Below are 72,089 nucleotides of genomic sequence, written 5' to 3'. Positions count from 1 at the left end.
GCAATGCAGTCACCCACTCACTCCTGCTCAAGGACCTCCTCTTAGAGAAAGACTGGCACTAGAAAAGACAGCTCTTGCCAGAAGAATAGCTTGTCTTGGGGTAGCAAGAACACGGGGGGAAGAGGGTGGCAACTGTCACCACACCGTTTTCCTCCAACTGAATACATTTTCAGCTGACTGAGGGGAAAAGTAGAATTTGTTCTGTCAGATGATCACAGGAACATGTCAACATGACTGCAGGGACCAGCAAACTTAGGCCTCTTATTGAAAGTATATTCTCCAAGGAAAATAAAAGCAGAATGGCTTGAATGAAGTGATGTTTCCTTACTACACTTAAACTTGAAGATTGTTTTTCTATCAGAGGTACTTTAACGCGGTTTGCAACATGAATAGCGAAATCACAGACCCTGTAATCACAAAGCAGGTCTTATTTGTTTGTTGTTGTCTGTGTGTGAAAATTGCTTTTCTGGTTAGTGTCAAAGATGTCTGAAATGAAAGGCTGTAAAAGAATATCTCCCCAAAATATGTTGGTTTGCACTATTGTGCAAAAATATGTTTGCAAAGAATAACTTATATAATGATTTTATGTAGTTTTATCTGTTTTATGTAAATTATTTTTAGATTAAATAGGGCATAGGAAAAGATAACCGCCAAGAACTCACGTTTCTCCCTCCTGCAAAACTTGTTAGTATGAAGACAAAGCAAGGTCTTTCTGATGTTTCTTATTAAGAAAATGCCACCCATCAGCTATGACAGTCACTTGGAAAGTGGAAGATCAATGGCTACTTCATTTAGGCAAAGCAGAGACTTATGTTTGTCTTTCTCAAATCCTAGGTCTAGAAAGAACCTCAAAATGTCAAGTGATCTGACCTCCATTTCAAAGCAGGTCCACTAGATCAGGTTGCTTATAGCCATGTCCACTCTAGCTTCCAAGAACAGAGACACCACAACCTCTCTGTTACACTGTTTGACCACGCTTGTAGTGCAAAAGAATCCTAATATCTATTTGGAATTTCCCTTGTTGCAGCTAGTCACTGTTGCTTCTTATTCTTTCCCTGTGCACCTGAGGAAATGTCACTAAAGCACAAATATCACCCATTGCACTTCCTTCATCTGTTTACCACAGAAAGTGGTTAGCCTGGTCAGGCACAATCTCCCCATGGTACATCTGTGCTGGCTGTTCTCAGTCACCTTCCTGTCCTTGGACATGGCTTCCAGGAAGATGTGATCCATAATCTTCCTGGAGACTGAGGTTGGGCTGAGAGGCCAATAGTTCCCTGGATTCTCCTCCTTGCTATTCTTGAAACTGGCCATGACATTTACCTTTTTTTCTCTTCCTCAACTGCCATGATTTTTTCAAGATGAAAGACCTCAAGAGAGGTCTTACAATTGCATCAGCCAACACTCAGCACCCTTGAATGTAGCTTATGTGGTTCCACAGTGTTATGTTTGCGGTGTTGATTTCCAAGTGCTCACTAAAGCAGTTTGCCTTTTCTGTAAGTCAACTATCACTCTATCTGTCTCTACCACTAGACCCAGAGACCTGGAAGGCATCAGGACAACCCTCACCAGTAAAAAATGAAGTAAAAAAAAAAGGTATTGAGTATCTCAGCCTTTTTCATGTCCTTTGTCCTTAGGTCACATACCCCGCCGTGGCCTCACAGTTTCCCTGGTCTTCCTTTTGTTGCCCTTCTTGTTGATCTTCCCTAGATCCAGGTCTGCTCCAGTCACAAAAACTACCCCAACACATTTCTGTAATCCAAATTGTATCATAGGTCTTCAACTGCACTATTTGTTTCCCACGCTGCATATGTACCTGCACAAACACTTGATTAAGTCTGCCTTTACAGAAAATAAACAACCAAACTCCTTCAGTACTGCAATGGTAAGTTAAAAGCTTTCTTTTTGCCTATATAAGGGTTTCATAAGGTCAGTAGTCAACATCAGCTATGACTCTTACATCCACAGTCTGAAAATAAAACAAAACAAAAAAAAGCAGATAAACTGGAGAGGGTGAAATACGGTCTGAAGGGACTGTTCTAGGACAGATAGGAAGACAGAAGGGAGGTACAACTGAGTATTCTTGAGTATTAATACTCCTCCGTAACAGTGATGAGTATTTCCCAATACTGAGAACAGAATTCAAGTTAGAGGCAAGGAAGATTTTGGCTATGGTGCCCAAGAGCCATGGACATGGAAAAGCACACCTTACAGAAGGTATACTTAATTCAATGGAACAGAAAATGTCAAGCTCCAATGGCAGCTGAAGCCACATAGAAACATTACACTTGAGTTACAAGTTTTTAAAATAGTGTGACAGTTGATTACTAAAGCATATTGTAAATAAGAATATGGACACTGCAGTTCTTCAGTGCTCTTTACTAGAAGTCTTTGTGGAAAGTATATTTTAATAAAGCAAAAATAATTAGCTTCTCAAAAACATACCTTATGGCTTCTTATACAAAAGGTCAGAAGAGCGCATACCTATAGACCTGAATGACTGACACCAGCATAAAGTATGTAGTTTCTTGGTTCTGCCTACACAGCAAACAAAACAGCAAGTCAGAGGTGTCCCAAACAGCACCACAGTCAGTGTAGCTGCTAAGGTGCCAGAAAAAACAAAAACAAAAACATTTTCCTTTCCCTTGAATTAATAAATTCAGCAATCTTCAGAGTCTGGGGCTTTCTTCAACTGAACTGATGAAGGTAGTTCAAGCCTATACTGAAGTGTATGAGAATGTTCAGAAAAATCCTAACATGAGAACAAACGAACATAAAGTTTTGGTGGGTAGCTGACCTTTTTTGTTCAAGTCTCTGATCATTTGTTCATACTCGGCAATGTTTTTTCATTTTCTTCTTTTGCTACCTGAGTCAGACACTTTAAAACAGCTTGCTATTCTGATCCTTTAAGCTTCAGATTTTAACATTGGTCTGGTACCCCACTATGATAGGTAGAACTTCACACCCACACTGTGGACATGGAGCAAGGTCCAGTTGCCCCAGCCAAAGGGGCCTAGAAGCAGAGAGGTCTTTCCCCTTCCCTCTTCCCCAAGGTGACTCCCATGTCCTGTTCGAATCCCACAAATAGTTTTTAAATTGTTTGCAGGTTGTGGCAGAATGCAACCCCCCTCCCCCCCCTCGCTCCTTCAGTTTGGAAGGAGTAGGCACGTCTCCCTCTTTCTCTGCTACTTGAGGCTAACAGCTTCTTTTGTTTGGCCCCAGAGCACCCTGGCCAGGGCCATTATGAGAAGGGAGTGCCAAGGAGCCAGTGTGGGGGATGTTTTGGAGGCTTCAGGGGCACCCACTAGCCAGTGTGGGGGTGCAGAGAAGCTTCTAGAATGCCTACAGTCAGATCTGATCAGCCATAAAAATGGGACTCTCGTCGAGACTCCGCCCATTGTCGTGGGTCTCTCGGAGTACGAGCTTGGCCACTGTCGCCAGGAGCCACGGGCCCCCCCCGCTCCCCGGGACTGAGACTCCGCTTGCCTTGCCGCCACGTGTGTGAGTAAAACCTCTCGCAGGATTGCGAGTATATTTATACTTTTCGTGCACATTTGCACATGTATTTTCCGTGCACATTTGCACGTGTACTTTAAATTATTTCCTCGCACAATCACAAGTGTATTTTCCTTCCGTGCACACTTGCACGCATAACTTTCCGTGCTAAATACGAGCACGTGTATAAATTATTTCCTCGCACAATCGCGAGTGGCCGCCGAGAGCCCCTCGCACAATCGCGAGTGTATTTTCCTCCCGTGCTTCCACATAAGCACGTGTAGGATTCCGTGCACACTTGCACATGTAAGTAAATTAACCCTCGCAGGATTGCGAGCGTATTATAAATTTACCCTCACGGAATCACGAGTGTACACTTCCTGTACTCACTACGAGTACGTGTATCTCTTTAAAAAATAATCCTGCACCGTGTTTAGGCAAGTGTGTATTTCTCCGGGACTCAGGGTCGGCTCCGGTATTGTTTTGAGTGAAGCCACGTGCATGCACTCTGTGGACCGCCTGTTGTATTAGTTGCTGCCCCTTAATAATTTTCCTCAACTGATAACCGAACCTTTATTTAAGTCACTTTGGAGTGCTAAAACCCTGTTTCTCACCGGTTTAATAAAAGTTGTTTTGGACTCTATTGTCCCTTAAATTAACCTCGGGGTGCCTCCGTGACACAGGTAAATGCTAATCTTCTGCCCACAAATACAGGCTTCTGTCTGCACACTGCAGACACGTTCTTTCAGTTTAATGAAATGCAACTATTCACCTCAGCAAAATATACATGCTTTCCCAGGCACTTTACTGTTAATTCTCATCTGTACCAAAGAAGCAGGATGCTCTTTGAGATATGTGATGATCTTTAATGACTTGTCATGGCATACATAGTGCATATCAAATGCCACTGCTTGTGTATAACTCTGCAGTGCAGCATTTGACAATGTACCTTTACATATTACCATATTGCAGGCAACAAAAATGAGCTTAGTGTAAAAACCTATTATTTTCACAGTCATTCAATATACATGTTACAAGGCTGACTCTGTAAATTTGTTTATATAGACAACAGAGCAAAAACATTTAAAAGAAAGATTCAGAAATAAAACTCTGGATGCTACAATTCTAGGAGAAATAAAAACTAAAAGCTACAAAATCATGCACACTTGATTTTGAACTAGTTGAACTTAAAAGTGCAGCAGCTTTAGCCATTTTCCCAAGAGAACTGAAAGTCACAGGAGGAAAAAGCATTTGTATGTACGCATGCGTATCTTGTGCATACACACAGACACATGCAACATATTTATGCCTGCACACGGTGCCATTTCTCCTTACAATGAATAAAGCACACAGGATCCTAAGAACTACCAGTTAATTTAGTGGCTGGATCTTCAGATACAGAGCATATCTGCCAAATGACAAGAGAAGTAGATTGATGACCGCAGATATTTTTCTTTTCTTTTTTGATGCTGATGTAATTAATATCAGAAGCAGAGCTGGAATACCAACCTGGACAAGCAGCCGGCTGCGGCCCCAGTGCGTTAGCTCCCAGTTTCCTCTGTTAGCCATGTACATCTGCAGATCTATGAGCCTGTCAGGCCCAACTTCTGAACCACTTTAATGTTCTCCTAAGATAAACGCTCCTGTATTCCAGAAAGGAAATTAGAGGCTTCTTTTGCTGATAAAAATATGATTTACAACAGGCATTGGGACAGAACGTTTCCAATTAAAAACACCACTTCAGCATTTTTTTGTCCTCGATATCAATCAAATCAGAACTTCAGTGTAATTCTGTTTGTTAATTTGAGCTTGATTTACTGGGAATAATCCTCCTGAGCCAGCAGCTGACCTCCAGAGCATTCCAGCTTCCTGGGGGATAACAAGGAATAATAAGAAACATGCTACTGTAAAATAAGCCAGGCTGGTGTGAAGTTTGCTCCTCTGTTGTCAGATAGACAAGCCTATAGCAAGTACTCAGCAATGATGAAATGAATGTCCAGATACCTTTTTCTAACAGACAACTCAGCAACTTCAAACAGATTTCTTGAGCTAATTCACCCATGGTATGGACTGATAAAACAGCATTAATCTCCTACTTTAAATCAAGTTTCTGTCATAAGGCTCCATTAATCTCTCTCATGTTATCAAGTGTCTTAGTGGTAGGAAATTATATTTCTAAATTGAATTTTGTTCTCCTTCAGAGTAGTAAGAAATATTTTCCAGACTTCTAATAGGAAGTGTAAAACCTGTGACACAGACAATACGTTTGAATAAATAAAAGTTATAAATTATAGCCACTTTCTTCCAAGCCTCAGTGTCAAAGCAAAATAATAATTAAAAAATGGTTACATAGAAGAAATTAAATACAAGATTTTAAATGAAAGTGAGGCAATAGATGGTTAACTTTCTATTTACCTTTTTATAGCACTTAGCTTTAAAAAAAAATGAAACTTTATAGTCAAATAATCTCCAGGCACTAGTAAAACATTTCTTTATTATTAGCCTATATACTTACTCTTCAGGAAGTATTGACCTCTACTATTTTTAACGCAAATAGATACTCTTTACACAAGTCTGCAAAGTTAGTGCCCCTTTGTTTCACTGGAGACAAATTTACAGTAAGTAAATGTCTCTGCATTAAATTCAGTATGTTAAAGTTAAAATGAATAACCACAGGCAACAAAACAACTTAATTTTATGGCCAGCAGTGGAGCTGCAGGGTGGTTAGGGGTGAGAAGCAGCAGAATCTACTGCAGCACTGACAAATTTTACGGCCTTTGCTCTTCAAGAAGAATACTGCAGTCTCAGTAATGTTTAGACAGACTTGTTTCACAGACTTCTTTGAATCTTATCTACTACTGAGCATTGCCATCTCACCAAGTACAACAAACAACTCTGGTCAGGGGCTTAGATCAGAGATAGCACCTGCATGGTTGCACAGCAGTAAATACAGAGAACTCATGTATTGATATATTTAGATTTGCATTAGGCAGAGCATTCAAAGCTACGTGCCTGGGCACCACCACTCAATTCACGTCAGCTTTGCAGAAAAACCCAAATCCAGATTGTACAAAAGGAAGGAATCATCTTAGTTTATCAGGCTTTGGATGAGTTAAATGGATTCCATTTCACTCAGATGCAATTTACATTTCAATTAAAAATTAAAAAATAAAATAATAAATAAAAATATATAATTATAATAATAATAAATAATAAAAATAATAAAATAAAAATAAATAAATAATATGCAACCTGTATAGCTATAAATGTACACCCTTTCTCTAGTAATTAGACTCACAAAGTGAAAGGCGGAACCCTCACCACAAAACCTTTACTTTGGAGAGTTTAAGGGTAGTGTTAATTTTTAAGTTCAACTGAGAAATATGATGTAATGACTGAATACGATAAAGAGCATAGCAAGAACTGACTTGCCTTAAATATTCCTGCTTTTTCTCCTGTGAAAGTGGTCTTGGAGAATTCCCTCTGCCATCACTGTGATCTTCGTTGCTGCATTTTCTAATCTGTCCCAGCCTTCAAAGTATCTATCCTCATAATTAGAGATGATCATGAAAACATGAAATAGTTGTGGAAGTTTTATCCAAAAGGACAACTTATTATACACATTTCCCAAAGCTAATATGGGCATGTGTATGATGTATGTGGAAGCAGAGCAGTTCATACACACACGCACAAAACAACTAAAAGCAGCGAGATGAGGAGGCTATGGTGAAGACTGCGTCTCAGACTAATGGCTGCTTTTCGTGGCAGGACTAAATAAGATTTGAGTCAGAGCAAAAAGATAACTTCTGTGTTTCCACAAAACAGAGCTCATTTTCGGCCAGCTTTCTTCCTGACAAAGAGAAGGATCATTCTCCCATCCAATATGAAAATAAGGTAGAAGAGAGAGAAGGGGGAAAGAGAGAGAGAAAAGAAAGAGCAACAGAGAATGAGAAAAGGACAGACACAGCCAGAAGCTGAGGAGAAAGGGGGAACACATCCAAGAACTGGCAAGCCTCAGGTCAGCATTGCAGCAATGGGACTGCAGTTTCTGCAAAAGATTAGTAATCAAAGGAACCTGTTCTTGTTGATGCAACCAAAGGGGCCTCAACAGTTTTTATAGTCCTTTTGTTTGCCCATCAGTCTACTCCCTCACGACATTAATTTTATCCTCTTTCAAGTAAAGCTGTTTTACTGCACACTTTTGAGAGGTGTTTGCAGCCTCAGCTCAAAAGCAAATCGATGGTGCATACTGCCCCATTCAGCAACCTGTGCACACCACACCTCTGCAGAGACTTCTTCCCCAGTTTGCACCGGGTACCCCTCTGATAAGCAGCAGAAGAAAAGTTTTCCCAAAACACTGATGTTTTTCCTGGAGACTGCTGATCAGCCTTTTCCTACCATAACCAAGATCCAGCAGTAAAGAGGAAATACGGTCTTAGGACAACATAAGCAGAACCACATGCTCCTCTAAAATTCAGGATTTTAAGAACTCCTCAAGAGTACCTGTAAAAATATGCAGTATAGAGCAGATGTTAACTCTCATATTTCAAGGTACTCTTCTACATGGAGGAAGAGAATCTAAAGAGAGTAAAAGGCAAGTGTCCTTATTCAAGTGTCCTTGTTCATATTACCTGAATTCAGTAAATATTTAGATAAGCCTCTGCTCAGAACAAAAATATAGAATATTGGCAATAAAAAGAAAGGCCAATAATCAAAACTGGAAAGAAATGACAAAGCAAGATATTCAAAGGTCAAACCCACAGCTCTTATAGACAGCAGTCTCTTAAAAGAAGACTAACATACAAACACTAAATTCATTAGAGGTTAGACTAATTATCATATAATTCCACTCATTAGAGGAATATTGTATGATCCTTCCATTCCAGTGATTTCTTATACCAATTTACAAGCAGAGACCATTTTCTTAAACAAGCTGTCAATACAAATGATGTCTTTTCCCAAAAGTTAAAAGCCAAGTACCTTTGGAAGCTCAGCAAGGATTTCTGAATAGAGACTTCCCTTTGCCCGCTAAGTTACACGAGCTTGATGTAAAGGATATTTAGTTGGGCCTTTGACAGATTTAAGGCCTGGTATCCTGCAAAGATAGAAATCAGAGCATTCTACCACTGGCAAGGGAGACTTAGCAGCAAATAATTCAAAATAATTACCCTTAAATGCATTCCCACTGCTTGATGATACTCAGTCATTCTTTGCATGAAGAGTGCAACAATACAAAACCAGACATTTACTTTCTAATGTAACTTTATATGACCAAAAAAAAAACAGCTAAAAATCCCTGAAGAAATTATGTCTTAAAATATTTAATGGAATGACCGTCGAGATGATCTCACTTATAAAGCTGGGTGCCACCGATATCTCAACTCTCCTGCAGTCAAGGAGAAAACACAAGCATCAGCAAAAGTGGGTGTTCTGCAAGTAGCCCTGTACGCTTTGAGGTCTGGTACTCTGAGACCATAATCTGAATTTCATGTGCTCTAATCAGAGATAGAGAGGTTATACCACCTACAGACATAGATCATATCTTTCATTATGAAATATTTTTAGTGTACGATTTCTTGCTTCTGATGACGTTGGTCTTTGCATTACATCCAGGGAAATGCAAATGTCATAAAAATCTCAAATAATTAAGTTCCCTTACTTAAGCAGGTTCAGACATACTGAACTAGCACAGCTTTACGGTCCAGGATCAGGGTAGATAGTTATCCTAAGGCAGAAAAAGCAATTGAAATATTTTAGATAGATTTATGTTTGGCACCCCTTTTTTTATGGCCAGTAGGAGCTGATGTTTGGCATATATCACCACTTGGCTATATATCACTTTCAAAATTAAAGACCTTCAGACCTTGCAGATTCTTTGCTTGTTTACTGCTTTCTAACCTTGCCTTCATAAAGACGTGCTCAGAAGCATTCCTGATGCTGTGAAGTTTGATTTGTCTAAAGGGAAGGATGGCATGAAATTTAAAGATCTCATATTCCACAGTCACAGAAAAATGAGGTACATTTTTTAAAAGCAGCATCTCTATAGAGCTGCAGGATAGCACCCTGGACAAAGAGACTGGCGCTTTTTAGATTTAGAGTCAAAGTCTCTATATAACAGGAAAAAATGCAGAAGTCTTGTGCTACTGAGAGCTTGTACATATAGAAAAAAAAGACAAAAGATGGACTGTGAGTTCATCTTTAGGTGGTTAGTCTTGGTGCAGAAGTTGCCAGGTGATGTTGAATGGATATAGAAAAAGACCCAAACAAGAGGAGCACGACACTGAGATCAAGGCCTCTGAAAATGAATTTCACTTCTACTGTGAAGAGAAAGTAAGATTTCCCGTAAGATAACCCCTACTGCTTAAAAGCAACTTTCCAACTTTGTCAGAAGTTGGAAAGCAACAACTAGCAACTTATCTGAAAGTTAAGGAATCAGCTTTAAACCATGGGGATTTCTCACCTTTTTCAAATGCACCTCTCCACTGAGGCCATCAGTTTCTAGACATAAAAGTCTCCAGCAACAAAGCGATGAAGGCTCTTGAGAAGGTGACACCTCTAGGTCAAGTTAAAGCACCCGAGTCACACTCTTGTGGAGCATCCCTACCAGTTCGCTAGATCTTGAACATGACTGCTTTCCAGACAGATCATAGGAATGAAACTGTTGTCCCACACTTTACAAAGCATATAGTCAAGGTGACAGGGGAGGACGAGACACTGAAGCAGAAGCACGCCTTGGAGACCATTTGGCTGATCTTGTGTCCTTCTGTTTGACTTTATTACCATTTTCAAAAATTGTGACTAGTGAGCACTGAACAGCACTTTCAAGGTAGAGTCCTAACTGCATGCTCGTGACAGCCATCCGCCCTGGTTTGCTCCAGCTGCTCAGCAGGATGGCAAGGTAGAGGAAGAGCAAGTAGTCCCCCCTCAAAGGCTGTCTCCAAGGAGCAGTCACCAGAATTAAACCCTGGGTAAAAATACAGACACTACATCTGGACACTTCCCGATGTCCCTACTGAACTCATCTGTTCCGTGTGGCGTCACACAGATACACAAAGGGTATCTCCTTCCTTCAGAAGTGTACAGACTAACTATAATAGCAAGGACCTACGTAGAGAGACATGAAGTATTTTACTAAGGTTACAAAGGAGGTCAGTGGCAGAGGTAGACATCAAACATGAGTCTCAGCAGCCTCTGTGTAATCTGTCTGTCCATTGAACATTGCTGGCTGTTAAACATAAAGATGTACAACACAGCAAAAGCCCCTGGTGAACTCACATCAAACCAGTCAAGACTGAGTAACAAAAAGCTTGATACTGGAGACAAGACAGACACAGGAGCAGAGATGAACCCTATAGTCCAGCAGTGCAAGACACAGCCAAAGGTGGTTTTGTGTGAAAGACATTAAGGAAAACATTTTCTTCAGGCTTTTCCACACACACACAAAAATAAAGTACATCTAGCTATGAGATGTAACTAACACACTAGCCTCTTGAACCATTTTAATCAAATTGTTAATGCAACTTAAAGAAAGCATAGCTTTACATTAAAGGTTATCACAGCTACTCTAAGTTCTCCATTATTTCAGTCCATTTCTCTGGTAGCACTATCAGTGGAAACACAGGAAATTGTCACCAAATACACAGAAAAAGTGTAATGAATAGCAGACTGTGTGTTTGTCTGGTCTTTCAAAGATAATTCTTAAATTGCCACAATCCAGTCAAGACTGGAGATGGAGATTCTAATTATGCTAAAACAAAAACACTTCCGCAGAACGTTGAACTTAAATAAAGCAAGCAACATCTATTTGAATTTAACCCAACTGGATTTTCCACCTTTATGTGTGAATTACTTCACAATAAAGTCAGGAGAACAGGCCTTTGCTGGGAAGGAAGGTAATATTTACATTTAAAATGTATTTTTGTTTTAAAACTACACACACACTATTTCCAAGACATACAGGAATCATAAATAAGGCACATTTAGAAAATCATGTCAACAAGCTAAGGACCAAAAGCACAGATATTATAATTAATTCCCATGTGTCCTGTTTACATTTGGAGTTTTCTTAAATTAGCCAAGTTACGCATGCTGTTTTGCTTAATGGGCAGCATCTTGCCTGCAAAGAAGGGAGACCCTGCTCATACACAGTCTGAAGTGGTGGCCTTTCAGCAGAAGCTTAACTTGCTTTAGCAAATACTAACAAGAAAACGCACCTTAAGGCACAGGGGGAAAAAAAAATCATCAAAATTATGAGCGAGCAGAAGAGCCATCCTGAGCTACCATCAAAGATGAAAGAACATTTACCATCTCCACCAACCCCCATCTAGTTGTGCTGAACTCAACCAGTCTTCCCAGTCTCTGTGGCAACAGACTGAGACCTTCAAACCCAGTGGGGAGGGAAAAAGGATCACATGTCCAGGAGGCCCAGACACTTTTCCAACTCATCAGCTGAATGACATATTTCTCTGTTGTTAAAAACTTCCCTGTTATTCCACATTTACACTCAGGACACCACTCGCCTCATTTTCAGACGTGTGCTTCAAACATTTGTTTTCTCTTTTCTCTTGCTTAGGTCTTGCAGCTAGAGTATCACTAATATGTGCCACAAATCAGGGGTAAAGCACAGTAGTTCCTTCTGGGCCAGCTCACCAGGTCTGATCTATCATGGCATTTGGATTCCTTATAGCATAATCCATTCCTTTAGCTGACATACATACACATAAAAGCCATGCTGCCATAACATCCACAGGAGTCCAAATACTAATCAATATCTGCATCACTTTATTTCCACAACAAAAGCAATTAGAAGAAATAATTTAAAACAACACTTATACATAGACTCACCTAAAAACATCAGAATAAACTTATTAGTACAGACAAGCTGTGTAGTAGATACCTGTGAAATCTTTGCCCGTATGTATGTAAACTAGTATCACTCTTCAAGTATTAGGTTTTCTTTCCAGATTCACATAATTTGTAGACCAAGGTATTTTTATATACTGGACAGCACTAGGGTTCAGTTTCCTTTTACCAGAGGTTATAAATTCGACTAGACAGTAACAATTGCTTTTTAATCTAAGCAAACTGATCTGTCAGAGGCAATCAGTACAGTGAAGTTACCCCAAGAGAATCCTAATCATCCCGATGAATCACTCGGCCCTGTATGAAACTCAATAGTTGAACTCTTGGCACAGAATGTCACAAGCATTTAATGCAGCAAGTATATACAACTGCAAACAGCAGGCTCAGGAACACACGTCTCCACAGCGTTTGCACTCCTGAGTTTCTACATCTTTTGGTATGAACCAGTTTCTAATCATATTAACATGACTTTTCGTTTGCTTGGTTGGTTGGTTTGGTTGGGTTGTTTGTTTTGGTTCTTTTGGGGGGAAGTGTTTGGTGGGTATTGGTTTTTTTCTGTTGTTGTTGTTTGTTTGGGTTTTTTTAACATGGAAACTTTTTTTTTTCCTCAAGTAAAAAAAATTAACACTCATTCAGAGATATTATTTACTATTTCTATCAAAATAACCCAGAAAAATCTGGGTGAGAAATTGCAAGGGTTCTGTTCTAAGAGGAAATTTGGCAGTGTACATTAATCAACTACATGAGGAGACCAGAGTGGATGGAAGACACTGACCTCAGAGGAAATAGTTTGATGGACCTTTGCAGCCCTTCTCATTGGTGTTTTCAGCCTATCTGTAACATTTAAAACATATTAAGTGAGCATGTTAAAAATAATGTACTCCAACTAAATTATATACCACGTATGGACAGACATGCAATAAGGCCATTTTTTTAAATCCAAACTAAAGGTGCATAGGAAACCTATTCTAGTTTAATTCAAATTGTATTAATTTATTCTATTAGCTTGGATTACATGCAGATTTTTACAACTGCAATTAGAAATACTGCTTTATATGCATAACTACAAATCTTTCAATCTACATAACTGCACAGAGCTATTTTCAAATGAAACTAAGTACAAGAGTAAGCCAGTCACCTTATCCTCGATTTCCTTATGTGGTTTGATTCCTATTGCCTCTAAGCTACAGCTAGTCCCATGGAAGTACATTAAGTCTGTTCTTGTCCTTAGAGAGTAAAAAGATGTTGAATTGACAAGTGTGTCTATTAAACATATATCACAGTCTCTAGTCTATTAGCTGTATTATTATCTATAGTCAGTCTGGGTATAAACAGATGTTCCGACTAGAAAAGCACTTATTTTCCCACTCAAGAATCCCTGAGGAAGTTTAATCTCATCGATTTAAAGCTTTGGTTCTTAGCATCAGTTTAGCAGTTGACCAATTTTATTTCTTAACTGGAAAAATAGTCTTCTATGGACATGCTAAAAATTCTTACTAAGAACAGCTGTGTATAGAAACTACTGATTTGCCTGTATTTTCAACAGCTTGATTGAAAACCCACCACTATTTCAAAATGAAGGTAAGGAAGACACAAACATACATCCAAACCCCTTAATTACAAGGCTAAAATTGAAAGCAGACTTTATTTAATCTATACAAAAAATCATCCAGTTTGTAGCATTAATAGAGGAAAATGTATGCATTGTTGCTTTATATTTATTTAAATTGTTATATGTTATATACAATATAGCATGGAAACTGTAAAGAAACCAGCCTTAAAAATCTGAAAAGCTGTCTTGGGAAAAAACCTTCTTGATCTCTATTCTTCAACATCTGCATCACTTTCCAAAAGACTGTGGCAGAGATAAAAGGTGCTAAACATAGATCTCTATGCCTGCCTGGTAAGAATTAGGACAGGGTCATCTACTTCCTCTTACCACAGTTCATATTTATCAGTCTGTTAATTAATCAGCTGGTTTTCTTCAAGCATTCTTTCTAACATGCAAGGAAAAGTCCCATAGAGATAGTACCATCTTTGTTTACCGACTTCTGCAAAGGGAACTGGTTACTAACTACCTGCAATATCGGCTAGCAGAGTGGCAGTCAATAAAGCAATATGTTCAATTTAATACTGCAGCTATTTGGTTTCCTAAAGTACCCACTCCAGACAGACTTTCCAAAGAAAAAGAGGCTTCTAGAAAATAACCTTCTATCAGAAGTTGGGATTGACTATTTTGAAGATCCACAGGCAAACAGCCGTTTTTGTGCATTATCTCAGATTTCTTCTAGAAGCCATCCCAACATCTTTTTCTCCTCACATCTCTATTGATTATCAAGAGACTTGAGGTTGACCTCAATCATGAATCAACAATTTCTCTTTAAGGCACATAAAAAGTATGTAACATGGGGGGAAAAGAGAGAAAACAAACCTGGAAGTCCTGCTTTCCACTGTGGCCTGCCAGAGTTAGGCAAACATCTGATCTCATGGAAACTCCTTTCTTAAACCACCAGCATTACTGTATTTGATCTCTCCTTTCTCCTCAGCTTCCCCCCTGACCAGGCTAGGAAGCACTCCTCCTCTTTTGCCTTTCTCCTCAGGTGACAACCACTTCCCAAATGCCAAAATACAGGCACAAAATGGCAACTTAGGAAGGGATAAGAGAATCACAGGAAAACATCCTTGTTTTTACAGATTATAAATCATTTAAGGTAAAGATTGTCTCCACTCTGGAGACTGTGGTGATGTTAAAATGGGAACACACTATTAAGAAAAGGCATTCCTTAATTCACCAGCTGTCTTCCTTCATTATAAAGGTGCCTAAAAAAGAATATTTCCTTTATGAATTCACACGACTTCTAAAAACGATCAACACGAAAGTTGTGTTAGAAAGTGGGATATGCTAGAACACTTTTTCAGTATTCTTTAGTGTTTTAAAAATTACTTGAAACATTTATTTAATACAATATTTTACAATAAAGTTATTTACAAGGTTGTTAAAATGGTGACTGGGTGCTCTTAGCAAGACTTCTGATTATGATGTGCTTTTTTTCTTTTAATTCTAGAAGAAAAATGAAAAATGTATCAATTGAGAAATTTACCTTTTGTCAAGATTTCCTGACACATAATCAGCAATGGTACACTACAAGGAATTCAGGGTTGCTCTAAATAACAACCAAACATAACCAAACCCAGGGTCTTTACTGGACCAAGAATCCAGAACTGAGCAACTGTATTTGAATAATAACAAGATTAACTCACACAAAGTAGTAAAATAACGTTATTACAAAAGTAGTTAATCCTGTTGGAAGCGTTCAGCAGCTGCATTCTTTAGATTAAATCAATTTTAAAAAATTACATGTTGATCATTGAGGGAACTCTGGATTCTGCTTTTCAGCCACAGACACCTGGCTGGCAGAGGCACTGGGGGGAATGGAAGCAAAAGACTTCCACTGCCTGAATATCAAAGGGCCTCTGGTGTACAGGGGGCAGAACTGCAAAAAACCTCTTTCCTTCAGAGTGAAAGATCAACCCAGTACATGTACAAATGGAATGACAATCTCTTGGTTCAATTCCTACACTAAGTTCCTGTGCAACCTCATAGAACTCTTACTGGAAAATCCCCTACACGTCAAGACTTGGAGGAACACCTCCGGAGTATCACTTGCTTGAGTATCATGGGGGGCAAATAAGGTTTTTTTTATTTATTCGAAATGTTTAGAGAAGCAGTCTGAGCAATCTTCTCCCCCTCGCTTTCTCTACGCCCCATATATCCAGGTGGATCTCATGAAGAGCTTCTACCCCTGCTCAGGTCTGCAAGGGGAAGAGTGAGGCTTTTCTGAGGCACTACTAAGCTGTACTTACCGAGCTGCACCAGCTCATTAGACTTCAAAACCAGTCCAAATAAACTAAAACTACAAATTTGTGTTTATACTGCCAAATAAAGAGTTCACATGCTTCCAAAGCGGAGTGGTCCCAGTATTTTTCCTGCTGTACATGTGGACGCCTCCAAGTCTCTGGAAAATTCAGGCTAACCACCTTCTCTCTCTCATTTCATTTTCAATCTTATTGACTACGGAACATACAGTAGAAGTCATTAAGCTACATTTCACAGTTTATGGTTTTAACGGTTTTGCCACATTAGATGCACAACATTTTCAAGCATCAAAAACTAGGCTTTGCTATCTAACATTTCATAAAGATAATAAAAGTTAATGAGCGCTCCTGATCTATGATCTGACAAGACATCTGTTCTGTTCTTTCCGAGACAGAACACTCACCCTGCCTTGTTCTGGCACAGTGGGAGAGAACAAATATAAACTAATTAATCATTCTAAATGATAAAGCTATATTAAGTTATAGTTTCTCAACAGGCTTTTCATACCCTGTTGCTAATGGGGCACAAGTGTCCAAAAACACTCTTTCAATGCAATAATTAAATCCTGCTGTCTTCACATGGTCAACTGCAGCAGACAGCACTGTTTAGCATTTCAGCAGGCAAAAAATCTGTTCAAAACAAGCAATAACAAGGTTGGTTTTACATCAAGAGCCCAGTATCAAGAGCTCTATTCTCATTTTCTGTCTTTTCATCGTGCTTTTTTATTACAGGAGTATTTTAACAAAATTTCATTCTGACCTATCAAGGGAGTATTTGGTACAAATATTACAAATATTACAAGAAATACTACAAGATACTTCTTATGGGACATGACTAACATCAGTACAGGGGAGGAAGAATTGATCTGCTCCTGAACCATTCGTGAGGCTGTACCAGGGAGATCTCTCATAGGGAACCAGTGAGAACATTAAAACTCCGCACTGTTACATTTCAAAACCTGTTGCCAAGCATTTCAAGAATATTGTTTGCGGGCAAATTCAGCCTGTTGGTACCTATGTCACCTACAGCATAATACAGAAGTAGAAGTGCAAAAGAAAAATAATTTGATTCTTTTTTCCCCCCTCCACTCAGCATCACGGTATAACATGTTCTGGACAGTATGCAGGAGTACGCAAGGTTTCAATTTCCTGCAAACCACTGCATATTACCATGAAGGAGAACATGTGAAAGGAAAAAACAAAAAACAAAAGTAAAAAAAAACAACACAAACAAAACAAAAAAAACCACAGAGATTGCATAGTTAACAAACAACAGTATTTACAGTAAAACCCTTGGATAAAAATTCCAGTTTACATAAAGAAAACAGAAATACCCAACAAATACCTTGTCTTGCTCAAAACACTGTCCTGCATCAATCTACCTTGCAGAGGCACACAAAGAAATAACCTCTATAGCCAGGGAATCAAGCACCACCCAACTGTGCAGAAAAGCAAAGTATTTTCACTAACTGAAAGATTCAAGATAACTGAGATTTAACACTAAACCCCACAAAGGCTTCAAACATCTGACCTGTCTAAATAGTCTAAGCTTCCTAGAGCGTGCCAGAGACGAACAGCATCTCTCCACTGACTGAATCAGTCTAACCAGCTCTCACCGGATTGCTCTGCTAGAAGAGTCTGCTCTTTTGGCTGACTAAAAGCAGTTTTCTCTTTAAGTTGCAGCCACAAATACTGCATAAGAATTTAAACCAACATTTATGAGTACATACAGAACTGAAAGGGAATAAAGCTAATAAGCCTATGCATAAAGCTTTGCTTAAAGAAAAACTATCGTGGCACCACTGAATCAGATGGTCCACAGATTTCTCTCTTGCCCCAGAGAGGTTATGTATGCTTTAGATTAAAATAAGTATAATCTGGAAAAAAATAAAAAAGCTCCATGTAAGCAGCCGAGACAGATCAGCTGGTGAACACAGGTTACATATGTATTAGCACTTGATGTAGGAAAACATGAATAGATCAGTAGCAAACAGTTTCTACTGAGGATCTGAATCTCAAAAATTATGTGTCTGGGCAGTTCCCTATGCCCGAACTCATTTACTAACTCTTCAGATCGCCTCTTCAGGTCAGTCAGGTCTTGCAAACATAATCAGATGTTCATCCATTAGCATCTGGGACACTTCTAGATCATGTTTTTCTGTTTAGTTTCACCTGGCGAGAATCCAGTTTGCATTCTCTAAAGCAAAAGCATGAAAAGTAGGGATGACCAGATTAATTACAAAATACCCCAAACAAAATCAAAAATCCACTCCAGGCCTGAATCAAAACAATAATGCAGACCTACCCTCTGGTCCCTAAAAAGCACTTATGCAAATGCATCATCTACCCCAACACGTGCAGCTACTTACCACCAAAAACAAATGCTGATGAGCCACTGCTGTGCCTTTTTATGTATTATTTGAGTAATAAATTCTAATTTTATATAAATTTTGACTGAAATTCTAATTATTATTGTCTTGCCCATCAGCCTCAATAAGCTCAAGTTCCTTCCTTGCACATTTGCTTATGTCCATCCCTACCCTTTTGCAATGCCTTCTCAAATGCTACTTCTGTGACAATTTAAATTATAGGAAGATGAATAAAATCCTGGGGAAAAAAAAGAATAAACCACCCACAAAGACACACAAACATGTCATATTCAGATTCTGGTAAAAATATTAAAATTTAATAATACCTTCTGAACATACCATTATGTCAAGGGAAGAGTAAAGGCATTCAAACATGTGGATATAGATCTTAAATAATATTTACAAATTCTAAACTGCAAGTTGACTATAAAGTCACAAATACTTTAAATATTTAGTAGAATATAGTGTAAATTCTAATATAAATTAGGTACCAACTTCATCTGTTATTTTTTCCAGTGATAACAGTCTAATCTTTACATACCATATACATTAAAATACTAAAAAGTTATAAAATTTTGTTTCTGTTACTATGCAAAGAAATGGAAAATACATCAGATCTGTCTTACTGTACAATATCCAAATTGAACTTTCTATAGTGTTCTCTGCAAAAATAAATGGCACTTTCACATGCAACAAGGCATAAAGTACAAGTCTGTCCATTAGTAGTATGCCAACTGAGTGCAAAGTAAACTAAAACACAAATGTCATTCAACCATATAGTTGAAAAAATAAAAAAGTAAACCATGGAAAGAGATTCTGACAAACTTTTTGATCCAGACTGAAGTAATAATGAAAAGCATGTAAACTGATTTCCATACAGATCTGTCATTTTAAAAAATGAAAGTACAGGATACTGAGAGGTTTGTCATGACAGTATCAAAGCTACTTTGACAACACTGAATGGAGGAAAAGTTGATGATCCTGCACGAATTCTGAAGCCCAGCCCTGCCCATGGGCTGCAGCATCTTGTCTGCTTTTCTACTGACAGTTTCCAAAATTACTTCTGCCACATGGACTTGCACATCAGCGGTCAGATGAATTTTCCAGACCTCATTATGCCATTGTGTAACCATAGCTTCCACAGTGCAATGCCACAAGAAGCCTGTCCTTGAGGATTTCTTTACTTGGGTATTCAGGTAACTTGAGCATATTGATACTGAAAAGAAAACAAGAAAACCACATCACAGTTCAGCAAGAAACCCAAGAGTAAAGTTTTCTGATTGAAAACCCTGAAGCTGTCGTATTTATGAAAGAAAACAAACGTGCTGCATTATAGTACCATCAAGCATTCAAATATATTGCAGGACATAAAGGGGTTTTTTCACTTCAGTAAATTGTAATACAACAGTTTAACTTGAATATTCCCTTATTGATCCCACTGCCTTTAGTTAAGCAAAATGAAGTAGTAAACAATGAGCAAACATAATGCAACATCATCTTGGTTAAACTGCATTAATTGTATGCTGAATAAGGAAAATTCAACAAACCATCTAAACTTTTTTTGGCCTTTTAGTTAAACTGTTCAAAATAACTATACTTTTGACTGAGACTGACATGGAAAAGCTCCATTTTTAAGGTATCTCAATGAGACTAGTGAACATACCATGTGCTTGATGTTGGTAAAAGATTTGCAGTATATGGCACAGCAGCAATTGTAAAATTTTGCAATCCACTGCCACCCATTATGTGAGCAAAGCCACCATGAGGCACCCTGGAACTGAGAAAATTCACAAAAATTAGACCATTACAAGAATGTTATAGGCCAAAAAACAGAATCTTTACACTGCAAATATCTCTTATTGCTACATGTGACTTGTTACTAATAATTTCATCAAGTTTCGCCCTTTCTTACCCATATCAAAGTTCTCTTTGTCTAAATGTTTTTAATTACGATATTGAATAATGCATTTGTCTATTTACACTAGGCATCAAATTGTCTGAATGATATTTCGGAGACTTCTGTTTGCAAAGAGGAACCACTTGTACAACCAGTTTTTGTAACAGATCATTCATTACCTAAGTTCAGGCAAACACCTATGGTTATGTATCTTTACAGTAAGAAATACTGCATCATAAAGCAGTTTATTCTTCAATTACTACCTGTGGAACAACTGACCAGTGCCCTTGACATGCCTTTTCATTTACTACTTCAGACCATATATTTCAAGTAACTAATAAAAGCATTACATCAGTCACATTATCACCCAGTGACAACCTGTGGCAAAACCAGAACTCACTGAAAAAAAAAATCACTAGCAACTTCAGGAATGCATTCTCACTTAGTCATATTACTCATGATTTTTTCTTTTTACCAATATATTATCTAAGGATTACTCAGGGTGTAAATGGACAACAGCCATGGAGTCGTCACAGTCCCTTCCTATAATTTTAAACTAACAAAGGCAAACAGAATAAAATTCAGGTATTTGTATAACATCAAGTTCAGATGGTATGCATTACAAGGTAACGTTGGCACAGCCCTCACACACACACACAAAAAAACCCCACCAACCCACACCACTATAAGGAAAGGATAAGGACTAAAACAAGTTGACTGTGAACCAGCAATGCATCCTTGTATCCAGCAGCCTTTTGGGCTACATCAGGAATAATGTCACCAGCAGGCTGAGGGAGGTGATCCTTTCCCTGTACTCAATGAGGAACACCTGGAATGCAACTCCAAGCTCCCCACTACAGGAGGGACAGGGACATCCTGCAGCAAGTTGAGCAAAGGGCCACAAAGATGGGAAGGGCCTGGAGCACCCCAACACAGGAGGAGAGCGAGCTGGAACTGCTCAGCCTGGAGAAGACAAGGCTCAAGGGAATCTGATCAATGGACATAAATACCTGAAGGAAGGAATAAATAAGACAGAGCACAAGTCTCAAGATGGAGCACCCAGCGGTGCCCAGTGATAGGGCAGGAGGCAACAGGCACAAATTGAAATCCAGGAAATTCCATTTAAACATGAGGGAAAAAAGAAACACTTTTTTACTGTGAGGTGGTCAAACACTGGAACAAGTTGCCCAGAGAAGCTGAGGGGCCAGTGCCCCTGGAGACAGTCAAAACCTGACTGGAAAAGACCTTGAGCATCCAGCTCTAGTCAACCCTGCTCTAAGTATACGGTGGGACCAGACAATTGCCAGAGGTCCCTTCCAACCTCAACTATTCTGCAATTCTGTAGCTAGCAAAGAAAGAATCTGTTAAAACAAAATAAGCATTCCATAGAATATATAACAGCTCTTAGAATTTTGGATTACAGGTACTTACATTAAAAACAATACTTCCATAGTCACAAAACCACATTGACTGTAAAAACCAGGAGTAAGAACAGAAAAGACAAATGAAGTAGTATTTCCACTCACAGTAAAACTACTTCGCAAAATGCAAGAGAGCAAGGGTTGCCACTGCCACATGTTAAGGAGCTAGGACGGAGCTCACAGTAATACTTTTTAAACATACTTTTAAGAGCTAGCTATAGTATCCAACACATAAATCTGTATCATCTAGCTTAATAACAGCAATGCTGGGCACATAGTTCTGGGCACTGGTATATAAGGCAATCGCTATGAGGGAAGGACTGATTATTTGCAGCACACTATTTCTGACACACAAACAGAATTGTGCTCACAGCCACGGTTTGGAACAGTTGTAAAGATTTTACAGCGGTACTCTTTTATATCATGGGTTTGGCTCACATTTCTAATACAGTGCTGCCTCCCCTGCAGTGACTTTTTTTTCTCCTTTGATGAAACAAGAGAATTCTGCATTCAAATCAGCAATAAAACACAGACCTAACTGCTGAAAAATTATAATTTAGCCCACTACTAGATAAAAGTTTTTACAATTTAACTTACTACCATGTTTTTCATACAACAGGTCAAAATTATATAGTATGCAAGTAATAGCTGCCAACTTATGCCTCCAAGAATGAGTTTTCTTTCCAGGCAAAACACTGCCGACATAGTAAAGGGAGCATTTCAAATATGTGCAAATACCTCAAGATCTTACCTCTCTTACTGCATGTGCAAATAGCCTTCAGCAAGAGCAACAATACAATTTCACCGCTTTGGAAACTTCAACACTATTAAAATGTTTAAGCTTACATCTGAATCCTAACTTTTCTACCTATTCTCCCACTTATAGATTTTGCATATATTTATTTAAAACAAAAACAACTTTAAGACAGGGGTTTTTTTTCTTTTTAAAAGCATATATATTTAACACATTTATCAAATATGTTGAATTTCCCTTAAAATAGTGCATAGCTTAATGGTCAACAGTCTTCTAAGAAGTTAAATAGCAATCCTGACACCTGCAAAATACCAATAAAGTAGAATTTATCATAAACTGTCAACATTTCCCTCCGTTAACTAAAAACCTGATCAAAAGTTGCCAATGGATAATTAACAATAATTTAGCCAAATACTATTACAAACACCAAACAGATCAAGAGAGGGAAAAAAGTAAAAGCATGTAGCATTGGCAATATGACCTCAAACAGCTGTCAGCAGAGAAAAAGTAGGTGGTACATAAGTTAATTTTCAGATCCCCAACATGAGGCACAAGAATATTCAGGCTTTTTCTTGAATGTGCCATGACCTCCAAACACATAGAATCTGCTATTCAAACATTGGTCATGACAGTTCCTTTACTGTTAAAAGATGTCTCAAAATTGGCATTAATGATGAATGCAATGGTATCTCCACTGAAATTACCAAAGCAAGACTTCATTACACTGAAGACAAAAAGGGGTAAGAATGGGGGAAGAAGACAGAAGTCAAAGTTTGAAAATATTTAGAGATGTCAGCAAAACAATGAAGAAATAATAATATAACTCAGTAAATATAATTTCACTAAATCAATTTTGTAGTCTTTGATTGGAAAGAAAAAACAGTACCACTTCACACACACATACACACACAAAAATCAAGTAAGTGAATATGCAGGAAAGATTAAAAGGAAATGGAAATAACAATGAAAAATTTGAATGAGCCTGCTAACCGGCACATAGAGAAACAAATTCTTCACTAAGAAAACGCAATCCCAGAAAGAGATCACCGTTTGAAATCAGGTATATATTTAGTGTATGAACTTACTTAAGATACTGGCCTGTACTAGACTAACTGGTGTTAGACAACTCAGAATCTAAATCTTCCATGCCCAGAAACTAGGAATGTCTGGGGATCTGTGTGCAAAAATGCCAACTGCATACCAATACTAGAGGTAACTTTCACAAGTTCAATTTTTATGGAAAAATATACCTGTTGCACTTCAATAACTGACGAAAAAACACAATGGGTTCCTACTAGCTGATAAGAAAAAAAAAAAGTCATTTGTTTTTAAATTTCAGCCCAGAGTTCTTAAAAGAGATACCAAAAATGTCCTTCCTACTAACAAGAAATGGGTAAGAATGAGTCAGTGATTTGTGAGCAAAATGAATGGTGCTCAAGCACGTATTCATCAGACAACATAATTGTTTACTTGATAGAAAGCGTCCCTTAGAATCCAGTAGATCAGCCCAAATGCCATCAAAATAGTGAATGCCATTTGAGTACCATTTGGAATGTTTTAAGAAGCATTTGAAACATGACCTTACATTCTAAAGACCCTTATTTGCCACCTAGGTTTAGAAACAGACTAGTCCACTAAAAATGACAGACCAGCAGCTGGCATGCAACAGTCGTGCAGCTAGAACTGTAGGAGTCATTTCTGCAGAGGACAAAAAGATTGATGTGCACAGAAACAGCTTCTTAAATTGTCTGTGATCCCTAAAAACAATGAAATTCATAATAAATCAAGAGAAACTATTAGAATTTAAAACTCTGCCATTTCATGATACATCTGTGACTGTGAAATTCCTTGGTATAAAAGACAAGGTTTGATAATCTTTATTTGTAACCACAAAACTTAAAAACAAAAGGTCAACTAGTCTACAAATCCTAGACTATGAAGAGAGTATCAAATTAGAAGATGGTGCCATCTCTACCTTCCGCCAGAAAAATACATGAATTACACAGCTCAGGTGCCACATATATACAGATTCACTTTGCAAAATGTCTGTGTACACAAACTCAGCAACTTAACCAGTTCACAGGGGCATTTATTACTCAAAACTTTTCCCCATTGCCCCCAAAATCATAAAAAAAAAAAAAGTGGCTTTCCCTGAAGAACAACTAGAATTTAGGTCAGAAATCCTATATAAAGCAAACACAGTCTTGCATAAGGTTACATCTTCACTTGATCTTGACACACTGCACTAATGTTAAATTCAACTCAGCTTTAGGAGAAGGATGTTCTGTTTACACTGACTGAAGTGATACCCTGTTATCTCGTATATTAAAGCCTATATTGATTACTGGAGAAGCCAGGAGCCACATAAATATGCAGCAGGAAGAAGAACATAAAGAGCAGTTAAATTCACTATTGCCTTGTTAAAAATTGCCTGGGACAGCAACTTAACTATACAAAGGGCTCTTGCAAAGTAGTCAAGTATAATAACGAACCAATCAATCGTTTTGCTGGCAATACAAGCAGCAAAAGTATTAACACACACTTTGTCTACTTTGATCAACATATTGAACACTGAAGTATGCAAAACAGTTTCTAGTTAGGTGATCTTGTATGGTAATCTGAAGTCTCTTGATGTATTTCAGAGTATTCAGACAATGCATTTGATGCTACAGAAGAGTTTCTCACCTGCCAGTAACAAACTGTAACAGCAATATTCTCTCTTCCTGAGTTAGCTCTTCCACAACGTCCCAGAACCACTAAATGAAAAATAAGTTAGCCTGTATTTTCTGTTAAATACTTGCAGTACTTGAAAATAAACTGGTAAAACAATAAATGGAATATTTGTGTTTCCTACTCAAATGATGGAAATTTTCACATGAAATTCATATATAATTAAGTCCCCTTATATAGGAACATAGTACAAAAAACCTCCACAAATTTCAGCCAAAATAAGCTTCCATAAATACATAGAGAAAATGACAACAACAACAAAAGTATATCTTTTTTTTTTTTTGGATTAAAATGCAGCAGTCTACATTCTTAAAAAAAAAAAAAAAAAATTACCTGTATAACTTGGTCTCCTCTCTCATAGCCACTGGTGTATTCTGTATTGTTTAACCAATCATTCACATCAATTTCTGGCATACCAGACAGCAAAAGCTCCTTCAGAAGAAGTACACAGATTGTGACCACTAATTTCAAGTGTTTATGCTATTTTAAAAAGCAATGTTTAGTTGCAACCTTATGGAACCTACAACTAAATTTTAATAAAAGAAGATCCTTGAATTCAGGTAACTTCACATGATCAGTTTAAATTTAAGCACACAGTATCAAGAGGTAGAAATTATTGCCAAAGAACATAAGAGGGGAAAAAAAAGCTCTGAGTTTTGGCATGACTGGAAGTGAAACTTGAGATGTCTCAGTTACAGAAGATCAAACCACCACAAAATGTACTGGAATTTGATTTTGTGACTCAGAAAAAGTAAAGACAACAGACAGCATCTCCTTACTTTTAAAGAACTTCTGCACTCCTGAAGGAAAACATTACAACACTCAGAGGCCACAACATGCTGATCCCATTTTGAAATTACAGTTTAAGGCATTTATCACCGGTACATGAAGTTATCACGTTCCAAAATGTCATTCTAAGCAAGCAGGATAAGCAAGAATACACATATTGAGATCCTCACTGATAGATAGCCGAGAAGCAAAACCAAAGTGAAAGATACAAAATCATTAATTTGTTTGTACTGAGCTTTACTTCTATGTCATTACACTATTAATGAAGTATGCTGAACAAAGTATTTTAAAAAGGTATAGGCATTTGTGCTTACCAGTTCATATTCATCAAAAAGCTGGATCAAAGATGGTGGAATGAACATATGGAAGCCTTGTAAAAAGGCATTTATCTGAGGCTGAATGGCTCTTGTCATTCTAAGCTCTGTGACAAGCTGGACATACTCAGCCTGCAATGAAAACAACATTAAGATATGTAACAGCAAAAACACATAGTGCTCACGCAAACTCACACACATATATGCAGTCCTCAATACAATACAAATCTCATCTACTCTAAGATATTAAAGAGTCCCTATGCACTTTTCACACATGGAAGCAACCCAAAATTACTCAAAACCCCCTCTGAGTTTAGAGCCCCTTCTGGTCTTCCCCTTTCCTTCCTTCCTTCCAAAGACAATTCCCAAACATTAGTGTTTTAATCCTAAGACAAATCAGTCAAAAAACAGGGACTTGGACTAAAAGAAAAGAAGTGAATAACACTTAGTTTGCCATGCCTGCATCTAATACAACCACCATCGTGATCGTCTGAACACACAAACACGGTATTGTCCGTAAAGAAAATATTCTATTAAGCAAACTGACAAAACTTACTTACTCCTGCAAGCTTTGTTGTCATAATAACAACTACAACTTTTTAAAGAAAGTTTTGAAAATATTCTCAGTTTTTAAAAAGAAAAAAAAGGAAAAGAAAAAAACAGCACAGAAAAGCACTTCTACCATAACCACGTGAATGGATGATATCATAGTTTGCCTGCTTTAGAGATTTGGGGGCTTTGTCACCTTTAAAAAATGCCAGTTAAAAAAGGAATCCACCAGAACTTTGCTTTTGTTGAAAAGACAAAAGCCCAGGAGGTAGGTAATGAAGGAAGGTTTTTAGGATGAGATATTGCCTACATTACAGCTGTATAAAAATGTCTCATTTACCCTGACAAAACTATGCAAGTCTAATAAAGTTTCTTTACTCAGGAAAAGAGACTTCTACTTGAGAACAAAATTTATTCCTAGATTATTTAAGGTATTCAGTTTCAAAGTAATGCTTCACCTCCCTAATAATGATTTTTAATAAGACGTGAAACAAATCATCCCAACTATCACCTTCCTTCAAGACAATAATCTTACAAAAATACCATGCTGATGTTTAATTTTAAAAAACATTAACCTAAATTTTTAGGTTCTGAACCTACACAACAGCAACCAAGCATTCTTTCTTTCCTCCCTTTCAGAAAAACAGAATGAAGTATGAAACGTTTCAAAACAGAAGAATATTTTTCAAAGGCAACTCCTGACATTGACAGAAGTATAGAGGGGTTCTCATTTGCTTGGCATTGGAAGGTATTTTTAAATGCATTACCACCATTTTATTAGAGTGAGAAGACCATTAATTTGTAAAGTGCTCTGAAGAAGAGGAACATTATACAATCATATCTTCAACTGCAGAGCTGTTCCCGAAAATCGAGTTTCAATCTAGGAATCTCCCTAGGTTGCTTCTACTGTCAGTGGCACCAAGGACACCTCCCTTGTCTAAAGAATTAGAGGGGAAGCCAAAGGAGATTAATTGCACTAGACAAAAGCAGCCTCTGTGAATATATCTTAGGAGCTCTAGGAAGAAAGCAGAAACTTTAGCAGTATCAGGACTACAAATAGTGTTAACACTGCTCTTCAGTGATCAGAAATACTTTTTTTACATTTCTTTAGTTGCTGTTACATAAATCGGGCTATTCAGAAAACAGGGTTGTGGAAAGAAAAAAAAATCACAACCTTATTTTTTTTTTAAATCCACTAGAAAAAATAAGACAAAAATTTATTGTCTCCATTTCAAAAATATTTACATTGAACACTTTCATTATGACAGAAAACAATTGCTGTGCTTTAGATGCAACAAGAAATGTCTTAAATAGCCTGGAACAGCCAAGCATCCTGACTATCAGCCCACTGAAAGCTCTGGCGCACCCAACTCCCATAATATACACCACTAAACAACAACAACGAAAGAGTAAATTTTTTTTTCCCCTCTGTTCACTTCATTTACATTGTATTCCCTCTCAGAAGCCTTAGGAGTACATTACAAAACAGAAATATTTACATACGCATTCCTACATAGTGAATAAAAGGTGTAATCCAGCCTTCTTTTAAGCGGGGACATTTGATTGAACACACATGAGATGAGCATCACAAATATGATGACAAAGTCTAGTTTGGATGAGGCGTTGTTTTTTTATTTTCCTTTGAGGTAAATCAAGCAGAGATCATGCTTCCCCGATTTCACAACCCATATACTGTGAGACAAGGATCAATATTCATTATGATGTTCAGATTCAGAGAGCAGCTCCATTCCAAAGCTGTTTGAAAAAAGTACGTAATTTTTTACTGCCAAACAGCACAGCTTACAGACAAGTCCTGGGAGGGCAGAGAAAGCCACTGGACTGTGAAGACGTGCACCATTTTAAAAATAGCTTATGGCCAAACTTCTACTAGCTCTAATTTTATTTTTTTTTCCTGAAAAATAATAGAAAGCTACAAAGATATGCACAGCAAATAACAAAGAAATGCATAGGGCAGACACTGGGCAAAGCCTGACTTTTTCCTTTGAAGTCTCGCCATTACCGTGACAAAAGGCAGCTGAAACCGCTACTATAGCTGATGCTTCAGCTGGAGCTACGTGGAGGCTTCAACTAGAAGACTGGAATATTTGCATCATATGGTCTCACAACCATTCACTTACTACACAGTTGATGTAAAAACACCAAATTCCCCTGTTCAAAGAAAACAAATTTTTACAAAGAGATACTACTGCCGCTCCTCAATGGGGCACTTACTCTCTTTTATTTTGGTTTTCAATAAGAGGGAGATGGATTGTTTGGGTGGTTTCTGTGGGTCTTGTTTTAGTTTTGGCATAGGGCGTTTTTTGTGGGTTTGTTCGTTTGGTTTTGGGGTATTTTTTTTTTCTTTTGTGTTGTTTGTTTTTTAAGGAATAAAGAATCACTCTTTTTTTTTTTTTTTAAATGCTGTCCTTTAAACAGAGAATCTGCTGGTGCACATACACACCAAATTCCTTTAGAAGCTGAATTTTCTTCTCCCAGAGGTACAGCAAATATAATGAGTTTTAAACGGTGATCTTTTATTCCTCTGGTAAAGGTAAAAGATAGATCTCTCTTGCAGGAAAAAAAGTGTCTCATAAAGTAGACACTTTCCTGTTTAACCTGTTTAAACTGCAAATCTAAAACATACTGCAAAACCACACCACACTAAAGAAATTAGGAAAAATCCCCAAATGCCACTAAAACACAGATCTACAATTTTCAACAATTTGGTTCACCACTGTCAAAAATCCGTGAAAAGGAAACAGTGCCATCCTACAGATGCGTGTTGACTTCACATCTTGCATGTTCAAATTCAGAAATCAATTAATATTAAGAGTTTCAAAACTACCACAACAGTCATTTGTTTCTTACCACCTTTCACATAAAAGCTACACAAACTCTCATCCCCTCGTGCCACAGCTGAGGAAGGCTGATGCGCTAGAATGGACCCATCTGCTCTGCCTTCCATCACCCATTTTAGTCTGTGCCCCAAGTCAGAAGCTAACAGAACAAAGTAAGCTACTGATGACTGAGGGTATCCTCACACAGGCAAATTTCTAACTTCATGTTAACTGATAACTGTTTTTAAATACTGTTATGAAACCACAATTTGTCTCAAGTACATCTATTTTATACACTGAGAAGCTAGGACTGCCCAGAAACAAGAATTAACATCCTTCTTTCCTCTGATAGGTAATAAAGAAATTAATCATCATTGCCATCACAATTAGACTTGTTTTACCATCTGTATTTTGTCATGAATGATTATATTGTAGGAAACAGTGTAGAATCAGGCTAACAACATGTATTCCTGTTATTGGAATGACACTCTGCCTTCATGAAAATGAGGATTAAACATACAAGAATCTAGTGCCAATTCCTCCAAGACAAACCAAAATTTTGTTAGAACAAATGCTGACACCAAGTGGCTATTTACCAATACAGCAGCTGTCTACATGATGCAGCGCTGAGTGAATACAGTGTACACAAAGTGGGTTAGCTCAGCACAAATGAAAACCAAAACACAAAGCAGACGTAAGGACAAAAAGGGTCAATGATGCAAAAAATTGCAGGTCTACCCAAGGACACTCCTGCAGTTACTCCAAACTATCTGCGGGTAACTGCAGAATTCAATTAGACTGATGTCTATCTAAATTTTTAGATGATTTTCAAAATCTGGCTGTGTTTTCACAGAGAACTCAGGGACTTTCCAAACTGTTACTATTAATATAAATTGAAGAGGTAGATTATTGCCATACACATTGACTTGCAAATGGCTGAAAAAAAAGCTTCCTACAGCCTTTTACTCTGCCAGTTATCTGTATGTTACTGCAGAGCAATTCATGGCCACCAAGTGCCCTGGCAGGCAGCACATGTTGAAACATACCTACAATTTTATTTTCAGCAATTACTATTGTTTTACCTTCCTGATACATACACCCATGACTTAACTTTAGGAATATTTGTAATTTTTAAAATAAATCCTTCCTTTAAAGTTGATCCTATTTCCCTTCCAAAAAGTTCTGTCAGAAAGAAGAACCTCAAACCTGAGCACTTACAGAGATTTTAAATACTACTATTTCTATAACACGCTAAGCTAGAAAAAGGGGCAAGAGTGTTGACAACTTTTTATTTTGTATATTTCCTTCAAAACACCTATACCTTTTATGTTTCTACTTATTTATAAAGTCAGTCCAACTGGTTTTCATATACTATCAACTTCTGAATAAACCTGTATACTCACCTTGTTTTCCTGTGTAACAAGAATACTTGCACCCCCCGGCTTCAACGGCACTTCCTCCATTGCTCCAAACACATCAGTCTCAACAGAGAAGGTCAGCTCTAAACCCAGATCACTGATATCATTATCTAAAATCCACTGTAAGTTCTTTGCATACTCTGGATCAATAGATGCTACATCCTGATAATTTACAGGTATACCTAGGGAAAAAAAAAAACAAAGAGACGGAACGCCTCAAATAAATAGCATAAAGCAAAAAGCATTTTAACTTAATATATGGTAGAAGATTGCCCTCTAGAGAGAAACCAGAATAATGCAGTAATAGGAAAAGGCAAAAAGGGATTCACCATTACTAACTACACTACAGCACTACTGCACTTAATTCATTTTAAAAGTATTAAAGCATCAAGTTTCCTCCTTATGTTTTTCTTCCCACTGAAGCAAATGGCATACCACTTGAGCAACAACAATTTGCACAATTTTAGCTTGCTAATGGATTACAGTAAAAGCATGTAAGCATATAGAACACAAGTTAAGTTGGTTTCCTAAAAAATCTTAAAAATTTCTACATAGCATTTAGAAACCAAAATATCATATTTATCTATATAATATCTTTTTCCCCCAGAAAATCATTTAGAAGTGGGGGAGGAGGATAACCTTTCTTTCTGTACTTAGAAAATTATCTTACTCTTCAGTTTTCTTCTTTTTAATCATGCTTTCCTATGAGATCTAATATACAGTTATATTATATATATCTATTATATTCCGGTATAACTTAAATTATTTAATTATTTACTAATAGTTATTTATAGGAACTTTACATTTTCAAACTGAACTTGCAAGTCATTTAGAAGCATTAAGTGGAGAGTTGCTAGAAGTTTGATTTTTATCCAAGTATAAAAACTGCCTGTTTGCAGCCCCTTCACAGACATGGCACTCAAACAAATTTGAACAAACATGCCCAGAACAAGGTGACCCTGAGTTTGCACAAGAAAATGACCCTCTTCAGTACACAATAAAACAAACTCCAATTACTTTAGCTCTGTCATAATAGATACTTGAACTCTACCAAGTCAGATAAATATCTGGGGAAAAAGGGCAGGGGGTGAGAGTGGTAGTAGGTTTAGAAAAAAAGCAAGTTGTTGGGAAGCACTCTCATTTCTTCCCCATGTTCTGCACATTGTGCAGTGTCACAAGGGTGCCCATGAGGAGAAGTGGAGAAGTCATAGCAAGCTGTGGACTGCAGAAGCAGCACCCAGTGAGTTACACAGAGCTCAAAGGCTAGCAGCTGGTGTAAACATGTCAGTGCAAAAACTGTTCTAGTATTTCCTTGGAAGAGCTGACTGACTAGTGTTGAAACGGTGTGTAAACAAGCTCTAAGGCATTGTTTTTATAATACAATTAAGCAATGCTCCAGTTTAAGAGTGGGATAGATAATTTACTAATGAATTTTCATGGTCATATATCTCAAAAAAAAAAATCTAACTACTGTCTAGTAGTTTCTAGATGACTTTCACTATTGCCAACTAGTAAGCATGTGAGCATTTCATATATGAAATGTGGAAATAATGATGTCTCTGGGGGATATAAGCAAAATATGTGGGAAAGGAGACTGAAAAGTAGGAATCAGGCTTTTACAGAAGGAACCGAACCAAGCATTACGATGAAACTATACTCAGAGCCAGCATGTTGTGAGACCAAAGCACTAAGCTCACTCATTTGCTTGGGAGATATTTTAGCAAGCAACAGACTCAAGCCAGGCAGTTAGAAAGAAATTCCATCAGATTTATCGCAACGGAATTTGAATCCCATGAAATACTATTTATCTTTCTCTTGCTATACTCCTAAGGCACCTGTAGTTTGAAGAGGAAGAGAAATCTACCTTAGCATAATTGTGATAAACAGGTATTTCTGTGTGATACAGAACTTCAAAGAGATGCTATAGGTAAGCTCTAAGACAAGTTCAGTAAGTATTCAAAGATCTAAGGCCTCCAGCTCAAAATACATTGACCCAGAAATTAATTTTTGCTTTTGTTCATGCCATTTCAGGAAGTATTTTCTATCATACTGTGAAAGAGGGAACTTAAGTCCAACAGCGGATAGCAGTTAGGAATTTGTATGCTATGTGCCTTTGGGGGTTGCAGGTGGAAGTTTCCATTTCAAAACAGGAAAGCAATTGTCTCCTTAAAAAAAATACAAAGTAATTGGACAAAAGCACTAGTGAAACTATGTTCTCCTATCCTGTTAAAGCAGAAGGCAGACAGGCAGTTTAAGAAAAACCTAAGAGGCCTTATTAATTTCTGACTATATTTCTGCCTCAGTTCTACATCTGTAATAGAGTGCAGCCCTAATAAACATGAAGACCTATGGAATAATGTTTGATTTTACAGCACACAAAAAAAAATTACACAAGCTATATACCTAACATCTCACAAAGCACATTAGTTGTGTGTTAGCTGGGTCATCACTTAACTTGGTGATCTTTCCTTGTGTACCAGACACTGTCACAGAAAGATCTCAGTTCAACACAGTGAAAAAAGGTGATGCACCTACCCGAGTCTCAGAAAAGTTGCCACATTTGTTCACACAGGTTTCAGCTTCTAATTAAGGCACTGCCACATCATGTCTGTCGACTAAAGAGAACAGTTCATATGAAAGGGATTCACGCTGTTCCTCAGATACAGGAGGTCTTACCATGCAACTGGTGGATTCAGTGCCACCAACAGGAAAAGCTACAGAAAACGAGAATCTCAGTGCAAGGTGAGAAACTAAAGGAATGGAAACGGTCTCAGGCTTCAAAGGATTTCTTACTCCATTACTTCAGGCCTGATTAGTAGCTGAATGGAGTTTCTGTGTCTGTAACCTGGTAACTGGTGTCTGGCATGAACAACAGTTAGCATAACCCGTAGCTAAACCTGAAAGAAAAATAAACCAAAAACTCCTCAGGAGCATCCTGCTGCTGTGCAACTTGTGTTCCTTAAGCAAGAAGAGAGGAGATGCACAAAGCTGAGGGAAAAAGCTTTGCAAGGGTTTAAATAAACTACTGTGATTGAGGCAGAAAAAGTAACTACTCTGTGTCTGATAAGTAACAAGTAGTGATAAAAAACCTGTAAACCTTTTGAACTTAAAGAAGCTGAATGTGCACAAATCTCTAGAGAGTTCCAGGATGCCTGTTCAACAGAATGACAAGACCTTACTAAGAGGGACTGGTGAGATCTTGTTAACAGAGACTACTCATTACTGTTTGGTTTGCAATAGTAACTCTAGCAAAACGAAAAAAAGGAAAACAAACAAACCAAAAAAAGTAAACAATAGGTCATCTTGTCAATTCAGAAACAAACAAATCCAGTATATAATCACAACTCGAACTAGAAAAGAACCCAAATTCATTAGTAGTCATTTGCAAAAGATGTGACAAGAGCAAAAACTGACTATTCTTCAGGTGCCACTGAACAGCAGAGAAATATGCTTTTATAATTTGTGAATACATCACATGTTGATTAGCCTGTGAGCATCATTATTCTGCTCACACAGAGGAATCTCTTTATGTCAGAGGCCAACCCTTAAGTCAGTGTCAAATTGTGCCACACAAAGAAAGATATGTCTACTTTCGAACTACTTTCCTCTGTGAAGATCAATGACTAGGGAAGCTCAATGAAGCATTGCCAACATGGTGCTACTTCAGATCGGCTGATCCATTGCCTCCTGTCCACTGCACAATCACTTTCCTGCAGCAGAAAGCGGTACTGAGGGAGAAAAGTAAAAGGCAACCTTTTGTTAAGATCCTGACAAAGATGACTGCGCCTGCACCAAACTGCAACACTGTTTCCTCACACTTGCAGGGAAAAGAAACAGCGAATCTGAAGTTCAGAGTTGATGTGTCCTGGACTCAGAAAACATCAGAGGAAGATGGCAGGTAGACCAAATGACTACACAGAAACAGAATGAGATGCAAACAATCCCTTGAAAATCTTGCTAGGTCTTAAAGTGAGGAGTGGTTCTTGAGGAAAAGTAAAACTTCTAAAACCAAGCAATCTTATACTTTCAAATAATATTAAAGAACAGTGCTTAAACACCAAGGAAATTGTACATGCAGTTGCAAAGGAATTTATGTACTTAGAGGAGTAACAGGAATGCAAAGGGAATTTACCCTTCCAGCACATCTTCATGCAAAAGGAAAATCTTTTCATGACAATGCAAAACAGGGGCAGCATGTTCGACAAAATCAAGAGGCACAAAAGTTCTCAAAGAAGAGTCCCAGACCACAGATACCACCAGTTAACAGTGGTTCTTCTCTATCAAAAAGTTACATTTTTATAAATACTTCTGACCCATGCTCTTGAACCCTACAGTAAGTGTATGAATTAACTTTCCTCAGGAAGGAGACAGAATGAACACACACTGGTTCTGAAACACTGTTTCAGGATATAAGTAGTATTTGTTGGAGTGGGTAGACAAGGAGGTTCACAACAGAACGGATTCGCCTTGTTAAAACATTACATGACTGAAGAACTGCAGGCATAACAAAGAATGTCTGACAAATTTTTGCCAGAGTTTCTAAACATTATCAACTTTGTAAGTCTGTCCTGAGTTAACTAGGGAATGATTATTTTCATTTCTCAAGAATGGCATTACACGGCAGGACAGATTAATTTCACAACTGTGATGCAAAGAATTGCATACACCATAAAAACAACTGGCTACACCAGTCTGCCTTTTAGGCACTCCTAGTCAGCAACATTAAAGGCAACTACATTATATGATTATGCTTTAGACAGATTAATGATGCCTTCTTTGTTTTTCATTTTAGATTCATATTCAAATATAAATGGAAAGATTAGCTATTTTATTACAAGTTGCTAACTGTACAAAATTCCCACAGTTTTGCTAATATATTTCTATATTTTGCAACTATAACAGTTCCTAAGAGAGGATCAAGCTGGAATAGTCATTATTGCCGTATTACGTTGTGATGCTGTGGTACATAAAAGATGAGCAAGACATTAATTTCCAAGACTTTTTCACTTTTAACACACACACACACACACACACACACTCACACACAAGTACAAAAGGAAAAGGTTTACTGTTCAGATAACTGTTATAACTAATAAACAGGATTTTAACCAAAAACATACCAAGAATGTGTTTGTAGAATGACCTCGTGAAGTAGATGTTCACCAGCTGTCTGTGATTCAGAGCCAGCCCCAGGATTTGGCCTGCGAAACGGAAGTAGTTCAAATGATCCGGATTTACCGAAGAGTTGCTGTTGGGCTGGAAAGTAGTTCCTATAAAATAAAAATATTTTCATGTTTTGTGACTTACTTGTTTGGGTTTTTTAAATGAAGTTCGTATTTATCAAATACACTAATATCTGAAGCCACTGAAAGAGTTTTATTTTGGGCTTCTGGAAGATTGACTGGGTTTTTTTGTTTACACCAAGAAGATGTTAGAAAGAAATGTATCAGAATGTAATGACATCCTATTATTATTACAATGACACTGCTTAGCCACTCTCCGAGGTACCACTCTGAAATAATTATCGTCAACATAAGGGTAATCATGATCTGCTAAATTTGGTCTTCCATCTTGCTATATTGCTATGTGCATTTTTTGCTCACTATAACGGGTCATGATTCTATCAACTTGTGATCATGCTCAACAGAAATATCAGTATCCATCTACTTCCTTCCACCTGGTTCCAGACAGATGAAGACAGTCCACTCTTGGTCTCCTTGGAAAAGACCACCTCAAACAGACATTCCTGAACTTTTCCTTTTAACTTTCAGGAACTCTTCTATGCCTCTACTGTTGCCTGAATTCCTTGCCACTTCCCAAGACTTTGTAAGTAGAAAGAAAAACATTTATCACTGACGATGATGTAAAACCTTTTACTGATAAAGATTTGCTTTATATGAAGCATTCAAAAGACCAGAAGTCAAATACAAGGTAGACCTGTAGAGATCAGCATCTGGTTTTACCACAAAATTAAGTGACTGAAATTCTGGGTTTCTAAAAGAAAATAAAGGAATACCTCCACAGTTGTCTTGCAGAGGCAGAAGAAAGGAAAACACTTTCTATACTGCTCTCAAAGTGTTAAGTCCTTCTACTACCAGGCAGAAATAGTATGGACTCATCAAAACTAACAACTCACTCTCCTCTTACAAAAGAGAGGACAAAAATCAAGGAAACTTCAAATTAAGAAAAATATTTCATCTGTAGTTATAAAAATGTACAAAAATCACTCGTCGGCATAGGAGATCAGTTCTGTCAGTATTACTTCTAAAGAGTAACAACCTTATATTCCAAAACCAGTTGCTTTTTTCTTGACTTATAAAAATGCTTTTATAAAAGACAACACCCTAAAATTATGAAAAAAAATGGCAGAAACATACCATCAGCTGACTGGGTAAATAAGGCATAATCTGGGTTAACTATTTCACTGGATAAGATATCAAACCACTCACGCACCACACCCTGTCCCTGGATGTCAAAAGAATAAAACACATTAGTACACAGAACTTTCACTGCACAAAGTTACACTGGATAACCACACATTTTTTAATAAAGTATAAAAGTTATTTTATATTAGGATTTAGTTCAAAACAATACTTGTGAAAGAGAATTAATATTCATACATAAACACCATAAAGGAAAACCATGCCGTTTTACCCACCATGCCTTCTTCTCCATGAAATCTCACGGCAATCCCTTGCTTTAGTTTTGCACAGTTTGCTTTAGACACAACTTCACAGCTACTCCTAAAAATAGAATCTAAATACGAAGCAACAATTAATTTGTTATAATCCAATATATTTCAATGATACACTAATTCCATTTGTAACACAATACCTCTGTGAACTAAAAGGATGTCATTTTCATTTACAGGCCTGTGCACCATGTCCGAATCTGGCTGTCCAGCATGCAGATGTTCATAGAACCACTCACAGCGATCTTTAAATGGCTGCAAAACAAGAGGTAAACCATATTATATAGATGCATTCAACTGAATAATTTGTCTCTCATAAGCATGACCGGAAAACGGTTATGCAGACTTCTCAACTCACTTTTGAGATGGGCAGAGAGTTACTCAGTGCAACCTCAACAGGCTATGCGGTATTTTGGGAAGAAGAAAGAACTAGACGTGACCTTGAGTGCTTGCTGAAGTCTGGTATGCAGAAAGGCTGGACCACCAGTTACGCAGAAACAGCTATTGGAGCTCATCACACAGGAGAAAAATACAACAAAAGTCCTTCCAGGGCAGGGGAGGAAGGAATCTAGACAAGAAGTCAGTCACTGGCTTCTTTCACACTACTGATAATCAACCACAGCTGAGCGCAGTAGCACAATACAAACTACTCATATTTGTACTGAAGTTCATTTGCAATAAAAAACAGTCCAAAGAAACCAGAAACCTTCCAGAGCAATTCCAAGGTGAGACGCTCCTGGCTTGACTCAGTATTTAGGCTGACATTTTGCAGTTCTGAGACAGATATGACACAAGTACAGCCTCTCTCATCTATCACGATTCACAGCACGTATCTGTGTTTGATCTAACAAACAGGGTATCAGTTCTGAGGGTCTCTTCATTATTCATCGGTAATGAATTTCAAAAACACACATTTCAACCAAAGAATGATTAAACAATACACCTACACCATGTCCTAAAAATGAAATGGGATTACCAAAACCAATGTGTAATCTAAAAATAAAGATACAGTACTGCTCACAACGACAGAAAGAAAGCTTTTGGAACACACTCTACAACATTCTGGGGGTGGGAAGTGGTTGGTTAGAAGACTTTCACCTTTGTTTTCAGTAATTAATTTCTTTGACCACAATATTTTAATGTAAGGAACCTTTCTATTAGAGAACAAAGCAAAAGTATAACAGTGTGTGCTAAATGAAGGAGTTCCAGAAGAACTTATTATCGCCCAAAGATGATCCTCATTTGTAAAAAAACAAATACACAGTTCTGTCTCTGAGCTGCATGTAGACAATCAGAATGTTTTTAATGGTCAGTGACGAAAATGCGGCAGATGCTTAACACTACAGTGTTACGTAAAGCAGCAGACTTCCATACACGGGTTTGCTCACTAGTTTTCCCGCTTAACTACAGTAGCTTCCCTAGAATAACAATTATAGAATAACTTTTCAGTGAAACTGAAAAGTGAGTTTAGGGTATGGAAGACATCAGGATTTTACTAAAAAACAAAAAAAAACCAAACCAAAACAAAACAAACAAACAAAAAATAAAAAAATAAAAAAACCAAACAGACCAACAAAACAAAACAACAACAAAACTTGTAATCAGCTATGGCCACATCAACTAAAAGTGTTGTATTTATCCTGTGTTTGTTTTTTCTCAAAATGTAAGCCAATTAAGGAAAAAGCACAGCATTTTAAAGCTTAATCTATCAGATGTGCACAAATAGATTTGATAATAGAAAGTTATGCCTGTTTAACTGAAAGTTGGACTTGTAAGACATTTAACATAGGTCACCTCAAATGGTCTTACACATGAATTTTGAAGACTTTAGAAGTACAGAAATCTGTCTGCAATATCTGTTTAATCTTTTAACATCACAGATTCAGAAACACTGGAGGTCACACTTTGTTCTTCCGTCCTCCCCAAATGGATTTTTAAAAAATATTATTATTTTTAAACAGAACATGCTCTTTATATTCATAGAAGTTGTAACTTTGCATCTCCTGACACTTACTTGAGCTTTTATGATGTGCATAAACCTGGACATTAGTTCAGGACACTCAAGAAGAAAATGAAAGTGATCAAATATTATTTTGGGATTTCTGAAAGAAAAACAGGTTAGAAGCCCATTAGTTAAGAGATCTAAAAATAATGCTTCATGATACAAGAAGTCTAAATAAAGCAAAAAATGCAATTAGTCGTGCAGAAAGCTCCAACAGTCTCTTCTATTTTGTAATGTTTTCCTAACTCTTGTTTCCAAACGACTTATACTACCTCATGCTCTGAACGTGAAGGATTACAAGCAGCTCTAAAGACAGAAGCAAGGTTGTAAACTGGGCAGTTCCAGAAAAACTGGAAACAGCTACGTGTACAAAGATGGTTCAGACTCCTTTAAGAAGTCACTAAGTATAACACATTGGAGGAAGAATGCCTCAAATCTGCCTCAAAATGGGAAGAAGAATCTGCCTCAAATGGGAAGGCTTTATTTTGAACAAAGATGAGGAAAGAATCTGTTAAGAAAATTATCCTGTTGCTCTGTGAAAAATATTTTGTTCATAAAATCCCACAGAATCTTACAAAAGAATCACTTACATACACAGAAGAGCTCATTTAAGCCTGAGCTCTTAATCATTAATATACACTCCCTCCAATTCTGCAGGACCACTGAAGTGCATATGGTATGTATGTCACAACAATACCCTAAAAATACAACACAGTAAGAAGAAAAATATATTAGTCTGAATTATTTTGGGGAAAAAAAATCCTGAAGCTTACCGGTTAACAAAACACTTAAGGACATCATCATGTTTACAGACAAATTCTATAAAACGAGGTGATGTCATCCTGTTCAAAGAAAATCATAACATGTTTTTGGTTAATGAAACTGAAAATAATTTGAATTACATAAATTGTTGCATTTTATTTTTTAATAAAATACTATGCAAATAGAAACTGATGTTTTTTAACTAGTCAATCATGAAATTAAATACTCAGCAGCATTAAGATTTCATAATGAAATAAGAGCCAAAAATGCCAATAATCAAGATGGTCAAGCAACCTGATCATTGTTATAAACAATATGAACAAAGAAGAGCTCAAACTAACAGAAATACACATTTTTCTGTTGAATCCTCCTAGCTTTCAATACAACAATGGAAGCACATATTTGGAAGGACTGCTATTATATGCACAATGTATATGATATGCACATTGTTCTATATTTTTGTTCATCGAATAAAACTCCCACCATGCACCTTGTAAACTGTGGTAAGGAAAATGGTCAGGAAGAAATAACCTTACAAGAAAATAAAATCTTCCAAAGACCAAATATAAACATTTTAAACACACTTCTGGTCTGACCAACAGTCTGGAAGTATTAAACTACTACAAGAGAGCTCCCTGAAAGGAAATTAACTTTCTCTCCCTGTAGATTGCCACAGAAGCTTGTAAGATGCAATATACAGAGAAGAGGAACAAAACTTAGAACACACTTGTCAGTTTTCATGCTGAAAACTTGGAACATTGTGTTTCAGTATATTAACAAAGAATACCCAAATTCAATAACAGCATTTGCAGAAGAAAAGCTATCATGGCAAGTAAAAGAAAATAACATCAGTATTTCAAATGTTAACTAGCTAATTTTCTATTTAGGCATGAAATGCAAGCTTTATTTTATGAATATTAGGAACAACAGAAAACAATGAGCTCTCTTTACTCTCCTCCATTAAACAAAGATATTCAAATCTAAAATTAAAGCTATTTTAATTTATTTTGTCTGAAAATGTAATTGGTTATAATTTCAAATGTTATTTGAAGATGGTAGCAGTACTGAGGTACACCATTGTACCATTTACTCCTATTAATGTGAAAACTTCAGTAAAACATAGTAAGTCTCAGATCTCTGTACTTCTCTATGCAGTTCTGGAAAGCCCTAAAGCAACACAGAACTCAGGTGTGCTCTGCCTTACTTTTCTGCATCCCAGGGAGTTCTCCCAGTTGTCACTGAAATAGTTCATAGTCTCCTGATTTTTATGATCATAAAATCATAGAATGCCCTGAGTTGGAAGGGACCCACAAGGATCACCAAGTCCAACTCCTGTCCCTGCATATGACAACCCCACAGTTCACACCATGTGTCTGAGGGTGTTGTCCAGTCTCTTCTTGAACACTGTCAGACTTGGGGCCGTGACACCTCCCTGTGGAGCCTGTTCCAGTGCTCCACCACACTCTGGGTGAAGAACCTTTTCCTAATGTCCAACCTAAACCTCCCCTGGCACATCTTCCTGTCATCCCCTCAGGTTCTGTCATTGGTCACTAAAGAGAAGAGTAATTATAACAAATCCCAATTAAACTTACATAGTATCTATGGGGCATCTCCCTAACCTGAAGTGTAGATTATGCAGAGGGACAGACAGACTCATTGGGCAAGACCCATCACTAAGTCACCTGGACACATGGCGACAGTCACCTCTGCAATTGAATCTTGATATAAAAAGATAAAGCTCGGGGCAGGCGGAAATGTACTTAATCACATAGTCATGGCCACAAGCCTGACAGTAATTCAAGAAGAGAATAGACAATGCCCTCAGACACATGGCGTGAATTGTGGGGTTGTCATATGCACAGACAGGAGTTGGACTCGATGATCCTTGTGGGTCCCTTCCAACTCAGGACATCCCACGATTCTATAATTCTATAAACTTTTCTATCTTTCATCTGTCTGCTGCAAATAATACTTTTCTGGCATTTTATCTTAGTAAGGTTTGATGGAGATTTCAAGGGAACACGAAAGTACTGAAGTGCTTGTGGAATGTGCTGATCCCCAGATCATCTTCCAGAGTGTCCACAGAGGAGTGTGCCCCAGACAAATGGTACTCATCAACTCAAAAACTTTTATTCCACTAGGTTTGGTAGAGAAAGAAAAACCCTTCCAGTGGCTGGGAAAAACCAAGAGTCATCATGTACTGGCAACCTCACTTCCAGACTCCTCAGTGAGCTTGTAAAATCACCATACTTGCCTAACCCTCCACTCAAGAGGGTCAAAGGATCCTTTCCTTGCGAGTTCACAAATATAATCCATAACTGTCTTGGACAGACTAAGACCGCACCTACAGTGGACACATTTTTTTTCTTTTTAAACCAGACACTGATGGTATTAAATTTACCTAAGTTGTAGCACCTGTTCCACATAAAACCATGTTTGTGACAGCCAGGGACGGGATTCCAAGTGAGTGTTATGGTGAGATTCAGCTCTCCTTGTTATAAACTTCTGCAGTATAGCCAAAGAAGTTTTGCCCCAGCTGGCATTTTCACACAAAAAAGATAATTCACTTTTTTTTTTGAGCTTATGGTTCTTGTTGGATAATCACATTAAACTCAGGGATAATTTCACATTAAGAACCAACAGTAATAACTGCTAAGTTTCAAAAGGTTAAAGTTACATTACCAGCAAGTATTACATGTGATTACAAAGAGCCATTAGACATTCAATATGAAATCTGTCACAATGCAGCTATGGCCATAGGCAGCAGTACTATAAAAATTCACTGTGCTGTTTGGTGCCATTAAAGCTGGGGAAAAAAAGCATTCAAATAATTGAACTAGTGAAAGCATTAAAAAAGCATACCCTTGCCTTTCACTAATATCATCTGGTCAGCACAAACATTCTTCCAAGAAAGAACACAAAATGTTAAAATGGTAACAGTGTAGGTAACAAACAGGATCCTTTCCTTACCCCTGAGGCATCTGACAGGAGCAGCACATATAAAAGGCTTGAATGACAGCACTTAGCCTGTTTGCTGTCATGGAGATAACATCCTGGCAATCAGCACAAGCTTCCTGCTTCCCAGCAACATCATATGTTTTTGACTCGCCAGCATCAGTGGATAGTTCTGTTCTGCCCTCAGTTCCTGCAGTGGCAAAGGAAGTCATAGGAGTAGCATCCTGGTGATCTGGTCCTTTCTGCTTCAGTAAAATAGAAGTAATGTTGGCAGAGTCTCTTTTGTTTTTCATCAACTCCGTGGCTATAAGAACGAGCCATTCATCTAGAGAATGCCAAAGCAGTTCCAGCGGCTGCAATAAACACATGCAAAAAACAGATTAAAAGTGAACATATTGACATTAGATAATATTAATGATGTGATGATCCTCTTAAGGCAAATAAATATCACGCATATTTAAAAGCTTTAAATGATCCTTTAGAAGTCGTGAGACAAATACTCAAATTCTGTGCTTGTATCTAAAGAGCACAAAGAGAAAATTTCATATAGAAGGAAAATAATCAAGCAGCAGATAGAATAAAGATAAAATAATTTAGAAAGAGTGAAACACTGAACTATTTAACAGAGTTTGACCACATGGTTGTTATGTCACTGCCTGACTGCTGTAGTCAAATAATACACAAGTTGAATTTCCAGAATAAGAGCGTCAGTTCTTTTTTAAGGCCCTGGTCAAAGAAACTACTTCTACTGGGTGGATGAAGCGAAACCCAGACAACACTGCTGAGATTCAGATGCATGCACATACCTAGGAAGATGTGCTTTATGCACAGTGTGAGCTCATACAGCTCATTTTGATAGTACCCCTGATGTCTCAAAATAAGGGTCACTAATACCTAGCTTTATGAAACAAAACAAAGTATCCGCAGAAACACATATCAATTTTTGAAGACATACATTTTATTTTATTGTAACTAAGTCACTCTTTATTCACTACCACCATCTTAAAAGCAACGTAATCAAAACGTGGCACAATTCCAACATTACACATTTGGTCTGAAGTGCAGGCCTACTACAGAGGAGAGAAAGGGCTGAGAAACCTGTGTATTTATCATGAATATTTCAAAAAAACATGAGGGCTGACTGTGTTGTCCCTTAATGGTGCTTACAGGGACATTTCATAAGCATACAGAATCACAGAATGGTTGGGGTTGGAAGGAACCTCTGGAGATCACCTAGTCCAACCCACCTGCTAAAGCAGGTTCACCCAGAGCAGATCACACAGGAATGTGTCCAAGTGGGTCCTGAATATCTCCAGAGACGGAGACTCCACAACCTCTCTGGGCAGCCTGTTCCAGTGCTCTGGCACTCTCAAAGTAAAGAAGTTTTTCCTTGTATTCAGATGGAACCTCCTGTGCTTCAGACTGTGCCCGTAGCCCCTCATCCTATCATTGGACACCACTGAAAGGAGTCTGGTCCCATCCTCTTGACACCCACCCTTGAGATATTTACAAACATTGCTGAGATCCCCTCTCAGCTTTCTCTTCTCCAGGCTGAACAGACCCAGCTCTCTCAGTCTCTCCTAATAAGAAAGATGCTCTAGGCCCATAATCATCTTCATAGCCTGCTGCTGGACCCCCTTCAATAATTCCTTGTCCTTCTTAAACTGGGGAGCCCAGAACTGGACACAGTACTCCAGATGCGGCCTCATCAGGGCAGAATAGAGGGGGACACACCTTTCTTAATGCACCCCAGGAGACCATTGGCCTTCTTGGCCACAAGTGCAAATTGCTGATTCATGGTCAACCTGTTGTCAACCAGAACCCCCAAGTCCTTCTCTGCAAGGCTGCCTTCCAGCAGGTCCACGTCTAACCTGTACTGTAGCCTGTCCAGTGAGCCCAGGGGTTTGTATCCTACAGGAAAGCACTTCTGACTCAAGTGTTTCATAGCATTCCAGAAGTAAGAGTTACCTTCTAAATACATTAGTTTTTCCATATATTACTGTTGCATCAACAATTTTCACCATTTAAAACATTCAAAGACTTAGCAGATATTGAAAATTATGTTATCTTCTAAACTTGCCTTTGAAAATTAAGAGCTATTCACAGCACACTGTACCAGAAGTCTACACTACCTGGAGCACTGTCAGTACACCTAATAACAGCATGCATTTAATACACAATAAATTACTTCTCATAAAAGCTGTGTATTAAAAAATTCTGGGTTTGAAGTATATTATTAATAATTTATTGTTATGCTTCCCAGTAGAAATTTTGGGGAAAGCCAGTATGACCTCTAAAAATGGTAGGCTTTACTTAACATATTGTATGACATGCATTCAACCCTTGTACTCCTGGTGACCACACATTTCTCCAGATAGTGATGTCAATACCTCCAGTGGAGGTACCATTTTCTACAAAATGTCTCCCATGCAGGATGAAGCTAGCTTCTTTCCAGGGCCTGCCTGGCAGATCTTCACAACGAAACAAAAATGCAGAATAGCTTTCTAATGGAAAAAATTATTAATAGAATATATGGAAGAATTAAAATGCATCTGTGTTCTTAACACGTAACTTACAAGAAACTAGGTATTTACTAGAATACTAATATGTAGTTTTCTTCTCCCAAACTTTGCAATGCTTAGCTTGTCAGACACGGTTTTTCCACTGATATCTTGTGTTTTATCTTTTATTTCTCACAGACTTAGCATGCCTTTCAGAACTCTTACAACTGATGTGTTTTTTCCAGAGCTAGCTTTTCACAAATTCTGATCACAAATGCATTCAAAAGTGTAGTTGAGCAACTTCAACATTTCACTTTCTTTTTTTCTAGTCTAACTGCAGGATATAAAGTATTTCTCTAAATATTGGCCACAACCTCCATATCCATGACTGTCCACATTTTATGTTAGCATCCATGATCAGACCTTTCGAAGTGTAATACGGACATAAATCATTAGCAACACTTTTTCAAAACTACAAGTCATCATTCTTCTGTCGATTCTTACCATGAATGATATATTAAACACAGACCTCCAGTCAACCTTCAGTTTTCCTATCTCACATTTCAGAAAAGTTTCTTTGGAATTATAGAGCTGAGTCTGATCAAGTACCAAGCTTTTACAGCTGCACCCCTCATCCCCCAAATGCAAGGATTTAGTTTTGCAACGCCTTCCTCTTTACCCATCTAGAAAGCAAGACACTAGAAATCAAACCTATATTGAAACTGCAACATTGGAGCAAAATATTTTGCCAGGCAACAGAGTCTTTTAAGACACAGGGAGCCAGACATGACTACTCCATGAAGTGACTGTGTCACAGTAGAGAAGTCAATTCAATTCCAGAAAAGAATAGTATGTAAAATAAGGGGAAAATGCCATGGGCTTCCAAACTTTGTTCAGCTAGACAAGGAGCTTTTGCAGCAAGTTCCCCTAAAATGTGATCATACTGAACAGCAACTGGAAAAGCAATACATGAAGAAGTAATACGTGTAAACCTGGTTAAAATTACTATTCATAAAGTTTCTCACTGGTAGGATCTCATTTGAGCTAGCAGTAGCTTATTTCAAGATTGGGTGTCGAAATTCAATGACTATTTTGTTTCTTCCAATATCAGTACAATAATGTGCCTTAATTAGCAAGTGCTTCCACTTTAGAGCATCTGGATAGGCCTGAATTGACCAAATTGCATAGAGGGAACTTCCATAAAGCAAAGATAGTCCTGTGATATTCTTGTCCTTGTGAAGCACTAACATTCCTCAGTAGCCTCAGGTTAAGATATATTCACACATTCAATCACTTCCAAGCTAGATTACAGTGACAACTCTTGAAAATATGTTCAATCAGCATTAAAAGAAATGTCAGAAAAAAGTTTTTCTTCATTTCTTATACTGGCTAAAGTATGTTTTGGCATCAGCTTTTGAAAAGGAATTATGAAGTACATCTTTAAGTTCCATGTTGACTTTTCGAATATGGATTTAACTCCTGTTTTGAAGCAGCCATCTCTGTGGTTTCCTTAATGCTCTGTACTAAACAGTTACACAACCTATATTCAAGAAATCTTAAATAAAGCAAAAACCAGACAAGGAGTTCTTTGTCACTGACCTGCATGTCCCACATGCAATTACTGGTGTCAATGAAGACATAACAACAGCCAGGTCTTCGAGTAGCCTCCATACCATTGTAATAATCAAGAGATATAGTGGGATTTTTTTCCCTCCTCCCAAAAGGTAAAAGGGACCATCACAACCAGGTTTTCAAGAAAAAGACAAAAGAGAAAAAGGAAAGGGAAGGTTGGAGTAAGAGAGAACAGGAGTCACCCAGTGGAGTCAGTGCGATGCCTAATCTCCCACTACTCAGTTACTGTAAATTCAGGGAAGAACAGACTAATCCAACCACAACTGGAGATTAGCTGAGCATTGCCAGACCTGTGTGCCACATTCCCAAACAAGAATAAGTTTTCATCAGCAATTTTGTATTTTTGAGTTTGAAATTTAAATCAACCTTAAAAAAAAAAATCATGGAGACAACAGTGGCACTAAAGCAGGTCTGCCTCAGTTTTAATACTTCCAAAATAAATATTTTAATATTATTATTGCTGTTATTTTAATTTAATCCTGATTATTTTCTTAGCTCGTGCAACAGTAGTATATATTTTGCTCATTTATTAAAAACATAAATGTTGTTTTTACAGAATTAAGAATTACTGATATTTCCTGGGATAACTGTGCCAGTTGTATAATGTAAGTCTACTGCACAAGACTTAACTCCATACTAAATTGAGAAACAACTTTTTTCAGCATACAAAATAGTGTGGGGACACAGAGAAGTGATTCTGCTGAAACACAATTTCCTTTGTAAATCACAATTGAAATCTCTTTTCCATTTTTGAAGAAAAAAAAGGTAGCAGAACAACTACACAGAAAAGTAACAGAATATCTCACTGCAGATAGTTCCTGTACTAAGCACATTTAGCATCTGCTTGTTATTTAATCTGGTACATTTAAACCAATTTTCATTAAAACTGTTGGAAAATGCTGTCTTTGATACAATTATTCTCTTCATTTGGGTAGGGCTTTGTTTTTTTGAAAATGGAAATCTGGTTAACTCACAATGTGCCAGTCTAGCTCAAGATATTTTGGTGAACAACTCTAAAGGACAACCACTACATTGCACACTGTACAATGCCTTACATTTTGCACACAGTATTTTTCATACTCAAGCATTAGTTCTATTTTCATTATGTAAGTCAAATCCTTATTAAAACTATTCTGCTATCAGAAAAACAAACATTTGTGCTTGTTTTCTAAATAGTCTAATGTTTTCCTTCTTTCTAAGAGAAGAAATTTAAATAAAAACTGAGCTACTTAACTGCATATAGCTGGAATTATAGTATCATCTTTCATGACCTTATCAATATAGCTGTCTTAAAAGTCATTAGCAGTAACCTGATAAATACATATCATCAAATAAGTGCAGTAATTTCAAAATATCATTTTCACAACACCCTGGAAGAAATGCAAAGGTTAAGGAAAATTCCCATGTAGTCACTAGCATCTAAATTTGGTGATATGAACCGTGCCATGTATGGAGGAAGAAACGGGTAAAAAGATACTACCTTTCAGTTCTTGTTATTTAGATGCTCTGAACAGTATGTCAGTTATATACCCAATGCAGATTGAGTGGCACACAGGAAACCAGGACTGCTTTACAGAAAGGCAAGCTATGATTTTCTACAGAGGGATTCTTCAACCAACAAGTATAAAAAAAGCCTTCAGAAACTAAACATCTAATTGGCAAGCACCTAAATCAAGTGTTTGAAAAGAGCTATAAATCAATAATCCTGTGAGGGTAGTAGTAAGAGCTGGTATGTTTCAAAGCATGTAATAATGAAATAAAGAACAACTTGGGAAAGAACTTCATGGTCACAGTGAAAACAATGAACAGTAAGAATTCAATTATTTCCATTTACCTTGTGAAGCTGGATAAAACTGAATGATCATAACTCCCAATGCATCTCCAAATATAATTTTGAAATGATAATACAATCTATTATATTAATATCACCACATCTTGAGATTACTACACTCTTAATAATAGAAATAAAAACAACGTTTACTAAAATCAGCTAGGTAACTCAACCTTCAACATCTAACAAACAATATATTAAATACGAAAAAAAAACAGAAATCATAAGATGAGATGTGCATCAGTGGTTAAATGAATCCAGTGGAAAAAAGTATAATGAAGAAGGAAAGAGGTAGGCTTAACTTAAGAAGGGATAGGGACATCAACCAAACTTACTTCCTGCTCATGAGATGTCTGATTAATGAATGCATGCTTTGTGAAATTCATCTCTTTAACGTCTATCTTCCTAACAACATCATATACTTTTCTGACCTTGAACACCTGACTTCTTGGAGTTTTATTTCCATTGTAGCCCATGTCATTTCCATTACTGGGAGAGGATGGGCCAATGCGAAAGACATGGCAAAATATCCTCACGATCCTTAAGAGACTCTTCATTTGAGCTTCATAATTACTTGACAAGCTGGGGGAAAAAATGGAATATTTAAGTTTCTTTTCCTAGACGAAACAAGTTCATATATTAAGGAGTAAGCAGTCTAATGGTAGGGTCTGACACACATGCTGAAAAAAAAAAAACTAGGCTTTAAACCCTAGTGAATTTTAACTTTCATTTCCTGCACCAGCCCCAAAAGTCAAATGTAAGCACTATAACTTTACTAATGTGTACTCGTAATTTTAACTAGAAGCAAAATAAGAACAGCAAATTCTATATCTTGCAAAATACTTCATTTGTTTTTACGCACATGTACCCTTCTTATGAACTGCTGTAAGAAATTCAACTTACTATAATAAGGATCTCAACATATGAAACCAACCAGACTTTCCAGATGAAAGTATTTTTCAAACCAGAAAAGACAGCATCCAATGGTAAATGTGTACTGACAAATTAGATATGCTGCCACAGCCCATCCTCATCTAGCTATGATCCTAAATTCCCATTATCTCCCTCAATCAGACAAGGGATCAGGATGGTAAAGATGGCACTATTTCTACTCAAGAGAAACATAATCTAAAATACTACATAAAAGCACTACTATGTTATTTATTTATCCAATAAATTTATTAAAAGGTTTGTGTCATCTTAAATGAACCAGCCAACATCGAACTCAGTACCAATATAATGTAGAATACGAGATACTCAGGAGTTCATGCACAAGCAGAACATTCTCCAAACTCAACTTGGTTTTCCTTCCTTAAACCCCAAGTATAAGAGAACTTCTGTCTTGAACACATAACAAAAACTGAAAGAAGTTAAAACTTCTTCTGCTGAATTCTACTCACTTATAAACACTATATAAGTGAGCACATATTCAATTCTATCCTTAAAGTACTTGCATCTTAAAAGCATGCTTTCTAACTCTAAGATCAGTACACAGCAGAAAACAGACACCTTAGAGGATGCTATAAACCTCTGACTGCAATTAATAATCTGTTAATTCACAAGTGCGAAATACAGCTAGTTGTAACATCACAGTACCTTTATCACGACTTCACTCTCACTATGACATGGGAAAAAGCAAAAGATCTATTTGTTTTCAGCAATTTTAACGACTGCCAGTGAGGTGTTAATATTAAAAAGCCACATACTAAGAATTTTACCAAACTTATATACAAAGTACAACTTTCTTTTCACAATCTAGACTTTCAACAGCATAGTTTTCAGTAAATCAAGCTAAGAAAGGAACACAAAGAGTAGACAGTGCAACAGTAAGAATGTTAAGTTTACAACTAGGTAAAGAAAATCCCATCTAGCAAGCTGTAATTATAGTAACAGAAGCACTGATCACAACCACAAATTAGCATTTGTAAGAATTTTGCTTATATACCAGAAGTATCTATGAATCCAAAAAGCTAACTCCAGAAGATAACTTAAGTATTGAAAAAACACCATTATGACTGAGGTTTATCACCCCTCAGCAGCAGTGTTCCCTGGTGAAATTTCTGTTTAAATCTCCTGGTCTCCAAGAAGAGGACCCACATATATAGGAAAACCTTAAAGTGCTTTTAATAGTTTACTGAAGCTTTTACTAGCATGTTTGTAAATATTCAGCTAGGCCAAATTTGCACCAGCAAGACCAAATCATGTCACACTACAATTATTTCTTAGAAAGAGGTGAAGGAGGCAATGCTATTTAAACAGGCTCCTTCCTGGTATTCAAGGCAGAACCTTGGCACCCCGGCTACCTGCTAGAAATATTACAAAAAGCAACTTTAGAGACTTCTGAACTAAACAACAAACCCAACAGCAACAGGCCGCAGGTTAGCACCCAGGAAATTATGTGATGATACTAGTTCAGCCATGCAAGAGTATCATTATTTGACATTTTCACGTACAGAGTGCATTTCACATACTATTCATTGGAAGGAGGAGAGAGCAGAAAGAGCCCCAAGTTCAAAGGTCTGTATTCACCAAATACTGCCTTCATCCTTGTTATGTTAATAGTAAAGCAACAGAGAAATACATAGTTGAAGTAAAGACTGAAGCCTCTGAGAGGGAACAGAATTGGAGAGAACAGAGATATGTTTTTTGTGAAACTTATCTTGTAATAGAAAAAGAAAACAATTCAATTTCCCTTGTGACATATTACAAGGTACCAAAGAGAAGCGCGCCAGTAGGAGTGCACAGGACACCCTAAGTACAGGCATCTCTGGAATGCCTGCTCATCCAACACGACGCAAAGCTTCCAACTTGTCTTCGGCCTCTGCTAGTCAGTTCATATGCAGCAGGACAGGAGTACATACCAGTTCAAATTCAGAGACAGTACAGCACATAATACTGTTTCTAGAGCCATACTGAGGGAGCATTGCTCAATACAGAGGAAGAGTCACAGTAAGAAATCAAATCTGAACACACAATCAGTTTAATTTATCTCTGAAGATACTGAAATAGAAACAAATACTGTCTCATATCAGGCAGCTATCACAACTTCTAATAATGTCTTCATACAAAGCAAGTAACTCTTTCCTGCAGAATAGTTTTATACTTCCTCACAGTTTACTTGTGGGAGATGTATTGGCTCTAATGATGTCTGTAGACAAAAGGAACGTGTTACAAGTTAAGCTGATTACACTGAAGCCCAACAACAGCTAAAGTTCTTCAAAAAGTTATCTTTGCAGCAACAAAATGCCATTAATATGTCTATGCACTTTAACCCCAAATGTTTGAGGGGTTTAAGTCTTTTATGCTCATTCATCGAGGCGAACACCCATCAGAACAAGACTGTGATTAATGGTGTCATGAATTTCCTAGCATTGTTTAGGAGTTCTGACCTGCCATCTACAAGCTCCATCCAAATTTAACATGACTGATGGGGAAGAAAAAATAAAGCACCAAAACTAAGAATATATTATTTAATGTCCATCTAACTGATGGGTTCCCTAGGCCCCGGCCCCCGTTGAAAAGATGCATTCAAAGTCTTATTTCTCTACAACCTGTGTTGACAGGCCTCTCTGGTTACAGAACACTCTTAAACCTCTGTTTTCCAAAAAGCCATTCAGAACATGTCAGTAAGGAACTTTCACTCATGCTTCCAAGCTCTCGACCTCTTTCACTAAAGATTTTGTTAGCTTCTAGAAAAGCACAGAGGTCAGAGTAAATTTTGCTAGCTTTTGAAAACAGTAAAAAGTTACTGGTGTTCCAGCAGATTACAAGATGAGGCTTTTTGCACAAACTCCCTCAAACAGAAGCTACAACTAGGAAAGCATACTAGGAAAATATGCTAGCCTATTTTATTTGTTTCCCCAAGTAACTGCTTCTTGGACTGCTGAGACAGCACACTGCTAGATTAAATTGTTTCATACATTAGTAGCCATGGAAGGCAATCAGAGCCAGCAAATATGACACAAGTGCCTGAAGTAACAAAACTCTCCTCAAAAATACTAAGAAAGCATGCAGAAAAGGAAAGCTGTGGAAGGGAAGAAAAAAGGAGAGCGTGAAACAAAAGGAATGATTGATAGCTGGCTAAAAAGCTTCTCTTCCTAGAGCTCACATAGCCAAACTAACTGAACAAAAAATATACTTCTCTGCAATTCAAGCTTCTAGGTGCCAGCAGCTATGCAACGACACCAATTTTCTCTCCTGAAGTCCTCATGAATACAGCGATCTATCTAAACAGGCACAGTCATACAGAATCAGATGAGATCCATCCACTCCAGCATGTGCCCAGCATCAGACAGTTATTAAAACTATTAAGTAGCACTAACTACCAGATAGTTTATCAACCTATTAATGATTCTCTCATACTTACCTAAGCAGTTTGTGACCATTTGTTGTAGCAACTTCAGCAAGACTTGTTAGGATTTTAAGATACTGGCTTTCGCTCTGCTGAGACAAGTGTTCCAAAACTTGTCGCAACTGATACATTAAAACAAAAGAAATTGCATAGTGTCATGGAGAGTCAGATCAACATTTAATTCAGAACATTATCACCCAAGCATTAGCATCTAGCAATATTAATGTAGGTCTATACTGTCCAACATCTAATCTGACCTCAATTAACATTTCATTATGATTTGCAAAAAATATTGAAAAGATATACATTCTAGTGCCAACGTATGTACTACATTCTATGTAATATTATAGAATGCTATGAAGACCAAATGCTTAACCATGTATTAATAATTCTTAAGAACAACTTACTGTCATCTGAAAAAACGAGGGGGATACACTTTCAACTTCTGAAAGCTAAGAGCATATTTTGAGTTTCATAATTCGTAATTTACCTGTCTCCCCAGTTCACTCCCCAGTTAGTTTACGACACAGTGTAAATGAACCCTGTATCCTGGAGTCTGCTCTTGCCATCTTCATTTTTGCTCAAGATACTGAATGTCCTTCTTTGGAAAAGAAGTCATACTCTGCTCATCAATAATGATTATGACTACTCTCTTCTCAAAACTGCCTTTTTTTTTGCTAATAGCATCACTTGGCTCTTAAAGACACTGCCCTGTCTTCAGCTCCTTTGGTTCTATGCCGTTCTGTAGCCTAGACATTTTTTTGCAGATAAATCAACTCTTCAGTGCAACTGCTCTTCATGCATTCCTGCTGTATCCTCATTACTCCCTTCTCTCTCACTTTCAGGAAGTTTGGTAACCCTTCTCATAGAACCATAGAAAGGTGGAATGAAAAGCAATCCCACAAAAACTCTGCTCCAAGCAAGGCAGGAGCACTTTTATCTGCAATCCAAACTGGCTTGTCCAATTTTCCTGCCTCGTTTTTAGATGTCTTCTCCTCTGGAAGCCCTGCAGCTTCTAAGTGATCTCTTCTAATACTTCACTGTCCTTGACCATGCGAAAATTTTTCCTCAGGGTTCAGTTGAATCTCTAGCAACAAATGTTTAAGGCAACATCCTCCTCCCTACTATCCATCATTGATCTTTCCAGTTTGTCAAGAACATTTAAAATTGGAGTCCTGACTTCTAACATACATCCAGTCTCTCCATGTCATCACTTTCAGATAATATGAAATACTCACTATCAAGGACTTTGGGCAGAACAGGTCAGACTTGGCCATAGAAAAAACATGCTTAAAATGTGCTTTCATTCTGGCAATGAAATATAACTACACCATGTATTATCTAATGTATTTTGCATAGCCTCTCATTCAGATCTTGGTTTTGCACACACCACCCACCATTACTCAGACAAACAAAACATTAATTTTTCCTATTGTTGTGCTCTTACAATATGATAGTATGCTTTGCCATTTACCTTTCTGTAGAATGTCTTTTGTGTTTCACAGTTTTAGTCCTTTACCTTTCTCTTCTACTTGCAAACATCTACACCATCTCCCCATGTTTCTAATATACACTGAGAATTCTCACCTCTCTGTCATCTTACTTCATAAAACTCAACCCTGTCTCAGAAATTTAAACACAGTTTCTATGCAGACTTATAAATCTCCCATCTTGTAGTGGAAGTAATGGGATTACAGAGAACAGTAAAAATTTTAAAAATCTAGCAAACCAAGCTCAGTGGAGTGGAAGTCAATATCTTACTAAATTTATTTTTTCTTCTTTTAAAAAAATTACAGCCTGTAAAACTGTTTGCAGTTACTTCCAAGCAAACAATATATTAACAACCCACAGCTAGCTAAATCTGGAAGGGGAAAAAAAAAGCATCCCATGCTTCCTTCCCCCTATGCAACCACAAAACAAAACTTCTTTTCCTTGCTTTTTCTTTGATTTGGATTGTACTACCCCACAATAATAAAATAAACAAGGTATAGAAGCAGCACCAAAAAAAGGAAAAGTACAGTTTCATCTACAGCAACAATAACCAAATGAACTTGAGGCTGTAGTCTTTTATATTTTAATTGTACAATCAACTTCACCCAGATGAACACTCATACTCTGAATATTCAAGTGCATTCTAGATGATTCAAACCTCAAGCCACATCATAGGATGGGTATCTGCAGAAAGCCACTAAATGAAGAAAAACAGGCCCCGTTACACAAAGTACATACATGGAATGCTCTACCAGCACCTTCGTATTGAAGCTTGCAACTACTCTACTCTTTCAGTTCTTACGCTGTCTAGACCCCTTTGGCAAATATGCAAAATTAGAACACTAAATTAATGTAGATCCTATATTTAAGCCCAAATTACTGTGTTTAAGACTATATGAAGACTGTAAATTTTTCATGGCGGGGGAAAGTACACAGTGATCAACTACTCTGGCATTGATAGTCAACTGCTGGTGGTGTCTTCTGATCAGGAAACTCATATTAAGCAATCAGATCTCCAGAACACAGACAGATCAGTAGCTAGTAATACTGTATTTACCATGTTTTCCCGTAGATCTTCATTCTGCGTCATTTGAATTATTGTCTGGAAAAGTCGAGGATGGTATTGTATTAAGACTTCACAAGTCTCTCCATACCCACCCTAAAAAGCAATAGTTCAAAAACTACTTTAATGAAAAGAAACATTAGAATTGGGTTTTATACTGTTATAGGCACTAAAACCTACTGAGGATTATAATATTTTTAATGCTGAATAGAGAAACCCAATCCTAAAATAAACTGAAATTCATTAGTGTATCAAAGTCAGATATCACAAAACTTCTGGGAGAAGATGGAATCAAAGTCTTTCATTACATCAGCTCATGTATATCCGCTCCCTTTCTTCTGTTTTTTGAAACAGTTTCCTACTTAGAAAGCTAAAGTTACATTTGAACAACATGTCACCGAACAATTTACCAGAGATTAAAACCAGTGCAATATTTAGCTTTTCTTCCCATTGCTGATGGATGACATGTCAACTTAATTACAACCAGAATCCAGTCCTTCAAAACAAATGTTTTCCTAAAGGTTCATAAGGTACAAATCCGACTTGTTAAAGGAAGAAAAAGGATAAATCCACTAAAGAGTTATTTAACTTTAAAATCAATATGCCACTTATGCCTTAGATCAACTAATTTCACAGTCTTTTGAGAAAAATGTTTTTTTGAAAGAACAGAACTTGAATTTGTGGGTTATTGGCATCAATTCTTATTTAACACAGTTGCATTTTTAAGCAGGCACCTAACAACTGAATACAGATCAAATTCTACATTGGAAAGGTGACCATGTAATGTATTAAATGCTGCAAATCCAGAGGCTCCTTCTCTTTGTGTGACAGTGTATAACTTGCTTCAGTGATAACAGGTTCATTAAACAGATTCATTCAATTGTTCCTGGTGCCAAGAAATTAAGTATTAAATTTAAAACCACCCAGAATCTACAAGAGTTATTGAAAGTCAGATCTTCAAAATCAAGGTAATACCATGTTGGCAAGGAGGATATGAACCTATAATTTCAGCCTTCTGAAATATATATATATATATATATATCTACTCTGAAAAGCAAACCTGCAAGCAAAGAATAAAACCCTTGATGTAAAAGGAAAGAAAATATTTGTGGGGCTTTTTTTCCCTTTTTACTTCAGGACCATGTGCTTGTAAACTAGATGATCTCAAACACACTAAGATCATCACTACAAAACACCCAACACCAGGTGTCACTACTCACACCTAAAAAAGTTGACAGAATTTTGACATATAAAGTGGTGCCCTAGGGACAGTAAAACTAGAAACTAAAGCAAATATTCAAAACACTAATCATAAAAACTCAGAATAGTATCATCAAGTACACACTGGTATACTGTCTTACAGGTCTGCAGCTGCAGAAATCCTCAAAATTTACTAGAGTTCATGTGGTTTTATGGTAAATCATTCTGCCACCAAAAAAAAAAAAAAATAAACCACAACACCCACACAAACAAAACAAACACACTCACGACCTAACCAACCTTCACAGTTGAGTGAGTAGTGAGACAGCATAGTGACCTCGCACTTCTGAGTGACCGGAGCTGAGGACTTATTAGGATTTCTTATACCCAAAAAGAAATTCTCTAAGTAACCTAACTTGAGCAAGACCTTTCACAGAGAGTCTATGAAATTTTTTTTTCAGAGTTAAACCTTCCAAAAATATCCCATAGGTACTGGAGATAGCAAGCTCTACCACACACACATAGCTACTTCAACTGCAGGTTTTAGCTGCATGAGGAGTCTTCAGAAATTAAATAACTTCAGATTAAAATAATCTGCTTGTACAGCAAAAGATCTGAACATTTCGGATTTATCCTGTCAAACTAATGACATGCACCAAGGTAATGTGACATCCACTAAGTGCAGTGATTTTTTTTTTTGAGTCTCCTCTTCAGAGTTTTATAGTCTCCTAATTACTAGCAAAAGTTCAAAAGCTTCCATTCATTATGTGTTATTTACACACTGACCTTAATTTGATCCTACAGAAAAAAAGTGTAAGTGTTCACAAATCAAGAAAAGACAGCACAGACAATATTTGGTATCAAACAAGACAGACTGTTTTGTACAGTACGACTTTTGTTCCTCTTCCAGATACAGTATTTGGAATACCTCTGAAAAGTTCCAGAGTCAGTACCATGCAAGCTTTGTTTGCTTTTATTAGTAATATCTCTTCAAGAGAAAAGAAAATATACTAGTTGAGATTAAAAAATTAAAAAATTTAAAACAAAAAAAATCACACCCTTCAGCATACCTTTACTTCTTACTTGTTAAGAGCTAAGCACCTAAACAGAGTCTATTATGATTATACCACAGATTCCCAAACTTTCTAGGCAAATGGAGCTCTGCAAACTTTTTGTTTCTCATAAGCTCCAATCTTGAAAAGTCTTTAAAGATGTTGAAGACTTTTGCGAAGGGTACAAATTGAGAACCTGCCTGTAGGATCAATTTAATTGCAAAAATGTTATTTTTGCATATCTGTTTCACCAAAGGACTACCATTTTTCATAGACCTTAAAAATAAAAAATATAAACACTAATCAAAAAGACTGTTGCTAACTCAATACCTGCACACAGAGATCCAGTGGAGTAACCCCGTTTTTGTCTGGTAAATATTTAGCTCCTCTCATCAGAAGAATTTGTGCAGTGTCTCTCTGACCATGGCTATTCAAAAAAAAAAAAAAAAAAAGAAGAAGAAGAGAGTTAATGCAACAGTTATGCTCTACTATGAGTGATAAACAAAACCAACATAATCTAGGAGAAAACATGAAACTAAGCAGAAACACAGAATAGAAGATAGTGCCACTTATAGTCTACTACCTTTCAAGGCCACTGCAGAAACACATAACAAAATTAGATATGACCCATTTATGAAGCCAGAGTCACTATGATAATTCAGATATGATTCATCTTAGCCTAGACTCAAATATTTATGACCTGCATTTTCTGGTGGGGAAAAAAAAATAGCACTTCTTCACTGTAATTCTCTGGAATAAGTGCACAACCCAACACCTTGAAAAAAACACAGGTTTCAGAGTCAGACTTTGAGCACAGATATCCTTTCTCCATCCAACACCAGCCACTGCTACCGCATTCTGCTCTCCCCTGTCATCAGGGACCTATGATTTTTCTCCTGCGTAGCAGCATCACCCATTGGCACCTCTGACAAGATGTTGACTTCTGCTGTGCACCCTGTTCACTCTACACTGCCAGCTGCTCCAGTTGTTAATTTCTAAATGAACATCACCACTGGACTTGTAAAACATTCCCTTCTCATGGAAAACATCCAAGCAGACGCAAGTTGCTTACTTCTTTTAAAGTGGGTGCTAATACCAGTCCCTAAATCCAGCACTGAAGCATTCAATTAGCTAATGGCTATTTATTCTCCACTCCCCTTCATCTCAACTGCCAAGAGTCAGCACACAACAGCCCCAGAGACCAGGGCCCCCACAACATAACTTCTGGGAGGCCCGCAGGTCAATCCATTTCTCCTTTTGTTTACATTAACATTTAATCATTAGTGAACTATTTAACTTGTAACCAAAGCACAGAGATATAAAATTGTAAATGTTCCAACAAATAGGATAAATGCTCCAATTAAAACAAAGGTCATTTATCACATGTGATTAGTTTTGAAATAAAACTACACTGTGAAGAAAACAGAACTGATCAAAGCAATGACATAATTTCAATTCAACACTGTAGCTCTAAGACATATATGCACATTCCATGTACATTGTAACACCATAGTGTTCATTAAAGAATACTCAAACTTGCCTTGTAAAAAGAATGAATTTTTAGTTTACTCAAAATAATCTAAGTTGGTAGATCTCATTTTTTCAAAGAAAAGTTCAGCAGTCATTGATTTATGACTCACACTAGAGCACGCACAGCTATGTGTTTAACATGTGTGTTAGGTAGAGGTATATAAGCCTGCAATACTAAAATAAGCATTTAGATGAGACATCAAACTACATTCAAACATGAAGCAAAATTAAATACTAGTCAGCTTTAATGCTTCCTAAATTTTGTACTTTCTAGCCATTGTTATTGCAGAAGACACCAAAAAAAAAAAAACAAAAAACAAAAATATATATATATATCTTTTAGCACAGTATTCAAAAGTTTAAAATGTATACCTGCAAGCAAAATAAAGCGGAGTTGCCCCTGACACATTCGGCCTGTTTATATCTGCACCGCTGTCTAGCAAACACTGCACCGTCTAGAACAGAAGAAGAAAATACCAGCAGTAGAAAAAGAGCAACAAAAGAGTCTATTGGCCCACGACTATTTAGTGTCACGTATGTCTAATTACACTTAGGATTTAATTTTCAATAATGAATCTCAAACCCAAAATTACTAAACATTATATGGAAAATCATGGCTGTCAGAGCTCATAAGGCTTCCTTTTCAACTTCCCATTTAAACAACAATGCCTTTTATTGAACTTCAGCTAATCCCAAAGACCCCTGGAATTACAAGCTGTTTAGAAAGGAAAACAAAATTTTTTAGAGAACTAAATCTCAAGTTAGTGACAGCCATAAACAGTGTTATCAGCAGCTGAAGCTTTAAACACACACTAGAATGGAAGAAATAAGCAAGCAAATTCTAAAACATTAAAATATCGAGCAGACTCTCAAACAACTTCTCTAAAATTCCAGTCACATAAAGGAGATAAGTCTATAGAAACAGAAAGGATCTGGGTAGAATGATTTTTTTTTTTTTTTTTTTTAACAATAAATAGTCCTGGAGACAATCTGTGTAATTCAAAATCACTACTCCACATGGCTGTAATGGAGTTCAAGTAAAGCATCCAGACTCTATGAGTAAACAGTCAGCCCTAATGCAAGGCCAGGCCTAAAAATTATTCACACAGATCAACAGAAGAGTCATATGTGTGAACTTGTTTACTTCTAATGTTAAATGTCTAACTGACTAACCCAGTGTTCATTTTTTATCCACAGTAAATTATTTCAGATTTCAAAAGCATGTAATAGCTGGTACAATTACGAATCAAATACACCCTAAAAAGCAAGAACATATTCAAATGTTTAAAATTACATCAAAACCTGCAATCAACAAGGCAATAATAGTATTACAGAACAGCTGAAAAGTATACAGTAAATCACTCAAACTCCCATAAACACTGACATCAGTCATCTCCACAAGAATAAATCAGTTTTTCCTATGGAAGCGTGTGCAGTCAATATTAAGACAAACAATACAAGTTCTTCACACTTCTAACCATTATCATGTGCATGAGTAGCCTGAAGTTTATAAAAAAACACACACGATAATACTGAGGCATTACCCAATTCTTCACAAATCTAATGTGTTAATAAAATTTAGAAACTTACTGTCTTGTGTCCGTTTTGACAAGCTACATGAAGGGCTGTCTGTCCCATTGCATCTTCAACATCTACATTATTGACATGCTGAACAAGATCATGAAGCAATTCTGTTCGTCCATTGACAGCCAACCAATGAATCTAAGTACAAAATGACGTATATGTTTCCTTTAGCAACGAAATATTTCATAAATATTTCATAAATACTATTTTAAACCTGACTGTAACATTGTTAACATTTTCACAAAGAGAAGCTTTGAACGACGCTATCATGTGCCTAGGTCCTTTGATTACATCTTCTAATTCTTAAGGGCACTGGACACAAAGTGGTTTTGTTTACACAGCAGAAGCTTACAAGATTATAATCTTCAAATTCTTCATTCATTTTAAGAGCACCACGAGAATCAGAAGCACTTACTGCAGTCAAGCCTTCATTATTACAAATGTTGACATCTGCACTGTATTCCAGCAGCCTGCTCATACATTTCTTCTGGCTATAAACAAAAGAATCCATTAAAGCTCAGTCAGGGAAAATAATTTATGAATACCAAGTATCTTCTTAGAGCTCCACTCACTCTAATTCACCATTGTACAAACCATAGCAGGTAGTTTTACTTTATAAGGAGCATGTGAAAAAGTGGTCATCAATAGCATCAGAGACTCATGTAGTGCAAATGTAACATATGACAGCACGGGGCTAAAAACATAGTTGTGTAGCTGAATGTTTTTTGTGGAAAGTGTAGAAGTACTTAACCACCACTCCAACAGCTCAGCTCAGTGTGAACTACACTCTCAAGACAAGAAGCCAGAGTTCAGCTAATGGAAATCCATGAAGTTCATCATCATTTGTACACTTCAGTGAACACGGTTACAGTACATCACTAAATCATTATTTAATGAGAGTCACTGTAACTGTATGTAAATCTTAATGAAAGTAGGGGTGTTTTTCCTGCCTCCCTTTTTGTTTGGTCTTTTAATGTTCTCTAACGATATAAGTGCTTTACCCTTATTCTTACATTTATTCTTTACCTTTATTCTTACATTTTCTTTTTATTTGGTACCTCTCAGACCCTATTCATGCCTCCTTTCCACATAACTGTCTCCTGTGCGTATTTCTGCATTTCATCATGTACCACTTGACTGTTTCTTTCTCCCACTTCTCCTACAAATACTCCTCCCACATACCTAAAAGCCACTAAACACTCCATTTTAAGTACCAGCCATAACACAATTCAGTTACTGCAACATATACATGGTCTAAAAATAAAAAGATATTGAATGCAGCGCTTGTTTGATCACTATTGTAAGAACCATTAAGCTCCTGGTTAACAGAAAACACTAAAATAACTGGCACTGAAACTGGCACTTCAGACATAACTTCTTATTTATATAAAATTATTTTCTGTATATTCAAAGTACGGGTTTCAACATCCATGTTCCCTGTAAGTGTGCTATCCCTATTTTCAAAAGCAAAAGCCGAAGTATTTTCTTTGAACTATGCAAAAATATCACAGAATATGTCAGCTCAAGTGCATTACATACAAAACCTTTTTAAGAGTTTTAAAAACTTTTTTCTTACCCATTCCTTGCTGCTAAATGGAGAGGTGTGCATCCTGAAATGTCCTGATAGTTTGGATTAGCTCCTTTTTTTAACAATAGAACAAGGCATTCGACTGATCCACAGCTAAGAACAAAATAAGGAAGGGGAAAAACTGTAACAAAGATATTTACAAAGCAAATCTACATTGACATAAAGACAACAGCAATACTATGTACAGATTACATTCAGCAGAAAATCTTAACACAAAACTGTTTTTACACCTTCATGGTTCAAGTTACACAAAGCTAAAGGAAAGACAGTTAAACGCAGTGAGAACTGTCTGACCATATTAATAACTTGTACTAATGCATAGATACTAGCCTTCTATGTGATCTTTTATCTATTCACAGGACTGAATTTTCCATAGAATAAAAATTCCAATATCACTTTTTTTTTTTTGTTAACACTTCAGTGTCTGGAAGTTACGTTTAAAAGTTTAAATAGAAGAAAAATTCTAAAACTCATACAAATATTTCTTTGCTATTTCTTTTGAATCTGTAAGTCTCTTTTACTTCTCATAAAATAGCAGCTTTTCAGGATATTCAATGTCACCAAGAACACAGAAACTTTGCATATGTTTAACTTACTCCTGAATTGTTCAAGCAAGAGAGCTGATTGGAAGGATATAGTATTTTTGTATCCATCACAACCAGCTTACCCATTGTTACTTCCCAGTGACAGAACTGCTACACAACAACCTAAAGCAACTGAAGACTAGATGTAAATAAGTTGCAAAACCAGCATCTCAATGAGCTCTTAATGACACAACAACTATCCAAGACAAAAGAGAATCCAAAAACTAAGAGTGACACAATTTCTTGGGTTTTATGATCAATAAACACAGCTTTTCAAAGTTACATCTAAAATGTATACTAAAAATTTGCTTGCATTTTTTTTCTTTAAGTACTTTCATAAGTAAATTTCATATAAGCAGCATGTAATTCTGAGACAGAATGTTTGGAAACATACTTCTTTAAAATGAGACCCAAATATAGAGCATTCATTCATTAGTTTTTGAAACAGCTTCTCAGGAAACTAAACTTTAAACTATCTGGTTCATTTCTGTTGAGCTGGTGTTAGTCTGGCTGTTTCTTGGCCATAGAAATTTGTGCCCGTTGGAGAGCTATAAAAATAATGAATAATCTAGGTCACAGATTTGAAATTTGCACTTGAGTCCTTTACCTAGGATACAAAAATTTATTAGAAGTGAGTGGCCAACTTATAACCCCTTCAGTTGTGGTCACCTGAAGTACTTTGGAACAGCTGCTTCCCAACGAACATTCAAGTGCTTCCCACTGCTTTAGAATATTTTTTTTAAAAAGCAGCACCCACAAACAAGGTTTCTCTAAATCTACAAAGGCAAGAGTAACTCAGCTATACAGTATATACATAATAGCTACATTTCTTCACAGTTTGAGGTTTCACAGAAAGGAAAAGAAGTATCAACCAAGACTTCCTTCACTAGAATTTGGAAAGCCATTTGGTATCATGTCTAAAACCTGTCCTCTCAATAAGACAGGCACACTGCTGAAACAACAAACAAAATACAAAAAGAAAGTGTAAAAACAGAATGTTAACTGATACTACAGAGTTTTCCAGCTTACATTGGTGCCTTAGATTTGTGGTAATACTTTCATTGTTAACTTCTGGACTGGACTCAAGTAAGTCTTACTTTGCTGCAATATGAAGCAAACTTCTCTTCACACGTCCAAACGCATAATTCACATCAAATTTTGAATTTGATAGCAGTTCTGAAACAGACCTTCAAAAAGAAATATAACTTCAATTAAAAAATAGCTCACAAGATCCAAGCTAAGTACATACTGTAACTTGTACACAAGTACTCTATTTCTTACTTGATCACTATTTCTTTTCCCTCCAACTAATTTCTAAACAAGAGATGCAACAGCTTTCAAGCAACTGCATATTAACAGTACTTTTTCACTTCTTATTTGTACATAAAAAATAAACTGTGACACCAGGCAACTGTTTCAAATATAAACTAGTAAGAATTAGACCAGATGGCAAATCACTTATTTACAAATATAGAAAACAAGTTTGGTTTGAAAAACTATAAATTCCCATTTTCTTCCTTATCTCAACAAAGACACCCTAACTGGGTATCCAGCAACTTTCCAAACATAGGCAAAGTTCAGAAGGAAGACTGGCATGTAACATCATTGTGATGAAGTAGGAGGACACCCGATATGCCAATAGCATAAGAAATTTAAATAGAACCCTTCAAGCCCTAATGAATAAGATAAAATATCAGTTAATATGAAACATTTCAAAAAGAGACAAAACTGAAAGTGAGCTGATTTCAACCTCTAGTAATAAGCTGATCACATAATTTAAAACCATTGCACACAATCTCAGCAAGATATTATGTAGCAGAACAAATGTTTATACTGATTAGATAAACGTTTTACAGTTTCAGTAAGAGTTACTACCTGCTTGCCTACAAAACTCAGCAGAAGGCAGCACCACTCAGCTGGCACTATACAGCCCCTAGGTCCCAACCACTTTGAGGATAACTGGACAAGAGAAACAGCTGCTCATCTGAGGAATCCCAGAAGTATCAATCTCATTGCCCAACTCCTATTCCATGCCTAAGACATCTAATGAGGCTAAGGGCTTCTATCATGTCATCAATAACTACACACTCAGAGCTACAAAGCAATTACAAAACAATGCTTTTGTTCTTATCCTAGGACAAATTTCTCTATGTGCATGAACAGAATAAATCCCAGCTCTGGTCTATGGTATAAAACACGTTTGTCAGGCAAGAATATGCTGGGATGCACAGTCAGTGACTAACTTCAGCTACTGAAGATATCTCAGCAATTCAGCAGCAGAACTCCAGAGAGTGCTCTAACAGCTACAACACACCGGTTTTTGGGACTTACAAAAAAAAAAAAAAAAAAACAAAAAACCACACACACACCCCACACAAAATTTAAAGAAGCTCTCACCTATGCTGGTCAGCCATAACCATTGGCATTAGTGTATAGACAGCAGTTTCATTATCTGTGAAGAAATTAAATTACTCCATTAAAGAAATCTTTTATGTAAAATAAATTCATCTAGCGACACTTATTTAGCCTTTACAGGCTAAATTGTTCAATTGAGCATTCTTTTTACACAAGTTATACATACCTAAAGTTCGATTATAAAGAAAAAGCCACCATACTTAGATAGAAAAGGTGATAAACAGGATTGCAATACATGAAATTTCAATGTAGCTTTTTTTCTTTTACAAAGTAATAATCACAGAATTTTCAATGGAGTATCAATTTCTTTAAATTGACAATTCTGTTAGGTAAGTCAAAGTGTTTAAGAAATGTGCATTATCCAAAAAAACAAAAGTACGTAGCTTATTTTAAAAAGGAAATGTCCTGTGTTCCAAAGTGACTTCCAGAGTCCTGATACCTATGAGTTTCCAAAAGTGATTTCTTCAAACTACATTATTCCATAACCATTCATTTTCATCTCTAAATTTGACTACCTGAATGCAATAAAGTCCATCTTAATTTATGATCAGTTTCATATTGAACATTTGAAGGCCAGAACACAAAGATCCAGACCAATGGTGGGAACAGTGACATTCAGCTACATACTCTCTGTCAGTACTTCTGCTGCACATACCAGCACACTGTCTGGGTATGATATGCCTGCTTGGTCACTTACAGACTTTCTGGAGTAAAATATTATTTAAAAAGGATTAATTTGACAAAACTTTAAAGGCTTCAATCTATAATAATTATTAATGTACAATAATGATTATTTTTTACTATTGATGCATAAAGATTTTATTTTGTAGCTTAAAGCAAACTATCCATTGTTGGGAGTACTATCTCCACAGATGCCAGCTTATAACAAGTAGGGACTACACTTTCTGAGAACTCAGGTATATGGTTCCAGGATATGGAAATATAGGACTGTTCTCATAAAACTTAGATGCTAAATAAAGATATCAATTGCAGAAAATATTTGATCACTTTTTAAAAATGTATCCATTATTAGCTTCTAGTTTATATAAATGCAAAAAAACTTCTTGCTTGAGTTCTGTTCCACAGATCTCTTGGCAGGAAGATAAAACCCTACAACTGAAACAAAAATCAGAACTTGAGAATGCCAACTAAATCTGAGCAAGACATCCTTCCCAAATCATGCTTTATTAAAGAGACACAAAAAAAAAAAAAAGCTTTAAGTATACCAGCACACTTAAATTTAATTAGAATCAATGTTAAGCATTTCAGTTAACTATATTGCAAGTATAGTGTTCTAGAAAAAGACAATAGTTAAATATGAGTGTAGCTGGGCCATAAAAGGTGTTTATGGTATAGTTACAATACTAAACTCTTTGCTATCCTATTAACAGAATCCACATTTTGGAGTATATGCAGATTTTCCCCAAGTTTATCTGTACAGAAAAAATTAAAAGGGTGTGGGACTAAGGAGCTTTTGTGCCTATTTTTGGTAAATATGATCTCTGTTCATAAACAAACTCATATTGACTTAAGGTAAAAGTATATGACACAAGGCAGAGAAAAAGCATTATATACTTCATTCATTTAGAGAATTTATTTGTTATCTAACTTGCTTGTATTTCAAGTCATGAATATCTAAACATAAAAAGTATGCAAAATATAAAGTCAGAGCCAAAGGGCCTGAGCCTACAGCTTTGGGCTGAAAGACCTAGTTTTCAGGCACTGAGGCTTAACAGTAGAAACCAGAAATTTGTGTCAAGCTTTTAAGTGCCCAGAAAACACCTGCCGAAAGATACTTCAGAAGAGTGATGAAAAAATACTATTTCCTATTGGCAAGGTCAGCCCAGGGTATTCACTGGCACTGCACTCAGGTGTTTATGTTTGCTTTGAAAAAAAAAAAAAAAAAATCACTTAAAATTCATCATCTAGAATCCTGCCTACACTCATTATTTTATTTCATGAGAGATAATGACTTGAATTTGGCAGAGATCACAATTTTAAAGAAGTGCCTTCTTCAGCATAAGGAAGTTCAAATATACATCTTCATTTCCTAAGAGATTACTACCACTCTTAGTTTAAGGATAGAGAGATAAACTATATATCTTTCAAATTAAAGCTATTCAAATGTGTGTGGGGGAGAAAAAACACATAGTTCAAGAGGCCAGCACATAAGAAACCACTAAACCGCATGCCATACTAGACTAATGGTGGTATTTTTCTAAGTCGATCCTGTCAGTATCTGTTTGGAGCACTACAACCCAAACCTGCTTCTCAAGAAGAGTCTGGACAGGCCTGCATGAACCTAGGAAACACCAAGATCAAGAAAGAAGACATGCAATGAGATAATATGTACCCAAAGTTAGATGGCCATTGAATGGAGGTTTTCTTGGAATGTAATCTGAGACTGCAGTGCCTGAAGATCCTTTATCCCCTTATTTCAGTCATTCTTAAGAGTACATATGCAAGAGAAGTACTTGTTCTGGAGGTCACAGGGCTTGAACTTGCACTACCACAGACATAGTTACCTCTGAAGATAATAATGCCAAAACCAGGAAAAAAAACGGCTGAACTCAAATTCAGAATGCATTTGTCTACAGTGGTACTGGAGTAACTTTAAAGCAGCACCAACTGTCATAGGTTGTGCTAAGCATTATTCATATTACTATCTTCAATTACTCAAACCAGTGCTACTACATTATTTCTGTAAGTCTGAGCTTACATTAACAGTATTATGTCAGTTTTCACTACTGTCATTTAAGAGCTTACTAGAAGCAGCAAACTCTACTTGAAACTTCTCTGTCACTTTGTGACGTTTATGAGCAACTGCACTGGCAGACACTAAAAATGTTGACGGGTGACAATACGGAAAGGGTGTAGCAGCTCAGCGTAGGGGGAAGTCCACATGCAGCAGCCAGGAAGTCCCAACAGGGAACACATAGCAAAAACAGAATATTACTCATTTTCCTCCACCACCAGAGATGAAAGCTGGCAGACATACAGCCAAAGACTCGTCTGTAAAAATAAACCCTGAAGAAAGTACAATGACACGTGAAAGCTCGGGACTCACAGGAACAGAAACTTTCGCATATCCAAAATCTTTTGCAGAGGTAGTCTTCCCAAATGTTGGACCTGGCTGGAACACTAAACTACATGCCATGAGAGCCTGCAGCTGTATCTTCACATCCATCCCGACACTGGGTGGTTAGCACCCACAAGAAGCAGTTTAGAACCAAAAAACCTAGGCTGTGACTAGTGACAGTGACATACAGCACCTTTACAAAAAAAAAGTCAAAGATTTGCCATCACGAGCGTGTCATCGACGAAGCACCAGCAAAGGATTTAAAACCGGATAAAAAGCGGGTCCGGCACCCCTGGCCACCCGCTCGCCCGGGCCCAGGGGCGGCAGCAACGGCAGCGGGCAGGGGCGCCCCGGGACCGGCACCAGGGACAGGCAGGACACCGGGACGCCGCTGCTGTTGTTGTTATCGCCGTTAGAAATTATTAAAAATCCCCTCGGAAGCGGAGGGAGGGAGCAGGCTACCATCCTCCCGGGCCGCCTCACCGGGCGAGGCCAGGCAGTGGCCCCCGGCTCAGTTCACCCCCGCCGGGCCGGAGAGGCCGCCGCGGCCCTGGGGGAACCCGCCGCCTCTCTCCTTACCGTCCGGCAGTTCCACGGTACGGGCGCGGCGGAGGGACCTCGTCAGCCGGTTAAGCTGCTCCATGGCTCTCTCCATCCTCGGGGCGCCCAGCCTGGAGCCGCTGACACCCCCCCGGCCGCCGCCGCTGCCCTCAGCCCATGGCGGCGGTGCCGGCGCGGAGCCTCCCCGGGCCCCGACCCGCCGCACAGGCTCAGAGGCCGGGGCGGCTGCGCGCGTGCGCGGAAGGCCGGACGGGGAGCGGCGCGCAGGTCCTAAACTCCTCCCCTGGAGAGGGAGGTGGCGAGGCGTACTTCAAGTTACTTTTGTCTTAGGGAGATAAAACGAACGGGATGGAGGGGGGAGCTTAAATTTTCAAAATCTGTGGAGTACAGATATTTAAACACCTGCTTGATGAAGTTTTTGAAGGGAAAAAAATAAATATAAAATATTATATTAAAACCTCTCGTAAGTGACCTCGCCAGATCTCCTCAGAGCTACGAGAGGTGATGGCGCCTGGCAACGGCACCCGGACGGGATGGGGCAGCTGTGCTGCAGCCCCTGCCCTGAAACTGCAGCCAGGCTGCGGTGCTGGGCAGAGAAACCCCAGGCCGGGGGAAGGTGGGTTCTCACCAGCCAGACTCTTGGAGCTTTAAACCTGAGGGCTGCTGAAAATGAAGAAGAAGGAAGCACATAGCAAGGATGAAAAGTGTGATTGATTTGCTAGCACTTTAGAAGAAACATAGGAAAACGAAGATTTAGGAGGTGTAACCTAAAAAGAAAAAAAAAAAAAAAAGAAACAGCATTTTAATAATAACAATAATAAATAGAGTAAGACATGAGAAGCAAAGAACAATTATTAATAAAATATTTGTCATGTGGAGGCTTGGGTGTAAGATGAAAAATGAGTCTTATATGTGCTTTTGAGAGCACAAAAATTAAATACTATGTGAAAATGTGGTTTATTTTGCTGCAAATACTTTATGGAGGAGCCCTTTCAACAAGAATGTTAGCTCAGCTTGAGTTTATCACGTTTCTTCTGGCAGATAATGGTACAAGCAACAGGATACAAATGAGGTGTCACAACGTTATTCATGGTTTTGAAATCCATCCTGTGTCACAGTCTACCTATACTGGTCCAAAACATTCTATAGTTGTCTTTATTTCTTATTTCATTGATATTAAGAGAGAAAAAGGAGCAACTATAGAATGTCCCCATACTTAAGTATTTCTCAGAAAAGTTAGTAGGTGTGTTCTATTGAAGTAGAAAAAAAAACAGTACAATGCAATTCTCCCCTCGATTTACTCCTCTAGGCAAGTCGACAATACTTCACATTCAGCTTCGCTAAAGGCTGCTGATGCTGCTAATAGATACGAACAGTATTAGTGTGCTATTAAACAGTGGAAATCCATGAGCATATCCAGAGTTCTTTTATTCCAAATGTCGAGGAACAAAGGTTGTTCAGGAGCTAAGACTAGAGCTTACTCCAACTTCTAAATGATGTTACTAGGTAGAAGATGAATTAAATGATCTCTTGAGGTCCCTTCCTTTTGTATGTGTATGATTCTTGTTATACCTCATAGCAGAACAACAATATGTGTGAACAACAGCCATTGTTTGCCTTTGCGCATCATAGCAAGGAGGAGAAAAGCAAGGAAACTTGAGAATGTATGCCCGTTCTATAATAAATGAACGTCTTTTGAGACCCTCTGTGAGTGCAGTGATATTTTAAGGGTACACCACTGCCACAGGACATATTTTGTGGCATCTTTTAAGAGCAACAAAATAAAGGGCTGAAACACAACAAAAGCATAAAGGGTATGCAAACATTTGCAAAGTGTTATAAATCTTATGTATTTATCATCCAGTTCAGTGCTAAACACAAACTATATTCAGGGATGCATGTTCAA

General features: G+C 37.4%; 1 protein-coding gene across 9 annotated transcripts; it reads right to left on the bottom strand.

Moving 5' to 3' along the window:
* Positions 1–18,897: 18,897 nt before the first annotated feature.
* On the bottom strand, positions 18,898–70,396 carry HACE1 (HECT domain and ankyrin repeat containing E3 ubiquitin protein ligase 1). 9 transcript variants are annotated; one of them, XM_082048006.1, is made up of 24 exons: positions 70,202–70,396; positions 66,526–66,580; positions 65,226–65,315; positions 63,533–63,637; positions 62,309–62,447; positions 61,963–62,094; positions 60,745–60,827; positions 59,173–59,269; positions 56,585–56,686; positions 54,052–54,158; positions 50,021–50,267; positions 43,737–44,074; positions 40,778–40,846; positions 40,017–40,104; positions 38,146–38,257; positions 37,970–38,067; positions 37,689–37,776; positions 36,432–36,581; positions 31,297–31,493; positions 26,508–26,639; positions 25,738–25,836; positions 25,360–25,430; positions 20,266–20,379; positions 18,898–19,818 (listed from the first exon to the last, which is right to left on the bottom strand). In XM_082048006.1, exons 1-24 carry the CDS (start codon positions 70,275–70,277, stop codon positions 19,716–19,718), a joined length of 2,892 nt encoding a protein of 963 aa, XP_081904132.1. In that variant the 5' UTR covers positions 70,278–70,396; the 3' UTR covers positions 18,898–19,715. The 9 variants fall into 9 exon arrangements, with proteins under 9 accessions (XP_081904132.1, XP_081904135.1, XP_081904133.1 ...); XM_082048009.1 differs by having other exon boundaries at positions 50,117–50,267; XM_082048007.1 differs by having other exon boundaries at positions 56,585–56,629.
* Between the last annotated feature and the right edge of the window lie 1,693 nt (positions 70,397–72,089).

The sequence above is a fragment of the Streptopelia decaocto genome, assembly GCF_964273445.1.
Source record: "Streptopelia decaocto genome assembly, chromosome: 3".
NCBI classification, from domain to species: Eukaryota; Metazoa; Chordata; class Aves; order Columbiformes; family Columbidae; genus Streptopelia; species Streptopelia decaocto.
The sequence above is the reverse complement of the archived record's forward strand: the minus strand, read 5'-3'. Positions and strand labels throughout refer to the sequence as shown.

Bases quoted from the DNA above. Each gene is read 5' to 3' on its own strand.
- HACE1 (XM_082048006.1), bottom strand. From the start codon at position 70,277: ATGGAGAGAGCCATGGAGCAGCTTAACCGGCTGACGAGGTCCCTCCGC. The intron at 40,105-40,777 runs GTAAGCTTCAGG...TTTTTCTTTCAG, and splicing joins CTTAAGTGTTTTGTTAACCG to AAATCCCAAAATAATATTTG. The intron at 19,819-20,265 runs GTATGTTCACTA...TTTTCTTTTCAG, and splicing joins TTACCAACATCAAGCACATG to TATCAATATGCTCAAGTTAC.